Here is a 72089-nt window from a genome sequence, read left to right as displayed (position 1 = left end):
GTAAAGATAGAGTGAAGTACGGTGTTGTGGGATCCTCATCAGCATACCTTGGAACTCCACAAAAATGCTCCAACAAGCTCCAAGGAAGGTACTCAACTCGTACCCGGATCAGTATCTACACTCAAAAGGTGCAGTAACTATAGAGTTAGTATAGGAAGCACGTGTACCTAACAACATTGTTGACTGACCCTAAACTATAGTGATAATGAGGGTTGGTACTTCCGGTATACTCACGCTCCTGCAGTAGGTTTAACGTGACCCATGGGGGACTCATGAGGTTCATATACCCACCCGGAATACCAGATCTCCCAGGTCACATCGAGTCCCAGCCGTTGGTTGAATATCATCATCACTCCATATCTATGTACCATATCCAATATCCGGCCTTCCAGGCCCCTGTCTTGCCATTTACCAATCATATGATAATAATATCATGAAAGAATGAATGGATATGCGTACATCATGCAAATGCAAATTAGCAAGTCAATATCAAGATTTAAGTGCCTTTTTCCATAGATCAGACGAGATGTGGAGTGATGAATGCAACTTAAGTCAACAAACACAAGTATTCGGTAAATCATCACTCTCATGGCCCAAATAAGCAGCAACTATACCAACCTAAATGAATTTATCCACCATTCTCATGGCTCGAAGGCTAAACACGTAATCTCCGTCACAAGTATACTACTTTCTTATTTTAATTACCCAAACAGATACACCGGTACCCGCAAAAGTGCTCGTCACCTCACGAGTACAGGACCCTCAATTCCCCATTTCACCCCTTAATACATTTACTAACACATAACACTACATAAAGGGTCTAGTAAGTCTCACTTGCCTGAATCAGAAGCCGAAGAGTCAATCCACAGCCTTACCTTTCGTCTGAGCCTCCAAATGAGCCCACTCTGTCCAAATACACGTTCTAGATGAGAATACGAAGCTATGGATATCTATATTGCCATACAAAAAAATTCGAATCCAAAACCCAAGAGTGAAACAATAATTTAACGCAAATCCGAGTTCAACATGGTCAAATTTGTAATCTACACGATTACACGAACCCAATAACACCCATATTGCTAAGGTATAGTTCAAAACCTAAAAATAGACCCAAAAAGGTAACCCCGACCCCACAAGGGCAAGTCTGGAATTTAAGCCTAAAATCATTTTACCCGTAACTTAGATAGTCTAAATCCCAAAAATCATCAAGTTCTAATCACATTTGAACCCTCAATTTCATAAATTCATTAAACCCATTTCTATGGAAAAACCCTAATTTCTACTCTAGAAATCATGGATTCAAGCTTAATCTAAAGGAAGAAATCAATGGAATATCATTAGACGAAGAATAAGATCTTACCCCCAACGAAGAAACTTGATCTTGGCACTTTGATTCTCTCAATTTTGATCTTTTTAGTTTCTAAAATGGTGAATGGGAAATGAAAATCGAATTTGGGGTTTTTAATCACTAATCAGGCAATTACCCTTCGCGAACGCGAGCTAGCCTCGTGAACGCGACTTGACCAAGCCCAGACCATCGCGAATGCGACTGGTCGATCGCGAACGCGATGACCAGGCCAACCAGGCCCAGACCCCGACTACCCTATGCAAATGCGAGCCCTATCTCACGAACGCGATGCCCCATCTAGTCCTCTTTTATCGCGAATGCGAAGAAGGAAAACTAGATGACTGAAACTAGAAAAATCTGGTTTCCCCAAAATCCCGAACCTACACCCGAATGTCAGTCAGAAAACCCCCGGACAAAAACCAATATGCATTTCTATCATAAAACACGCTACGAACTCGCTCGCGCACTCGGATTTCCCAACAGAGTTCGTTTTGACCCGGGGTTGACCAAGGTCAACTCCAACACTACCAAAACTCAACTTTCCAACCAAGTACCCAGAACACACCCGAACGCCTTAGGATCCGAACCAAAGGTTCGGCTAAGTCAAAAATGACAATCCGGACCTAATGGAATTGATGAAACCACAAGAATGACACATTTACCCCTGATGTTGACTTTGGTCAAACTTCTCCATTTAACTAATCTCAAACTTCTAAACTTACTAAAATCAATTCGAAACTCGCCCGATTACCTCGGAATCGCGCTACCCATCCCTGCAAGTTATAAACACACAAAAGCAACCTCGGGAAGGGTATTTTGGAAATTTCTAGGTGAGAAGCTCAAAACGACTTAGCGAGTCGTTACATCTGATACCACTAAAAATAACGTTCGTCTTTGAACGGTAAAAGATAGAAAGATACCTGGATCCTCAAAAAACTGGGGATATCTGGACCGCATGTCAGACTCGGTCTCCAAGTCACCTCCTCAACAGGACGATGCCTACATTGCACTTTCACTGAAGCTATTTCCTTCAATCTCAAATTCTGAACTTGTTTGTCCAAAATGGCTATCGGCTCCTCCTCAAAAGTCAGATTCTGATTAAGTAACATTGAATCCTATCTAATCACATGAGAACCATTCGAATGGTACTTCGTCAGCATCGAAACGTGGAAAACTGGGTGAACACCCGAAAGACCCGGAGACAGAGCTAACTCATAAGCAACCTCACCAACCCGCTGAACTATCTCGAAAGGACCAATAAACCTCGGACTCAACTTAACTTTCTTTCTAAATCTCATCACACCCTTCATGGGTGAAACCTTCAATAGAACTCCCTCCCCAACCATGAACTGTAAATCTCGAACCTTCCGATCCGCATAACTTTTTGGTCAACACTGGGCTATGAAAAGTCTTTCCTAGATCAACTTTACCTTATCCAGTGAATCCCTCAACAAATCAGTACCCCAAGGCCTAACCTCAAAAGTATCAAACCAACCAATCGGGGAACGACATCTTCTACCATACAATGCCTCAAACGGGGCCATCTCAATGCTCAAATGGTAGCTATTATTATAAGAAAACTCCGCCAAAGGTAGAAACTGATCCCATTAGGCTCCAAAGTTAATCACACAAACTTGCAACATGTCCTCGAGGACCTGAATAGTCCGCTCGGACTGACCGTTAGTCTGAGGGTGAAAAGTTGTGCTAAGCTCTACTCTGGTACCCAACTCCTTTTGCATAGACCTCCAGAAATGTGGCGTAAACTGAGTCCTTCGATCGGAGATGATAGAAATAGGCACCCTATGCAATCGGACTGCCTCTCAAATGTAGATCTTGGCCAACTTCTCTAAATTATTAGTCTGAACTTGAACGAAATGAGCAGACTTGGTCAATCTGTCCACAATGACCCAAATAGCATTGAACTTGCCCAAGGTGCGTGGCAATCCTACCACAAAGTCCATAGCAATCTGCTCCCACTTCTACTGAGGAATGGGCATTCTTTGAATCATACCACTGGTGCTCATACTTCACTTGTTGACAATTCAAAAATCGAGCCACGAACTCCACTATGTCTTTATTCATGCGACACCGCCAATAATGTTGCTTCAGATTATGATACATCTTCGTCGCCCCTGGGTGAATGGAATACTTCGAACAATGAGCCTCCTCCATAATTAGCCTAGTCAAATCTCCCACTTTCAGAACACAAATCCGACCCTTGATCCTCAAAACTCCATCACCATAAAGAATAACCTCCTTAGCCTCACCTTGCAACACTTTGTCCTGTAATTTTGCATAATTTTACATCCTCAAACTGCTGAGCCCGAATCTGCTCTAATAAGGAAGACCGTACCTCCACACATTCTAGAACCTTACCCGACTCCGAAATATCGTGCCTAACAAAATGATTAGCCAAGGACTGAATATCCATAGCCAAAGGACGCTCTCCCACACGCAACAATGCCAAACTTCCCATGCTCACTGCTTTCCTACTCAAAGCATCTGCCACCATATTAGCCTTGCCAGGGTGATAAAGAATGGTCATGTCATAATCCTTGATTAACTCCAACCACCTATGTTGTCTCAAGTTGATGTCCTTCTATTTGAAAATATGCTGAAGGCTACGATGATCCGTGAACACCTCACAATGAACCCCATAGAGATAATGCCTCCAAATCTTCAAAGCGAACACAACCGCCGCCAACTCTAAGTTGTGAGTGGGGTAGTTCTTCTCATGCGATTTCAACTGCCTCGAAACATAAGCTATCACTTTCCCTTTCTACATAAAAACACAACCAAGACCCACTCCTGAAGCATCACAATAGACCGTAAAGCTCTCTCCATCGATAGGTAAGGTCGAAATCGGAGCGGTAGTCAACAAAGTCTTGAGCCTTTGGAAGCTCGCCTCATGCTCATCGGACCAATGAAAAACTACCTCCTTCTGAGTCAATTTGGTCAATAGGGACGCAATAGATGAAAATCCCTCCACAAAACAACGATAGTAACCTGCGAGACCCACAAAGCTCTGAACCTCGGTGTCTAAAGCTGGTCTGATCCAATCTCAAACTGCCTTAATCATCTTGAGATTTACCATAATACCATCCTTAATCACCACATGCCCCAAGTATGATACCGAACTAAGCCAAAATTCGCACTTCGAGAACTTAGAGTAAAACTCATTCTCCTTCAAAATCCCAAGCACAATCCTTAAATACTTCTCGTTATCCTTTTTACTCCTCAAGTATATCAAGATGTCATCATTTAAAACAATCATAAAAGAATCCAAATAAGGCCTGAATACTCCATTCATCAACTCCATAAAGGTTGAGGGAGCATTTGTCAACCCAAATGACATCACTAAGAACTCATAGTGACCATAACACGTCCGAAAAGCTGTCTTAGGGACATCCTCAGCCATAATTCTCAACTGGTGATAACCGGATCTCAAATCAATATTGGAAAAGATAGAAGCACCCTGAAGCTGGTCAAACAAGTCATCAATGCGCGGAACAGGATACTTGTTCTTGATAGTTCAGCTGCCTGTAATCACTACACATTCGCATGGACTTATCCTTCTTCTTCACAAATAGCACATGAGCACTCCACGGTGAAACACTAGGCCGTATGAACCCTTTGCTCAACAAATCCTGCAACTGTATCATCAACTCGGCTGGTGCCATTCGGTATGGCAGAATAGAAATAGGCTAAGTGCCCAGATCCAAATTAATACAGAAATCGATATCACCCTCAGGCGGAACACCTGCAAGGTCGGTAGGGATCACCTCTGGAAACTCTCGTACTATCGGAACTGACTCTAACGGAGGAGTCTCCGCGCTAGTGTCTCTAATATAAGCCAAATAAGAGAGACAACCCTTCTCCATTATTTTTTGAGCCTTAAGAAACGAAATCACCTTCTTCGGATATCGACTAAGAGTACCCTTCCACTCTAAGCGAGGTATACCCGGCATGACTAAAATAACTGTCTTGGTATGAAAATCCAAGATTGCGTGATATGGAGATAACCAATCCATCCAAGAATAACGTCAAAATCAACCATATCTAAGACTTTTAAGTCCACCTGGGTATCGTACCCCATCAAGGTAACTGAACAACACATATACACTCGGTCTACCACTACCGAATCCCCAACGAGAGTAGAAACATGAATGGTCATATCTAGTGAATCACATATCAAATCCAAACTCATGGCAAAATCGGCAGACACATATGAATAGGTAGAGCCCGGATCAGGTAACACCATAATTGAACGATGGCAAACCGAGAGTATACCTGTGATGACTACATTGGAGGCCTTTGCCTTAGGTCTTCCCGAAAAAGCATAGAAATAGACACGATCACCCTAAGTCTGAGTACCCCATGGCCACTACCTCAGTCGGGCTGAGTACCTTCCCTAGCTACCTGAGAACCACCCCTGCTGCCCTAAACACCCTCTCTAACCGGCTGTGTAGCTCTCCTAGGCACGGAAGTCTGGAAACTCCGATGCTAACCACTGTGCCTAAGTCTGGGCAATCTCTCTTGAAATTCCCAGGGTCTCCATACTCAAAGCAACCCTTCGGAACTGTAGATCACTGAGAGGAATAACTGGCACCCGAATGTCCCCCACGACCAGATGGCCTGTAGGAACTCTGAGACAACTGCCCTGTGCCATAAGAAGTACTTAATGACTGACCCCTCTCAGAAATTGGCATAGCTGCTACAACTGGCCTAGCAATCAGATGGTGATGACCTCCACTAAAGTTCCCTCTACATACAGATGAGGTACCCACATGAGTGCTAAAACGGGGCCTCTTGACCACCCCCTCCTCATAATCCTCATGCCTAATGAATTCACCCTATCAGACTCCATACATAATCTGCTGAAAGGAAGACCCTATGGCAGCCATCTGTGATGCTATTAAATGAAGGGGACAAATCAATCCATTAGTGAACCTCTCACCCTCTCGGCCTCATCAGGAAGAACTATCAAAGCATGGCGAGATAAGGTGTGGAACTGGATCTCATACTATGTCACAGACATACACCCATGGCGTAATCCCTCGGACTCAGCCCTCATCCTCTCTCGAATACTGCGCGATACAAACTTACCATGCGTCATTATTTGTGGCTGTCAAGGCCCGCTCTCTTGGAGGGGTTAGTGAGAAGAGGCAATAGCAGTTTGGGGGTTATAGTGGTTCCGGATCGAGGGGCGTCGGACAGTCTTCTAGGCAGTATCAGTCCTATTTCGATCGCCCGGTGCAGTCAGCATTGCAGGCTTCTTCTAGTGGGCCATCCAGGCAGAGAGCTTCTGAAAGCTCATTTTCTTGACCAGCCGACAGAGTTGTTCTAGCTGGGTTTTCAATTTCTATTCATCAGGCTTCTCCTTCTAGAGCTTGCTATGCATGTGGAGCGCCTGGTCATTTTTCTAGAGAGTGTCCTCGACCCCGGCAGGGTTATCAGTCCTAGAGGACTCCAACATCTTCAGCTAGCCGGGGTGGTGCTTCTTTGAGAGGCGGTGCTCAGTCAGGCCGCAGTGGTTTATAGACTTCTAGGGGTGGGTCCCAATTCGGTAGAGGTGGGTCCTAGATTTTGAGAGGTGGATCACAGTCTGGACAGTCTGGTCATGGTGGGGCCCAGTGTTATTCGTTCCAGGTAGACCCAAGGCGGAGGCCTCAGATACGGTAATTTCAGGTACTGTTTCTGTCCGACATAGAGCAGCTTCTGTATTATTTGATCCTGGATCCACTTATTCATATGTGTCTGCATATCATGCTGTTGGTTGGGACATAAATTGTGATAGCATAGCCGTACCTATTTATGTGTCTACTTCAGTTGGAGATTCTATTGCGATGATCGAGTCAATCGGTCGTGCTTGGTTACTTTTATGGGTTACAACACATGGGTAGACTTGATGATACTTGGTATAGTGGATTTGATATTATTTTGGGTATGACCTGACTTTCTCTTTATCATGCGATCTTGGACTGTCATTCCAAGATAGTCACTTTAGCCATGCCGGGCATTCCTAGACGTGAGTAGAGAGGTACTCCTTGTCCCGCTCCGAAGAAGATTATTTTCTTTGTTCAGGCAAAGAAATTAGTCAACAAGGGGTGTTTAGCTTATCTGGCTCATGCGCGTGACACTACTATTACATCTCGCTCCTTGAGTCTGTTCCCATTGTCAGCGAGTTCGTGGAGGTATTCCCGTCCGATTTGCAGGGTATGCCACCCGATCGCGATATTGATTTTGTATTGAATTGGAGCCGGGCACCCGCCCTATTCCTATTCCGCCATATCGGATGGCACCCGCAGAGTTGAGAGAGCTGAAAGAGCAATTGCGAGATTTGTTAAGTAAGGGGTTCATTAGGCCGAGTGTCTCCCCTTGGGGCGCTCCTTTGTTGTTCGTAAAGAAGAAAGATAGATCTATAAGGATGTGCATCGATTATCGTCAGCTGAACAAGGTTACTATTTGTAACAAGTATCCTATGCCTCGTATCGATGATTTATTTTTGTCACGACCCAACCAGAGGGCCATGACGGGCACCCTAAGCTAACCTACCGAGCACCTCTTGGCATATATCTCATAATCATATATAGGTGGACCACAAAGATAACTCATAAATATCATAATCTGTAAGGGCATGAGTCCAAGAGATAAATGCACATCTATTTGTTCACCAACAAACTATGCCCATATATATATATATATATATATATACACACACACACACACACACAAGCTAACAAGGCTGCCAAAATGATATAACACAATGTCGACCTAAAAGGTCATAAAACTTCAAACTATAAACATCTGTCTACGAGCCTCTACATGGAGTGCATAACATCATAAAGATGGGAGAGGATCCCGCCATGCCCATAAATGTACACAAAAGAATAGTACCAGCTGAACCGCAGCTTCTGAACAAATGGAGCGCTCATGTACAATCGCTGAAGAAGCAGCCTAGGGGTTCGGTTTGTCTCTCTGTCTACCTGCGGGCATGAACGCAACGTCCACAAAAAAAAAAGGATGTCAGTACGAATAATGTACCGAGTATGTAAGGCATGAGTAACAAAATAATGGAAGGATGAAGATAACATAGAATAAAGAGATCAATCTGTACCTCTGAATGCCTCTTAAGGCGGATATCATGCATGCTTAGCTTTTGAAAAAAACATTTTCATACATACATATATAATACCGTACCCGGCCATATAGGGTCGGTGTTATCATCATATCATCATCATCCCGCGTCCGGGGCATCCCGTGCCCGGGGCAACATCATAACGTACCCACTACAGTGGTGTGCACATTTACATGTCGTACCCGGCCGACTATTGCGCGGCTCAGTGTGAGAAAATAGTTACATATATATAAAGCATGCATGAGAGGCCAAATCAAAGCTATAACTCCATCGGAGTGACGTAAGGTCGGTAAACCTCCGATTTTCATTATGGAACTATCATCATCATCATCATATCTCACCTTGAACGAATAATTACCATAAGATGAGATCAACAACAATGAACAAGATCAATAATCATGAAACAAAGTTCAATAATATCATAAGAACATCAAGAACTATAAGCTTTAGTATTTCTAGAAATGGAGTCATCATGGAGGACATTTGTATATATGTTCATATCGAAATGATAACATACCTTTTCGTCTCCTTATTCATAACAACAACTTCAACACAACCCCTTATACACTTGTATACGACACTTATTTAACAAAATTGTTATCTCTCATAATAAGATTATGCTCAAAACATGATAATAATTATAGCTCAAGTTAATTCACAACTCAAAATATCATCAATTTCATATTTGAACTTTTCCTCCAATTCTTTTCTTCAAATCTTTACATAATTACCAAATAAAGTCATAAGCATGAAACTAAGATGAAGTATTACCTCAAAATTCAAGAACACTTCAATTCCAAGGTTACTCCACCTTACAAACACTCACCTAAGCATCTTCAAGAAGAGGAGACAAGTGTAAAGCTCACTTGGAAACCCTACACACTTTAATCTTCACCTTGGTCTTTGATTTAGGCTTAGAAATATGTTTGAATGTATTTGGAGAGGTCTCTAGAGGTTTCTAGGACTTGGGATTATGTCTAAAATGATTAAAATGAAGAGGGGTCATCATACCTAAATTCTAGAAATTTCCACCAACTTTGTATTATACGGTTCGTATAACTTGGTCGTATAACATTATACGGTTCGTATCTCCGGTCGTATAATATTATACGGGCTTTAACTTAGGCCTCGTATCTCAGATTTGCAATCTGCCAGTTGCATTGGAAAGAAGACTCTCTGAACTTGAATTTACATAGCTTATGCATTCTGTAACTCCTCATATGCTAAGAGATATACCTCTGTCAAGTTGGACAAAAAATTCTGTCCAAAATTCTGCCAAGTTTACCAAAGTTTCCACAATATTATTTTCTTCGATTCGCTTGATCCCAGAACCTTTAGATACTTGCTTAACACTTGTTAAAAGTCTTCCTTAACCTTATAAAGGTTCTATGGCCTCTCTAGCTTACGCTAGTTTACCTCACAACCAACACGAAAAATTTGCGAGGTGTAACATCAGATATATATATATATATATATATATATATATATATATATATATATATATATATATATATACGGTCCGTATCCTTGGCCGTATAACATTATACGACCAACGTCCTGGCCGTATAAAATTATACGGTCTGTATAGTTGGCCGTATAATACCACCTCCAAAACTGCCTTCTCTGGATATTTTTAAAATCCTTAAATACGGTCCATATCTCAAAATATGAACCATATCTCACTTATATGACCCATATACCATATTTTCCAAAAACAACTTTTAACGAACCTTCCCACTTCGATTCACTTATTCTCCAATCCTTCCGTAACTCACCAAATATGAATTTTAAACACTTATAAACACAAGTTAAGCATGTCCAACCTCATATATCCTTGAAACAAATCCCGGTGTCCAAAACTAAGAAACAACCGTACTACGAGTCTTAATGCACAAACTACAAGGTGTAATATTCCTCTTGTTACACCTCGAAATTTTGGGTTTGCTGAGCGGTGAAGGGACTAACGTAAGTTAAGGTGGACATGATGTCCCTACAAGTAAGAAGGGATACTTAATAATTCTAATTAAGATTCCAAAGAAGTTAAAGGCAAGGGAGAAAAACTCGTTAAATGAAACTTCACCGCAGTTCTGCGAAAGGGGGTTCGACGGTCGTTCTTTGTACCGTCGGACGAGTCGACGCTTCATCGATTGTGCCGTAAAATTGGCTGGAGCGAAGACCATTCGACGAACAGGTCGACGCTCCGTCGATCGCACCGTACATCTCGGTCGGGACTGATTTCATGATTTAATATAAAGACCCTCCCTCATTTTTATTCCATTTCATTTTCATTCTCCACACACCAAAGAAACCTCTAGAACCTTCTCCATCATTCATCCACAAGAAATCAAATGAAAACCATGGTAAACTACACCAAATCCATGAAATCAAGTGTATGAGACCCATTAAAAGTTCATCTAAGCCAAGAAAACTCAAGAGAAGTGAGGTAGGGTTTTGGTGCAAGAAGAGAAGCTCCACTTGAGTGTTGTTCATCCATCATCTAAGGTGAGTTTTATGACCATTTTATATGGTTTGAGTGGTTAAAAGTTGAAACACTTGGATTGTGGAAAGACATAGAAATTGGGTCATGAATGTGTGAATAGTGTCATTGTTGAATAGTGATTGGGATGAATCATGAATGTTGGTATGCTGTGATTGTGAATATGTCATAAGTGACATTTAGACCATGGAATAAGTATTATATATGAGAAAACGCGATAACAAGTTATAATCATAATTGTGGAGAAATCAAAGAGAAATGGTGAATTGTGGTAAGTGTAGATAAATGATGATTATTGTTGCTATATTGTGAATGTTGTTATTAACGTTTGGGAGTTGATATAGAATGTGGGAAAAGTAGTATAAACAAAGGAAGTGCTGCCCAATTTTCCCTAGAAATGATAAAATGTTCTTGTAGCCGAGTAACTAATGTTAATGTGATTCCTCTTGAAGGTAGAAACGTGGGCACCAAAGGAAACCAAGCGAACGATAGATTAGTTAAGCGCAAAAGGTATGTGAGGCTAGTCCTTTATTTCTATGGCATGAATCCCATAGTATTACTTTCCTTCCTCTCCCTGAATCTCTTAAGCTCCGAAAAAATATGAGCCTATGTTCCTAAATAGCTACACAAGGTAATGAGTTAAAGTATAGAAGTTCTAGATGTTCATGATATGATGTTCCTAAAACGTCAATAATGTCATTATTGCTTACACTCACCTCATATACTATTCCCTTCAAGGTGAGGCAGGATGTTAATGAGTGCTCCATAATAGAATCGGGGAATCACGACCTTACGTTACCCCGATGAAGCATAGTTAATCTTAAGTTTTTATGCATGCACGGTAACGAACATATTATGATGATGATATAACACCGCGCCTATTTGGCCGGGCAGTCACCGCTAAGGCAGGCAGCGTATACACCATGGCCAGATGGCTTGGGCAGACACCACTAGTGGGTGGCATGAGATGATACCCCGGACGCGGGAGGCTTGGACGCAGGCTAATGATTACCACACTGATCCGATATGGACGGGAAGTTTGTACATTTATGCATATATTATATGATGATGATTTTGAGTAAGCCAGCATGCATCATTTTCTTTATATTTGACAGTCAGATACAGATGTTCCTTATTGATGCTTCCTTTATTTCATCGACATAATAACATTATTGTTTATGCCTCTCATACTTAGTACAATGTTCGTACTGATGTCCGTTTTCTTTGGACGCTGTGTTCATGCCCACAGGTAGACAGGGAGGTGATCTTGATCCAGACTCGTAGGAGCTGTTAGCTGTTTTGAGAGCACTCCATTGTTCCGGAGGTGCTTATGGTTATCCTTTTATGTATATGTATGTTTTGGGCACGACGGGGTCCTGTCCCGTCCATATGTCTAGTACTCTAGTAGAGGCTCGTAGATATGCAGGGTGGGTGGTATGGTCTCACGAGGTTGCTACCATGTATATATATATATTATTTCAATGACCAAAAGGCTTATGCATATAAAGTATTATGTTTTGAAATGAAAGATGAATTTCCTTATGCTTTGAGTATAAAATTGATAAAAGAGCATTAAATGAGTAAGATGAGTAATAGAACGAGCGGTGCTCGGTAGCTAGCCTCGGGTACCCGTCGCGGCCCTTGGTCGGGTCGTGACACCTCTCCCCTTAAAAATATTTGTCCTCGAATGTTAACTTCCAGGAATTCTACATAAATTTCGGTAGAGTCTCGCCTGTAACTATACCACTACCAAACTGCCACATAGCAACCCAAACCATAAATGCCACACAGGGCCACAACAAGCAAGAACAAAATGGCCCCACACGACCAATAAGAGTAGCTGATAAATACTACATACCTGAAGACGATCATCATGTAGTCTGGATCTGTTCTGGAGCTAAAAACATATGAGGATATCTAGACTTCATATCTTCTTCAGCTTCCCAAGTCATCTCTTCCATATTCTTGTTCCCCTACAGGACTTTAACTGAAGCTACATCCTTAGTTCTCAATCTCTGAACCTGTCAATCTAGAATGGCAGTGGGAACCTATTCATATGATAGTTGCTCAGTAACCTGAACATCATCAATGGGCACAACTTTTAAAGGATCTCCAATACACTTTCAAAGCATCGATACATGAAAGACCGGATGAACGGACTCCAAATTTGAGGGAAGATCTAATTCATAGGCTACCTAGCCCACTCGACATATAATCCCATAAGGCCCAATATATTGAGGATTAAGTTTACTTTCTTACCAAACCTCATAACGCCTTTCATAGGCTATACCTTCAAGAATACCAGTCATCAACTTGGAACTCTAAGTCTCGGCGGCGATTATCTGCATACGACTTCTGACGACTCTGACTCTGACCTACTAATTTAGCTTGCCCCACTTCCAACCATCCAATTGGTGATCTACACTTCCGTCTAGATCAAGCTTCATATGGGGCCATCTGGGTACTGAAATGATAACTGTTGTTATACGCGAACTCAATGAGCGACAAATGATCATCCCAACTTCCTCTGAAGTCTAGCACACATGCCCGTAACATATCTTCGAGAGTCTGAATAGTACGCTCAGCCTGTCCATCAGTCAGGGGGTGAAATGCTGCGCTAAGACTCACCTGAGTCCCCAAACCCTTCTAGAAGGACTTCCAGAAGTTAGTTGTAAACTGCGCACCCCTATCAGAGATGATAGATACCGGAACACCATGAAGTCAGACTTTTTCTTAATATAAAGCTTCGCATAATCCTCGGCTGAGTAAGTAGTCCTGACAGGTAGAAAATGGGCTAATTTTGTAAGTCTATCAACAATCACCCATATGGAATCAAACTTACGCTGAGAATGAGGCAAGCTTGTAATGAAATCCATGTTAATTACTTCCCATTTCTATGTCAGGATCTCCATAGCTTGCAATAGTCCGCCAGGCTTCTGATGCTCAATCTTCACCTGCCGACAGTTAGGACACTGGGCCACAAACTCTGCTATGTCTTTCTTCATTCCATCCCACCAATAAACTTCCTTAATATCATGATACATCTTTGTCATTCTCGGATGAACAGAATAACGGGAACAGTGAGCCTCCCCCATAATCTGACGACGTAATCCTGCAACATCAGGAACACATAGTCTGCCCATATATTAAAGAACTCCATCTACAGAAATCTCCAATGGTGACTTTTTATTCTAGGGAGATGTATCTCTATAGTAAACTAATATGGGATCCTCATACTGGTGCTCTTTCACCTCAGCTACCAAAGACAAAACTGCCGCATCATGAATTGTAACTCCTGAATTGCTTGAGTCCACTAATGGAACTCCTAGGCTTGCTAACTGCTGAAGCTCACGAACTAACTTCTTTTTCTCTAGCTGAATATCATATAAGCTACCCATGAATCTATGGCTGAGGGCATCCGCTACTACGTTCGCCTTCCCAGGATGATACAAAATACTAACATCATAATCTTTCAATAGCTCCAACCATCGCCTTTGACGCAAATTTAACTCTTTCTGCTTGAAAATATATTGGACACTCTTGTGGTCTATATAGATATCGACATGAACGCCATACAAATAGTGCCTCCACATCTTCAATGCATGAATCACCGCAGCCAACTCTAGATCATGGGTTGGGTAGTTCTGCTCGTGTTTCCACAACTGTCTTAAAGTATAAGCTATAACCTTGCCATGCTGCATCAACACACAACCTAATCCAACACTTGAAGTATCACAATAAATGACGTTGCCCTCCGATCCTTCCGGAAGTTTCAGAACCGGGGCTGAAGTCAATCTATTTTCAACTCCTGAAAACTGCGTTCACAAGCATCCGTCCATTGAAACTTAGCTGATTTCTGAATCAACTTCATCAATGGTGCAGAAATAGAAGAAAACCCTTCTACAAATCGCCTATAATAACCTGCCAAGCCTAGAAAGCTGCAAACTTCCGTGGGTGCTGTGGGTCTCAGCCAAGTCTTTACTGTTTCAATCTTCTGCGTATCCACTCGGATACCGTCAGCTGAAAAAATATGCCCTAGAAAAGTTACAGAATTAAACCAAAACTCACATTTAGAGAACTTTGCATACAACTTCCTATCTTGAAGAACTTTAAGAACAACACGTAAATGGTCTGCATGCTCTACCTCTGATCTAGAGTATACCAAAATATCATCAATAAATACAATCACAAACAAATCCAGGAAAGGCTTGAATACACTGTTCATTAAATCCATAAATACTGCTGGTGCATTCGTCAACCCAAACGACATTACTCGGAATTCAAAATGACCATATCTGGTTCTGAAGGCCATCTTTGGAATGTCTTTCTCTCTAACTCTCACCTGATGATACCTGGATCTTAAGTTTATCTATGAGAACCATTTGGCACCCTGCAACTGATCAAACAAATTATCAATTCTTGGAAGTAGATATTTGTTCTTTATTGTCACCTTATTCAGCTACCTGTAGTCGATACACATCCGTAGCGAACCATATTTCTTTCTTACAAACAACACAGGTGCTCCCCACGGTGACGAGCTAGGCTTGATAAAGCCTTTCTCAAGAAAATCATTCAGTTGCTCCTTCAATTCCCTCAATTCAGTAGGTGCCATTCTATAAGGAGGAATAGATATTGGCTTAGTATCTGGTAGTACGTCGATGGCAAAATCAATCGCCCGCTCTAGTGGGAGACTGGGCAGCTCGTCCGGGAATATATTCGGAAACTCATTAACTGCTGGGACAGACTGAAGAGTCAGCGACTTTGCTTCTGTATCTTGAACCAGGACTAAATGATAAATACAACCTTTAGCAATCATCTTCCTTGCCTTGAGATAGGAAATAAACCTACCTCTTGGAGATGCTGTATTACCCTTCCACTCGAACACTGGTCTTCCTAGAAACTGAAATCGAACCACCTTCGTTCTGCAATCAACATTAGCATAACAAGCAGCCAACCAATCCATACCCATAATAATATCAAAATCTACCATACTTAGCTCAATCAAATCTGCCAGTGTATGGCAGTCACAGACTATAACCACACAATTTCTATATACTCATCTGGCTGTTACTGGATTACCCATACGTGTGGACATCTCAAAAGGTTTAATTGACTTGGGTTTTACCCCAAACTGACTAGAAACAAAAGGAGTAACATACGACAACGTAGAACCCGGATCAATCAATGCATATACATCCTGAGAAGATACTGATAGTATACCTGTAACAACATCAAGCGAAGACTCAAGATCCTGTCATCCAGCCCGTGGATAAAAACGGTTCTGAGGGCCGCTCGAACTGGACGCTCCTTCTCTACCTCTACCACAACCTGTTGATGTCTACAAACTTTTCCCCAAGAGGCGTACAGATGATGAAGAACCTGCTGCTGATTCTGTAGGTTGAACTATACCTCTACCACCTCTCGATGGACAGACACATAATATGTCCTGGCTAACCACAGACATAACAAGCATCTGAACCCTAACGACACTGTCCCGTATGCAACTTACCACACTGAGTACATCGTAGTAAAGACGGCCTCATCTGACCTGAATCACCCCTATACTGAGAACCCGAGTCTCTAGAACCCTGACCTAGTCCTGAATAAATAGGTCGATCAAATCTCTTACCTGCAAATCACGGAGGTGCACTAGGCGCGGAATGGCCGAGGTGTCTAGAATACTGCTGCCTCTGACCCCCTCTGAACTCACTAATAGCACCTGAAGATCTGGCTCTCTTACTATAACCTCTATCATGCTCACGCTCACTCCTCCGCTGCTGCTATCGCTCCTCAAGATTCTGGGCATGGGCCTGAGTATGAGAAATATCCATACTTTCCTGAAGTGAGGCCGTCAAACAATCATCAATCAAATGCAGTCCCAAACCACTCACAAACCGGTGAACACAATCTCTCATATCAGCTACCATAGCTGAAGCATACCTAGCAGTGAATTAAAATGAAGGCTATACTTCTGAGCACTCATGTTCCCCCATCTAAGGTTCAGGAACCTATCAGCCCTGGCCCGTCAAATCTTTAGCATTAAATAATGTCGAAGGAAAGCATTTACAAACTCTTACTGCACAAGTGGAGGTGTGTTAACCCCTCTAGACGACATCCAGGTTGTAACACCCCGTAAGCTTAAGCTAGGTATGAATGTGTAAAACTCTAGTGTTAAGATGATATTATATCTATATGAATCCATTCTTGATGAATTCGGGTGGAAGATAGTCGTTTTGAAGTCAAACCAACAATTGAAGTTCTTAAGGGCTCTTAAATTCACCTAAGTTTTGGTAGGTCTGTCTTCTGGGTGATTTTCATGCAAATGTGTTGCGAATTTGTAAAAACCTCCTTGATGAAAGTTGTAGATATTTGAAATAGCTTTCAAATGGTAGGTCGCCCAGCGCAAGAAAAGTTATGTCCGTTTTACTGAAGCCTGTCTTTGCTAGAAATTTGGCATGTGTTACGGTGAGACGTTACGGAGCGTAACACGTGTTACGGGCCGTAATACGGAACCGTAACACCTCAAAAATACCAGAACTCTCTAGAAATTTCCACTAAAGGATGGTCCAAAGAACGGTCTGTAACACGAAGGACGGTCCGTCCTTCGGGGGCGTCCTTTGGCCCGTTTTCACTAGAAAAATATAAATAAGAAACTTGTTTTGTTTATTCCTCCCCTTTCTGAACAACCCTAAGGACGAAAATCATTCCTCCAAGTCTTCAAATCAAAGGTAAGAACATCCTTAACATTACTAATCCATTCTAACATCAAACCCATGATTCTTAACATGATTCTTGTGACCAAAACTTAGGGTTTGCAACATAATTCTTCCCAAAGTTATTCAAGCTAGGGTTTAGGTGTTCTTCATTAGAAAAGTGAATTGTTAAACTTTGTTTAACATATTAAGGTATGTCTCTCTTTTGAAAACTTATTTTGAATGAAAATCACTTTTGAAACTATTGTTAGAAGTATAAATTTCATTCAAGATTCTTTAATGAATGAAAGGAAAAGTAATCTTTTCATCTTTCTTGAACTCCAATTCATGTTTAAATGGTGGTTAATGTGTGTGAGGGGACAAACCCACAGTAAACCTAGATTGTAACAAACCCTATATATGTATAAGATATTATTAATGTTCTCCTCTATGAGAGATGCTTAAAAATGATGGTTAAGAGTTGGTGACGACATTCTCATTGATGAATTGGGACATGGAAATCTTTCGTAAATAAGTTATACGTTTTCAAAACATTGATTGGAATTACTTATTCTTTCGATATGGCATAATGAACCGTAATGACAATGGATGATGTGACTACATTACAAATGAATTATGAATTGGCTTCTATTCTATGAGAACTGGTTGTTGTGTTTTTCCTAGCTACTCGGGAGGAAGGGTAGCCACTATAGATCCCAGTGTATTAATTGCCTTGCCATTCGGGGGAAAGAGTGGCCACTTCTGGGTTCGCTACCTGGAGTGTATTAATTGCCTTGCTATTCGGGAGGAAGAGTAGACGTCGTGAATCCATATTCCGGTGTATTACGCAGTGTTGTTGATGTTGAGTTGGGCCTATATGGGCGATTGTGATATCCATCTTTATTATGGAATTGGTGTTTATGCCTAATTGATTTAAAGCATAATTGAAACTGGGATTTTGAAACGGCTTTGTAAACTGTTTAACAAATCATATTAAGAAGCTTAAAGTGGAATAACTGTTTTATACTATCTTTTAAGAACTGATTTCTTTATGTATTATTATATTTTATTTTCATATTACCTATTGTCCTCGAGGCACTCATTGAGTACGAAGTACTCAGACATACCATTGTTATTTTTAATGGTATGTTAGGTAACGGAGAAGAGCAGGTTCTTAACACTTCCGGCGCTTTGAAAGGACTTGTTGTTGCTGCTGATTTGGTGATCCCGCACGTTCATTCGTGGGACACCCTATTTATTTGTTTATTCATTATTAGTTTTTCGGGCTGCGTCCCGATGAGTCAAACTATTATTCCTTTATCTTAGAAGCTCCATAATATACGTTCTTGTGGGTAGTTGTTGAGTTATTGATTAACTCTCAGGCACGTTATTACGTTTAAATAAGTATTTAATGAATAAAGACTTCCGCTGATTTAATTCATATATTCACGATTTGTTACATTTATTTTATAAACTGTTGGAGGCGAATATTGAACCTGGCGGGTTCAAATGTTGTTATTACATCTTTTAGGTTCTTCTGATGTTGTTCATGATGTCGGATGCCGGTCACGTCTAGGGTGGGTTTTAGGGCGTGACACAGGTATTATACCAATAAATAACAATATCCCGTAATCTATAAGAGGCCAAATTTATCGACTCAATAGCTGAATCATGCATTACCTGCAATGTCCTCAACATCCCATCTATAAAGTTCTGCGGGTCCTCATCTAGTTTCGACCCAAAGAACTCTGGAGGGTCTAAGTTAATAAAATCACGAACTCTGACACTAAAAGCACTATCACCATGATCCGCACCCTGTCGCTGAGCCTGAGCGGCAACTAACTGGGTCAACAACTGAATAGCCTCTCTCATATCTTGACCTGAGGCATCTAGTGGAGGAATTGGGGGTGCTGGAGCTGAGTCTCCTCTATGCACCTCTGGAGGACCGAGATGGAACCTCATTTTGGGACTCGCCCTCCTGCACATCTGTAAGCGGTACCCGTCCAATTCTCCTACCTGCCACTGAATTGCCCTTCTGGGCCATAGTAGCTTTTCTCTTCACAGGCATCGCTGAAATCATAACACACCATCAGGAAAGGAGAATCCTTATAACATGGCTCTATCGCACGATCTAAGATGAGAAAGAAAGGTCAATCATTCCTAAATGCCCCGCAGTATCCTGTTTATAAGTGTGGCGCCCTTCACACCCATAAACAAGACTCTACTAGACGCAGCTCGTAGACAAACCCTAGGACGAACTACTATGATACAACTTTTGTCATGACCCAACCAGAGGGCCATGACGGGCACCTGGAGCTAACTTACCAAGCACCTCTTTGCAAATATCTCATAATCATATCTAGGTGAACCACAAAGATAACTCATAAATATCATAATCTGTAAGGGCATGAGTCCAAGAGATAAATGCACATCTATTCGTTCACCAACAAACTATGCCCATATATGACAAGGGTGCCAAAATGATATAACACAATGTGGACCGAAAAGGTCACAGAACATCAAACTATACACCTCTGTCTACGAGCCTCTACATGGAGTGTATAACATCATAAAGACGGGACAGAGCCTCGCCATGCCCATATATGTACACAAAAGAATAGTACTAGCTGAACCGCAACTCCTGAACAAATGGAGAGCTTCTGTACAATCGCTAAACAAGCAGTCTAGGGGTCTGGTTCGTCTCCTTGTCTACATGCGGGCATGAACGCAACGTCAACAACAAAAAAAAAAGGACGTCAGTACGAATAATGTACCGAGTATGTAAGGCATGAGTAACAAAATAATGGAAGGATGAAGATAACATAAAATAAAGAGATCAATCTGTACCTCTAAATGCCTCTTAAGGTGGATATCATGCATGCTTAGCTTTTTTTAAAAAAAAAAAAAATCGTACATACATATATAATACCGTACCCGACCATATAGGCTCGGTGTTATCATCATATCAACTGTTATGTCCCGTATTTTTATACATTGGGACATTTTAAACTAAACGCGACAAGTTAAAGACAAGACTATTTTAAGATACGAAGTAGAGACTCTAACTTCCGATTTCGTTTCAAGTCACAAGTTGCCTATAAATTTCATTTGGTATAGAAGTATTAATGGAAAATTGGGATTAAATTAACCATGATTAGATTAGTAAGTGGGATTAAAAAACTAAATCAGTCCATTAAAATAGCCATAAGTGGCCGTGTAAGTTATATTGAGGTGGTCAATGATAATTGACTCAAATATTGAGTGGGACACATGTCCAAATCATGGACTACATATATATAACAAGAATGCTGATTCATTCTACACTAACTAAATCATTTGCATCTTCACAAAGTTTAGAAACTTAGAGATAGAGTGAGAGGGTCTCGGCTAGAGCTGGCCGAGAATAGGGCTGCTCCAAGTTGATCAAAAATTCAGTTTCTCAAGCAATTTAACCCCTTTGAAGGTGTACAATAACGTGTAGCATTCATTGGAATAGCAAGAACAAGTGTTGAAATTCAAGAAGTGAATTTGAAGGGCTAGTCGATTGAAGGATTGAGTGACAAGGTAAGAGTTGATCATCTTTCATATGTTTTGTGGTGAATTGAATGTATATGATTGTGCATGTTGGTATTGGACTGTTGTTGTTGAAGTTGAAGTGGGTCGTGTGCTATAGGTCTATAGGAAATAACGTGTAATCTCCTTGTACATGTATTGGAAATGGATGGAATGTGTTGTAGTACGAATAAACGAATGAAATTCATGAAGTTGTTGTAGTTGTGTTGAAGCCGTGTAGGGGCTGGTTTAGAGGAATTAATGGACCGTTTTGTGTCAAGCTTTGATTGTTGTTGTTATGGACATTGTGGTGTATTGTATGCATTATGAATATGTGAATTGAGGTGTAAAAGAAATGATTTATGTTGAAGTAGAAAAACAGTCCAAACCGTGGACTGTTTTAATGAAAGGGATAGATTAGTTTATTTTGAACGTTGATTGTTGTTATGGACGTATAGTGAAGATGAAGTTTAATGATTCAAGTTGAATTGAGATGGTTTGTGGGCTGTTGTAGGAGTTAATATGATGCTAAAACAGTTCCAATAATCGTATAAGTAATGTTGTTAAACGTGTTGTTGTCGTTGTAGTTGAAGTTGGAAAATTTCGAATTGAAAATGGTAATGTTGTGTGGGCTGTTTGGCCGTGAATAGGGGACTGTTTTGAATAATGTACGGGCTGTCCGAAGCTCCCTTAAGTCATGTTTTAAATAATCCCGGGTTGGTACTTGAAAGTATGACTAGCAATATTAGCTTGGAGTACTAGTTGGGTTGAATGCGAACGAAACGTCGTCTAAATGTTAGAAAGGGATTATTAACGTTAAAATACGTATTGAATTCCCTCGTGGACTAATCGTAAATCTTGATATCTTGATAGAGGATAAGGTGCTATTGGGCAGCGAGTACGAGTTATAATACGACTAAACGCTAAAGGTATGTAAAGCCTAATCCTTCCTTCTTTTGGCATGTCCTAGACGTAAGTAAGAAATGATATGAGCCTTGGGGGTAAACTCTACTCTCTAGTTCCAAGCATGAATTATGATTTTATTCATTCCTTAATGTTATTGTCACGAGCCTACTATATGATTGACTAACAAATGATGTATGGAAATTCCTACTCTTAAAGAATTGCATAATTAGAGTCATACTTGACCTTCAAAAGCTATATCATGTTAAATTGATACATGTATAAGAATCCTGAAACGTTCCTTGCTATGGTTTGTAATAAGATTTAGAAAGAACTGAATATGATTATTATCCTGACACTTGAAAGCTGATTAGTTACTTATCTATTGAGTCTCCAAAGATGATTTGCATGTATGTGGTTGCTTATTATTCTGCTCGTGCTTACCGTTACATCCTTCACTGAGTCCCGGGCCAGGACACGTTTTCGTGCGCATATTTACTATATTACTCACCGAGTCCCTCACTAGAGGGCCGGGACACGTTATATATATACATGATGATATGATGACATGATGATATGATGATATGATGTTATGATGATATGGGGATGGCGGCCAGGAGGGCATATGATCATTATTTCACCGAGTCCCTCACTAGAGGGCCGGGACATGTATATGTATATGTTTATGATGCTATGATTTTAATTACCGAGCCCCTCACTAGAGGGCCAGGACACGTTATATATGTTATGTACAGAATGATTACTCAGCTTTGACTACTAAACTCTATATTGATATTAGTATGAGGTTGATAAATATGAATTATGTTCAAAGGTAAGTTTTATGGATTTCTGTTTGTTGCATTAGATCCTACACTCCTTGTCTCAGTATGATTCTATTTACTATATTTCACGCTTTACATGCTCGGTACATATTCCGTACTGACCCCCCTTTCTTCGGGGGGCTGAGTTCATGCCTGCAGGTACAGACGCTCGTTTTGGAGATCCGCCAGCCTAGGATATCTATCCAGCTACTTTGGGAAGCTCCTTTGTTCCGGAGCCTAGCTTGTGGTATAAATCCCTTTTGTTGTATATATATGTGTTTGTTCGGGGTACAGCGGGGCCCTGTCCCGTCATATGACACTGTCATTACTCTTAGAAGTCTGTGGACATTTGTGTGGGTCTGTATATAGTTGTTGTTTCGTTGTATGGATATGACTTATGTTTGGGGCGTACCCATTCGTAGTGGCAGCCTTGTCGGCTTGCATATATATATATATATATATATATATATATATATATATGTGTGTGTGTGTGTTTGGGATGTTGCGTGTAGTGGCAGCCTTGTCGGCTTGTGTAGATATATATATATGTTTGTTGTTGGAAATTGTAACTCCTCAGGAGACAGGTGGCTATGACATGCATATATGTGACAGCTTTAAAATAACATCTTGCCTTTTTATACAAATAAGTTCTCGATATGCTAGCTGTAGATGATTATAGTTAGCAGGTGATATGAGTGTCCAACTCGGGCACTAGTCACGGCCTACGGGGTTGGGTCGTGACATCATCATCATCCCACGTCTGGGGTAACATCACAACATACCCACTACAATGGTGTGCACATCTACGTGCCGTACCCGACCGTTTATTGTGCAACTCGGTGTGAGAAAATAGCTATTTATATATAAAGCATGTATGAGAGCCCAAATAAAAGCTATAACTCCATCGGAGTGACGGTCGGTAAACCCCCGATTTTCATTATGGAACTATCATCATCATCATATCTCACCTTGAAAGAACAATTACCATAAGATGAGATCAACAACAATGAACAAGATCAATAATCATGAAACAAATTTCAATAGTATCATAAGAACATCAAGAACTATAAGCTTTAGTATTTCTAGAAAATGAGTCATCATGGAGGACATTTGTATAATCGAAGTGATCATGCCATAAGAAATAAAGGGTTAGCCTTTAACATACCTTTTCGTTTCCTTAACTACTTAACGTTTTTCCTCCAAGCTCGCAAATCTACATTCAAGAGGATTCATACTAGAGTTAATTCTTGAAAACACTCATAAGTTCAAACTAGAGTAATTAGTGAGCTAGCGGAATTTGGGCAGCGCTTCCCCTATTTTATCCACTTCCACCAAATTTCCAAAGAACTCACAAACAACTATAACAACATCAACAATACAATAATCAAAATATTTCATTCAAACTAAACTCAATTCAATCCCAAAACTTCTTTTCATAATTAATCCATAACAGCAACTTCAACTCAACCCGTTATACACTTGCATACGACACTTCTTTAACATCGTTATTATCCCTAATAAAAAGATTATGCTCAAAACATGCTAATAATTATAGCTCAAGTTAATTCACAACTCAAAATATCATCAATTTCATATTTGAACTTTTCCTCCAATTTCTTTTCTTCAAATCTTGACATAATTACTAAATAAAGTCATAAGCATGAAACTAAGATGAAATCTTACCTCAAAATTCAGGAACACTTCAATTCCAAGGTTACTCCACCTTACAAGCACTCACCCAACCATCATCAAGAAGAGGAGACAAGTGTAAAGCTCACTTGGAAATCCTAAACACTTTAATCTTCACCTTGATCTTTGATTTAGGCTTAGAAATATGTTTGAATATGTTTGGAGAGGTCTCTAGAGGTTTCTAGGACTTGGGGTTATATCTAAAATAATTAAAATGAAGAGGGGTCATTATACTTAAATTCTGAAAATTTCCACCGACTTTGTGTTATAAGGGTTCGTATCTCCGGTCGTACAATATTATAAGGGCCGTAACTTTGGCCTCGTATCGCAGATTTGCAATTTGCCAGTTGCATTGGAAAGAAGAGTCTCTGAACTTGAATTTACATAGGTTATGCATTCCGTAACTCCTCATATGCTAAGATATATACCTCCCTCAAGTTGGACCAAAAATTCTGTCCAAAATTCTGTCAAGTTTTCCAAAGTTTCGACAAACTTATGTTCTTCGATTCGCTTGATCCCGGAACCTTTAGATACTTCCTTAACACTTGTTAAAAGTCTTCCTTAACCTTATAAAGGTTCCATGGCCTCTCCGGCTTACGCTAGTTTACCTCACAACCAATACGAAAAATTTGCGAGGTGTAACATCATATATATATATATATATATATATATATATATATATATATATATATATATATACGGCGTGTATCCTTGGCCGTATAACATTATACGACCAACATCCTGGCCATATAAAATTATACGGTCCATATAGTTAGCCGTATAATACCACCTCCAAAACTGTCTTCTCTGAAATTTTTAAAAATCCTTAAATACGGTCCATATCTCGAAATGCGGATCATATCTCACTTATACGACCCATATACCATATTTTCCAAAAACTACTTTTGACGAACATTCCTACTTCGATTCACTTATTCTCCAATCCTTTCGTAACTCACCAAACTTGAATTTAAACACTTATAAACACAAGTTAATCATGTCTAACCTCATATATCCTTGAAATAAATCCCGGTGTCCAAAACTAAGACCTCAACGTACTACAAATCTCAATGCACAAAACTACAAGGTGTAACAATTTTACCAGCTTCAGGGTGCTTCAGCGTTCTCGAAGATTGACTTGCGTTCAGGCTACCATCAGCTGAAGATCAAGGCCGAGGATATTCTGAAGACAGCGTTTCGGACGAGATATGGGCATCATGAGTTTTTGGTTATGTCATTTGGGCTTACCTATGCCCCGACTGCATTAATGACTTTGATTAATGGCATCTTTAGGCCATTCCTTGACTCATTTGTGATTGTGTTTATTGATGATATCTTAGAGTATTCCAAGAGTATCGAGGAGCATGAGGGTTATCTTCGCACAGTGCTTGGGTTGTTGAAGAAGAATAGTTTGTTTGCTAAGTTTTCGAAGTGTTAGTTTTGGTTAGAGTCTGTAGCGTTCTTGGGCCACGTTGTGTCTAAGGACGGGATCATGGTGGATCCTAAGAAAATTGAGGCTATGAGGGATTGGGCAAGGCCCACTACTGTGACCGAGATCCATAGTTTCGTGGGTTTGGCCAGTTTCTACCGTCGATTTGTGAAGGGTTTCTCTACTATTGCTCTGTCATTGACCAGATTGACCCAGAAGGATGTTCCCTCCCGGTGGTCCGATGATTGTAAGGAGGGCCTTCAAAAGCTCAAGACCCTTTTGACTTCAGCCCCAATTCTTACACTAACCGTGGAGGGTAAGGATTTCTCAGTCTATTGTGATGCATCCCGTATGGGTTTGGGTGCTGTTTTGATGCAGTAGGGTAGTGTCATAGCCTATGCTTCTCGTCTGTTGAAGATCCATGAGAGGAATTACCCTGCCCATGATTTGGAGTTTCTAGGTGTGGTCTTCGCTTTGAAGATCTTAAGGCATTACTTGTATGGCGTCCATTATGAGGTTTTCACCGATCTGCATAGCCTTCAACACGTGTTTACCCAGAGAGATCTTAATTCCAGGTAGCACCGATGGATAGAGCTCCTGAAGGACTATCATATCTCTATTCTTTATCATCTAGGGAAAGCCAATGTTGTTGCTGATTCCTTGAGTGGCAAGGCCACAATTATGGGGATTTTAGCTCGTTTGGTTGTTTCTGAGCGTCCGTTGGCCATGGAGGTTCAGACTCTGGCCAACAGCTTCGTTCATCTTGATATTTTGGTCCCAGCAAAAGTCTTAGCTTGTGTTGAGGTGAGATCATCCTTGTTAGAGTAGATTAGGACCCATCAATTTGAGAATGCTCAATTGAGCAAGATTCGAGATAGGGTTCTGAGGGGTGAGGCCAAGGAGGCCATGATTGATTTGAGGGTACTTTGAGGATTAAGGGGCGCGTGTGCGTCCCTCTTATTGGTGACTTGATTCATTTGATTTTGACTGACGCCCATAGCTCTCGATATTACATTCATCCGGGGGAAACTAAGATGTATTGTGATTTGAGGTAGTATTACTGGTGGCGTCGCATGAAGAGGGATATAGCCGATATTGTGGCTAAGTGTGGGAATTATCAGCAAGGTAAGTATGAGCACCAGCGACCCAGTGGTGTACTTCAGAGGTTGCCCATTCCCGGGTGGAAGTGAGAGAGGATTGCTATGGATTTTGTTGTGGGTCTTTCGAAGACCCTGGATAAGTTTGATTCGATTTAGGTGATTGTTGATCGGTTGACTAAGTACGCTCGTTTTATTCCAATTCAGGTTTCTTATACCGCGGAGAAGTTAGCCAAGTTGTACATTCGTGACATTATGAGATTGCATGGGGTTCCCATTTCTATCATATCTGATCGGGTTTCTATCTTCACTTCCCTTTTTTGGAGCACTTTTCGGGCTGAGTTGGGTACCCGAGTGGATCTTAGTACAACTTTCCACCCTCAGACCGATGGGCAGTTCGAGCGGACCATTCAGGTGCTCGAGGATATGTTGAGGGCTTGTGTTATGGACTTTGGTGGTCATTGGGACCAGTACTTACCATTGGTAGAGTTTGCGTATAACAACAACTCTCACTCAAGTATCGACATGGCGCCTTTTGAGGCTTTATATGGTAGGAGGTGTAGATCTCCTGTTGTTCGGTTTGATGTGTTTGAGGTTCGACCTTGAGGTACAGATCTGTTCAGAGAGTCTCTTGAGAAGGTGAAGGTTATTCAGCCCAAACTTTTGGCAGCTCAGAGTCATCAGAAGATGTATTCGGATCGGAAGGTCTGAGATTTTGAGTTCGCTGTGGGTGATCAGGTCCTATTAAAGATTTTACCCATGAAGGGTGTTATGAGATTTGGGAAGAGATGTAAGTTGAATCCGAGGTATATTGGGCTATTCGAGATCTTTGATCGTGTGGGCGATGTTGCTTATGAGTTGGCCTTGCCACCAGGCTTGGCAGGCGTTTATCCAGCTTTTCATGTGTCTATGGTGAAGAAGTATCATTCCAATGGTACTTATATTGTTCATTAGGACTCGGTATTGCATGATGAGAATCTGACTTACGAGGAGGAACCTATTGCGATTTTGGATAGGCAAGTTCGAAAGTTGAGGTCTAAGGAGATAGCTTTTGTGAAGGTGCAATGGAAGCATCATTCTATTGAGAAGGCTACTTGGGAGACTGAGTTCGATATGTGTTGCCGATATCCTCAGTTATTTGCCGATTCAGGTAATTTCCCGTTCTGTTTTCCTTGTCGCTCAAGGACGAGCTATTGTTTAATTAGTATATGATGTAATGAACCATTTGGTCGATCCTTTTGACCCTTTCCCGAGCTTGGTCAGCTCACATTTGACCTGAGGGGACCGTTGACACTCTTCCCGAGGTCTTTGGATATGATTTGAGTGATTTTATGGGAAATTTGGGCTTAAAGTGAAAAAGGGTTGACTCAAAGTTGACTTTTGGGTAAACAGATCTTTTTTGGGAATTAGTTGATTTCGAGAGGTCCGGATGGTCTTTTAGAACTTGTGTGTATATTCAGTTCAGTTCCCAATACACTCTGGTGCATTTTGGGACTTGGGTTGGGAAGTTAATTTTGAGGTATAGGGGGTTGACTCAGTCAACGAGACCTCAATTGGGAATTCTGAGGTCACGAGTGCGTTCATAGCGCGTTTCTATGTATAGATGCATATCGTGTTTGTGGGCAGATGGTCTCGGGTGATAGTCGGGATTTCGGGTTGAGTTCATGACAGTTGAGTTACTTTTCTGGTTGGTTTCTGGTTTATGGTGTCCGTGTTACACCCCGTATCTTTGAAGATCACTTATCAAATTTGAAACATAAGTACGTTGAGTTAGGATTAAGTAAAACCACTTTGGAATATAAGGAGCAAGCATTATTAAGTATATTTAATGAGTGAACGATGTATATAAGGTATACCGGAAGGTTTTATAAGGAAATGAGTGGAAGAAATGAAGTAGTACGACTTTGGAGAAAGGATGGGTAATGTTTTGTGTGAAAATTTTGGTCCAACTTGGGGGACGCATATCTTTTAGCATATGAAGTGTTTTAAGGTGAAACAAAAGCCTAAGATAAAGTTCGTTGAATCTAGTTTCCAACGCAACAAACCGCTCGTCGATAGGACATCGGAGTAGAGAATTATGGACGTTACAAGTTCAGCTGACAGAGTAGAAACGCGTGCTACAGTAACCGACCTGCTACAGTGCTGCTACAGTAAAATGCTACAGTGACCCGACCCGAATTTGACCCTTATAAAAAGGGTGAGAACCCCTTTTTTTCACTAGATTTTGCTGGAAATTTCCAGAAATTGAAGAGAGAGAGTGAGGAAAACAAAAAGTGAGCAATTTTCAAGTATCAGAGTAGTGGTTTAGGTCCGGGTAACGCATGGTTGTGATTCTAGTATTGTTTTGCGGTGGATTTTAGCGTGGATATTGCTGTCTTAACAAGAAAAGAGGTATGGATCTTTCTCTTTTGGTATTATTTAAGACTTAATTACGGAGATATAGTCGTTACATAATTGTGTAAGTTGGTTAGTTATGGAAGTTGGAAAACAGTGTGTGGGCTGTTTTATGGTACATATTGGTGTTGATAATATTGTTGTTGATGTTGGTATTGTTGTTGTTGTTGTTGGCTGCTGAATTGAGATTTTGGGCTAGGCATATAAATAGAGGAGATGCTGCCGAAATTTCGGCAGATTCTAGAAAGATTTATTTGGAGGTTTAGGATAAGTATATAACAACGAGCCTAACAATAGAATGAATGGTTTTATATGTAGATTTCAAGACAAGAGGTAGGTTGGAAAGTCGAGAAGCGAGCTTCCAAGTATGTTAAGGCTCGTCCCTTTCTTTCAAAGGCATGATTCCTATGTTTTGATTCCATACATGACATCCATAATATTTTTACTCCTAGAAATGCCAGAAGTCTATAGTTTCTGAAAAATCTTACAATGACTCCAATCTTAGAGATTTTCAAGCCTTAGGTTCTAGCTGATTTCATGACGTGGCTGAGTGTGCTATATAATATATGACCTCAGCTTATGTCTGAGTGTGCTATGGCCTCAGCTCATGTCTGAGTATGATATGGCCTCAGCTCATGTCTGAGTGTGCTATGGCCTCAGCTCATGTCTGAGTGTGCTATGGCCTCAGCTTATGTCTGAGCGTGCTATCTAACATATGGCCTCAGTTTATGTTATGGATCATTCAAAGTGATACATGATAGTGGTGGTGATTATGGTAGTGATGAAGATCCTTATTATCTAAACGAACCCAGCAAATAAACGAACTCCAAAGACTCTATTCCTTGACAGTGTAGGAGTATTCGTATCTTTGACCTCTTAAGTCTCGAAGGGGCGTCCATAAGTTGTGCAATTTCATAATGTTTTCTAATTCCCGAAGGGGACATTCAAAAGGTTTTATCTTTCCTATGCATTTTACATTTAAATTTTGGGGTCTCGAAGGAGATAAATGAAAAGGGGAAGAAGTTCCCGTTTTGCGTTAAAGTTTCTCCGAAGGGAGTCTTTTGATGGTTTTCAAAGATTTTCATGCATTTGCATATTTACATACATGCACGACATCATTTCATGGGGAAGGGAAAAGGGCTAAGGCGTTATATATGCAAACCACCTGATCAGCTGGTAGACGATGATTATGATGTCCGAAGGGGCTGCCTGAAGGGGCCATTATGCTATTATGCCCGAAGGGGCTGCCAGTAGGGTGAAGGATTTATATATATATATATATATATATATATATATATATATATATATATATACACATACTCATGCTGCATTAAAAGTTCATATGCACGTACATGTTTATCAGAGTTGGCTACAGGTACAGGTTGAATCTGTTACTCTTTTATCATCCGAGTCGAGATATATTGTTTCAATTCTGCCTTACATACTCGGTACATTGTTCGTACTGACGTCCCTTTGCCTGGGGGGCCTGCGTTTCATGCCATGCAGGTGTATACAGATGAGTAGAAGACATTGGATATAGGATGTTCCCAGGCTATCAGCTGGATTGGTGAGCTCCATCTCAGTTCAGAGTGTTGCCGAGTCAAAGTGCTTATGTTATGGTATTTTGTATATGTTAGAGACTTTGCAGACAGTGTCCTGTGGATAGGGCGTCGAGGAGTCGGCAGTTATGTAAAACGACCATATAGGTCGATGGGTCTTTATGCTTCGTTTCCTGTGTAAAGATTTTATTTGTGACTAAAGGCTTTCTTGAACTAACGATAAGGGAGAAGTCCTTGATTTGACAAAAGAGTTTTATTGAAAAGTTTTTTTTGTACCTGACGGAAGCGTCTCTTCACAGATTAAAGGTTCACAAAAAGTTGTGACTCATGGATGGAATGGTAGTATGGCACTCAGCCGAGTAGGGTCTTGGGTGTCAGTCGCGGCCCTTCGGTTTGGGTCGTGACAGTCCGCTTCTGCGAAACCAGGGCTGCGTCAGCGGTACCGCAGAAACGGTGGCCCTGCTGCTATAGCGGCCCTATCTATTTTCTGGTGGACCGCTGAAGCGGGACAACTATAACGGTCTGTCATCGCTATAGCGGGTGTGGGCAGTAGCTGGCACTAAATAGGTGTTAAAGCCCCAAGTCCTTCATTCATTTCCTATTCCGAAACTAGAGCCATTTGGGAGCATTTCAAGGTATTTCTTGGAGGAACATCATTATGGTAAGTCATTCCATCTTCATTACTATTCCATTATCCTTTAATCATCATAGAAATCCCCTAATTCATGCTAGAATCCCTAAGAACCTGAGGATTAAAAGAGGGTTTAATGGGTTCTTTCCTAAATGATTTCTAGACACTACTACCTTTAATTATGGATTGGGTTAGCTTCATTTAGCATGGAAATGCTGATTAAAAGCTATTGTAACATGTTTCCTTCATTATTAATGGCTATTTTATGCATTGGGAGTTAGGGTTTATACCCAAATTTGGGGGTTTCTTCTAGAATCCGAAAGTCCCTATTCTATGAGTTTAATTAGTTAATTGTTGATGGGAATCGATCACCTAGAGTACTAATTTCATGTTGAGACCTATAGATTCCTAATTTCATCTTGTTAGTTCATAAACCCTATTCCATGGGTTGAGATTTGGGAGTTAAATAGGAGTTTGTTTTTTTTGGATACTTTCTTCTCTATTCTAATTCTATATTCGGATATGACTAGACTTTCATTACTTTGAGGCTCAACGAAAGGCCAAGGCTCACGATTGCCATTCGAGTTTCTTGTTCGGCCTTCCAGGTAGGTTACGGTTGAGACTTCAATTAGCGAAGCGTATGTTGAGATAATATTGTCGGAGAATGCATGTAAGCCTTCGGGTATGAAGTTGGGATGGATATTGCCTTAGGTTGGGCCCTGTTGTATGATTTGGGGGCTAGCCACCCCGTTGCTTTATTGTCCTATTTGTTCTATGCACTTGTTGGCTCGTCTCCACGTTGAGATATTGGATATTGGTGATTAGTTATATATCCTGATTATGATATCGTAGTACCTTAATGATGATATTACTTATGTGCCCACGTGTGGTACTGTTTGGGATTGACTTGGTTTATTGATATTACATTTGCATTGTATTCATTCTCATTTCCATGATATATTGGTATTGGCTTGAGATGGTACTGATGATGGGAAATGAGAAGGAAATACAGATGCTTGAGACATATTGTTACGAGTCATCTCTGGGCTGTGTGCGGAGTGACGAGTGTTCCTCTGAGACATATTGAATATTGAGTCATTCCTGGGTTGTATGCAGAGTGACTGATATGGAACACTTATCTTCTGACATGTTGGATATTGAGTCATCTCTGGCCTGTGTGCGGGGTGACTGATGCATGGACTTTGCGAGTCCCCCATGGGTTGTGTTGTCGATGATGTGATGTTCTATCGTCGAAGTACATGTGTACGAGCATACGCAATGCATTCATACTTCATACATTATTGCATCGGATTATATCTCTTGGTTATTTGTTTCGTGGATTGTGATTGGATACTTTTGTTGGCTGAATTAGGACTTTATGCTATGGTTATGAGATGTTCTCGGATTCTACTCTTGAAACTTGGCACAGTTGGGTTTAGATGCTATATCCTAGGCTGGGACTTGCTTTATACTTGGACATTGGTGACATGTACTCTGTTGTTTATTTTCTTTCTTGCTTTATTGTCTTTATATACGTCAATTAATCTTAGTCGACCTGTGATACCAACCGGTACTTGTTGTTTGTACTGACCTACGTGTCACGACCCAATTTCACAAAGTCGCGCGGGCACCTACCTATCCCACCTCGGTAGGTGAACCCTTAACCCAACATTCACAAACACAGTATAAATAGCGGAAGAAGATAAGTTAATGTAAGTCTGACATGTGCTTATATAATAAGTGTGGAAGTAAATCAAAAACCACCTCAGTAACTGGTTTGGTCATACAAGAGCATCTAACTAAAATCTATAAGTCTAGAAGTAATAATAATACATCAATAGTCTCAAATAATGTCTCTGAATGGCAAAGTAAGACATAATAGAAGAAGAGTCTTCGGGTAGCGAAGCGTCCACATGCTCACCCCAACAGACTCGAATCAGCAGCCTCGAACTTTCAGCCACGAGGGGTAGACGTCGATCCCACCTGATCCTCTGCATTCATAAAAGAATGCAGCAAGTGCATGTCAGTACAAACAACACGTACTGGCAGGTATCATAGGTCGATTAAGATTAGCTAACATATACCAAGACAATAAAGTAAGATAAACATGTAAATCAACAAGGTATAAGTCAACACGAGCTAGTAACCAAGTACAAGTCATCACCTATGTTATAGAACTAAAGCCAACTGTGCCAAGTCTCAGTACATCCAATCCGAATCCATATATCACAACTATATCACAAGAACATCACAAGAAGCCAAAGGTACAATGTAATGCAATAATGTATGAAATACGGATGCAATGCATATGCACCAATACATATGTACTCCGATGATAGAACATCAGATCTCCGCAGCACAACCCATAGGGGACCTGCGAAGTCCATGTACCAATCCTCACGATTCTGGCAAAGACCTCGATAATCGTTACCAGCACTAATACCTCGATTCCCGGATAAACATCAGACATCGGTCCTCACGTCACTCTCATCCAACTGAGCCCAACTCATAACAGTGTTTCCTTGAATATCATCAATGTATCAATAGTATATCATGAAGGATGAGAAACTAGCCTTGACCGATGAAAAGAGAATGATTGTCGTATGCCACGATAAATTATACCAACAGCGAATGGCTCGTGGCTTCAACAAGCGAGTCACGGCTCGACTTTTTCAAATAGGACAACTGGTACTCAAACGAGTGTTCTCGCACCAAGACGAGTACAATGGAAAGTTCACACCTAACTAGCAAGGCCCGTACGTGGTTCGCAAGGTACTCTCCAGAGGAGCGATGATCTTAACTAAGATATACGGTCAAGAATGGCCCAAAGCAATCAATTCAGATGCAATCAAGAGATATTATGCGTGAACACAGGCTTTTCAATTTGTAATCGTACTTTACTTTGTAATCACTACATTGAGACCTATCTCTTATGATAGAGATACGTAGAAAAGCCATATCAGATTTAGTCTTCCTTTTGTAATAGATAGAAACACCAAATGATTTCCTTGTAATGTGAACTATGCAATGACCTGATTTCCCAAGGTGGGATACTTGGGCAGTCCATTTAGGACTCGGTTACATTATTAGAAAAAAACCAATTATTTTATTTCGAACTAGGTTCAACCTGATTCCTGTTGCGACAGGACACGTAGGCGCTCTTCGAGCTCGATCATACCAATCAAAAAACCAAAGAAACCCTTAGGAAGCCACAGGGACCGAATTTTTGAGATTGACCTCAAAAATTTTAAAATTCAGAGATCAACACAAGAGTCAGCCGACCAAAGCCTTCAATTGGGGCAGAATTTTTGAGACGATCTCAAAAATTCCTCCGCAACAATTTAGCATAAGAATCAGCCAACCCAAAGCCTTCAACTAGGCAGAATTTTTTAGAGGACCTCAAAAATTCCCTTAGATAATTCGGCACAAGAGTCAGCCAATAAAAGACGTCAACTAGGGTAAATCTTTTGAGAGGATCTCAAAAATTCCCTCACTACAAATCGACACAAGAGTTCGCCGGCATAAAACTCAAACTGGGTAGAATTTTTGAGAAGGTCTAAAAAATTCCATTCCGCCACAAGATACCGTAGACAGTTAAAGATCCTCGCTCAAGTGCACCTGTAATTACGACAAACATAAATACTTTGGAAACTTTTATTTCGTTTTTACAATCAAACATTTTGAAAAGCTTATTATCAATGTTTTAATTTTTTTTACTGCATTTTACTCTCGTGCTACAAAATCTAAGAGAATCGGAACCGAGAGCGCAAACAAGCAAGCAAAGAAACGATGTGACAGGAGTCGATGCCACGAATCGACCTCATAGAAAACTAACACTCTTTCTATGGATGCAGGTTCCCCAGTGTCGTCAGGAGGATGACCATTTATTTTGCTAACCTTGTTGGCTCATAATGATGAAACAGGTAATGGCTCGTCGGGGGAAATCTCGATGCACACTAAGTACCCAATCTAGTCAACAGGGATACAAAAGGACAAAGCGTTGCAAGGGCGGTACAATCTAGCTAAGAGGACTACAAAAGGACAAAGTGCCACAAGGGCGACACAATCTAGCCAAGAGGGCTACAAAAAGACAAAGCGCCACAAAGATGGCACAATCTAGCCAAGGGGGCTACAAAAGGATAAAAGCGCCACAAGGCCAACACAATCGAGCTACAAGGGCTACAATGAGCGAAATATCACAAGGACAAAATCATCATGTCAAAAGGACCACACAACGAACGAAATGACATGTCATGTCCAAGAAGGTCACAACTAACATAAAGGATGAAAGAAAGACAATCTATCCAAGAGGGCTATATCTGTCATTTATTTAAAAAATTTGTATGCCAAGAGGGCTATATCTGTCATTTATTTCAAAAATTTGTATGCCAAGAGGGCCATTCATTCATACAAATATTGACGAGAGGGACATTCATACATATATTGCCGAGAGGGCCATTCATACAAACATTTCCAAGAAGGCCATTCATACAAACATTGTCAAAAGGGTTATTCAGACAAACATTCCTAAGAGGGCCATTCATACAAACATTGCTGAGAGGGCCATTCATTCATATAAACATTGTCAAGAGGGACATTCATACAAACATTGCCAAGAGGGACATTCATGCAAACATTGCCGAGAGGGCTATTCATTCATATAAATATTATCGAGAGGGCCATTCATTCAAACAAACACTGCCGAGAGGGCCATTCATTCATTCAAACTGCTGAGAGTGCCATTTATTCATTCAAAATGTTGAGAGGGCCATTCATTCAATCAAACTGCTGAGAGGGCCATTCATTCGTTCAAACAGCCGAGAGGGCTACTCATTCAAGCAGCCGAAAGGGCCATTCATTCAAAGCATCACTAAGAGGGCCATTCATTCGTTCAAATTTCCAAAAGGGTCATTCATTCAAACTACTGAGAGGGCCATTCATTCATTCAAATAAGTGCCTGAAGGCCATTCATTCAATAAAATACCAAGAGGGCCATTTCTTGCAAGCAATGACCGAAAGGGTCGACCAAATCAAATGTGCTAAGAAGTACACCTATTCTCAAAAGTTAACCGAGAAGGACATGTCATTGAAGCCACGCAGGGGTGGTAAAGCAAATACACAAGACCAATAGGGTCAATCAAACCAAACAGTGCCAAAAGGGTCACTCATAGAAAGTTAAACCAAGAGGGTTACAATGACGGAACCGCAAGGGTGATAAGACAACTACACAGGACCAAGAGGGTCATTTAAATTAAACGGTGCCAAGAAGGTCACCAAAAGGGTACAATTACGAATCCATGCAAGGGTGGTAAAAGTAGAAAATAAGGACCAAGAGGGTCAACCATGACATTACCTAGCAGATGGAAGCAGGTTTGTAGCCGCCAAAGAGAAGAGCAAACCAATTAAACCAGATCCAGATGCATGCGGAGAAAACATGGAACTTTTTCTTACGTAGCCGATCGAGATAGAGTGCCAACGAGAGTCAGGCTCTCTGTCCAGGAATTGAAAGATCACTCCACCCCATGCTTAGCCACCCGAAATTATGTTTTTTGAAAAATTTCACTTTATTTTGCATTCTTTTTCAGAAAGTCCCGCAACCGGTCGGAAACATACCGGAAAGTACAAAGGCATTCCCGCATAAGAGATACCCTTTTGGACCGATTGAGTCAAACTACAAGTGAATTGATTCCTGAAATTGGGGATATGTAGGCGGACTCCATACCAGAGTGCCGGTCACATTCCAATAGATCATTCTGGGACTTCTCAGTTTTAAAACTAGAAGATCCGGGATTTGTTATATAAAAATTACATTAGAAGTTTAGTTGAGTTGAACTACAAATGGCCTGAATACTCATAAAGCTTGAGATTTGTAGGCCAGAAACCAGGGTCCGGCCATAATTTTGAAAATTGCGTAAAAAGAGAGAAGTATAGTGAATTGGTCAGTCAAAAATCAGATTTGTCAAATTTCGATGATCAGGAATGTCTTTGCCTTCCTTGAACAACGAAGGGGAAGTTGTTGACACTTAATTTTTGCCCTCCAATAGTTTTATTTAATTATTCGGAGTTCTTGGGTCACAAACGGAGTAGAATATACATTTTACAAGTCAAAAATGATTTTACAAATTATTTCGGTGACATTTTTTCATTTTTTATTTGGTAAAATATCATCAAGTATACTATTGTATATCATCTTGTATATCTGTACATTTCTTAGAATTTCGAGCATGTTTATCAAGATTTAAGTAAAAAATTAGTGGAAACAATTACTTGATTAATTGTTCAAAACTATTTAATGGTCAATTGATAAATACTCTACTCCATTAAATGGATAAGTTTGATTAATTGAATGAATAATCAATTACGTCTCAATTTTACAATTTGCTTAGCTATAATTGCAATTTCTTTCAAACGGCTAAAATTGAAATTGTTGATTTTATTTGTGTGTTAATTGAGGTAATAATTGAAATGATTAATTAGTTTCTACATTTTAATTTGGCCATAATTTCAATGATCGATTCAAATTGGAGATTTTAATAACGACCACATTTGACAAAATTAGCCTTTGTTATAGTATATGTGCATAAAATGTTTTGGGCCAAAGACCCTTTTGAAATCGGCCAGGCCCAATCCAAGATGGACCAGACCTGGCCCAAATCCCCTATATCTATCAACCCAACAAAACAGACCCCTCATTTTGGCATTTGGCAGGGGTTTCAGTTGAAACCCTAGCCGCCTCACAATGCTCCTCTCTCTCTCTTCGGTCATCAATGACCAAAATGGAAAAGTTTCAGAGAATCGGCTTTGTGCAGTCCTTAACTGCATAAGAGCATTAATTTCTCTTACCCTCCCACCATCATTACACCACTAGAAGAGGTAAACCCTTTATCTCTCTCTTTCTTTTGCTTTTTGGTTTGAAGAAGGACGAAACCTTAATGGTTTTTGTTCTTTTCGTCTCAATTTCCTCTCGGCAGTTTGAAGTCCCACATTTATTTTTAACAAAGAATTTGGAAGTTTAGGGTTCTATATAAAGAACCCCACCCTTCTCATTTCAACAAGTCTAAAATTTTTGATACACACCCAAGTCTCGAATATAGAGCAAAAAATACTCGATTTACTTAGGGATTTAGCAAATATGCTGAAACCTTTAATTAATTGAGTTTCCTAGTCTAAAGTTTTATTTCTCGACAAAGGCTGCACATAAGAAAGGTAAATTCCATCCCTTGTCATTTATTTTTGTTTAGTTTAGTTTTATAATGTGCTTCTATGTTTATGTGTTTTATTCTGCTTAGTTATTGTTGTTAGATTAGTCATTAGTGTGTTTAGTTTAGGTTTTGTTTAAATATTGTTGTCTAGGTTTAAATTAGCTTAGTTATTAATATGTTTTTGTGTTTTGTTTAACAGTTTAATTGTTGTTTATTTAAAGATGTGGTAGATTAGTAGTCATATGGATGTTGATAAAGGTTTATTTAGTTCAGTTTGGTTCAGTTAGCTGGTCTTTAGCTAAGTATATGCTAGATATAGTTAATCATTAGCATGTCTACAACTTAGCTTAATCACTGTCCAACTATAATTAGTCCAATCATTAGTATACTGTGTATTTTTGATGTGGTTTTGTTTATGATTAATGATGTGCCTGTTTAAAATGATTACAAGCATGTTAAGTTGAGTTCAAGGCCTGCTTTAAGTATGTGTTTATGCAAGTTAGTTCTACGCTATCAACATGTTCATAGGTGTTTTCTATGTCTTATTGGGCTTAATTGCTGTCTGGTAGGTTATTAGCATGTGTATACTTATGTAACTTGGGTGTAGCAGTCACAGTTTTGATGAATGCCTACTTTTTTAGCTTGTTTTAGCTCAGAACTGATTTAGTCTCCATGTGTAACCAGCATGTAAGACCTTTAGTCAACTTAGCATGTGAATTAGTTTACTTGACTCAAGAGTTTATGCTAACTTTGTTTAGTTAGTTTACCCTTAATATGTTAGTTCATGTGTCAGTTCATTCTGATATGGGGGACTGTGCCTATATATGGTTTGTTCTTGATGAGCATGTGTTAGTAGAGTAGTTTAAATATATCCAAGTGTTCATCTCTGTCTGATTCAAGCATGTTTGCAATTCTTGTATGATCCATATATATTGTGTGCATAGATGAGCTTGAGTGTCTGAATTGATTTTATCTTAATCACTATATAGAATAGATGACCCTTTTCCCATGAGTTAACCCCAATATGAAATAATGTGATCAGTTTGTTAGTATTTGTCTAAAATTTTGGTAGTCTTTTTATACTATAGGGGTGGTACATAGAGTATATGTTTGCCTTTCTTTCTTTCTTTCTTTCTTTCTTTCTTTCTTTCTTACTTTCTTTCTTTCTTTCTTTCTGGAGTTGTTTGATAGCTGGAGTTGTTTGATACTAGCAAAGTGTGATTGAAACTGTAACTAAGTGTTTAAGTTCAAATGCACAAACATTGTTTCAAATAATCATCCCTGATAAATTAAAAATGACCGAACTTGATGCCTAGCAATTGTGATAGCTAGTTGATTCCAAAATAAGCACACAGTTTGCACATGTTAAGGATTTGTTTGAATATGACTCATGTTTGGTACTGTCCAGTTGCTGTTTAATGAGGGATTGGTTTTAAAATAGTAAAGGGGTTCAAGAAACAAGCAGCCTGTCATTTTGAAATGGAACTGTTTTTGATCACATTAAGTGTAAAGGGAACTTATGAGGTTGTTACTTGATTTGTAAGAAGATAAAGAGTGACTATCCTAGGGCTAGGGAGGGTTTAGGAAAGGCCTTGAGTTCCACTCAACCTAGTACTACCTATCCTAGGCTGTTGGGGTTCCTCCTCATTAAATTGCAACTCCATGGGACCCTCTAAGGTGTCAGTAAGTCCTAAAGATAGAGACTATGTGAAGTTGTGTGCTAGAAACAAGATTCTGAGGTCGTCAGGGGTTGCTACTATGCATTTTTTGATACTGAACTTTGTTTGCTACTGCCCTCTATCATGAAATACAAATGTGAAAGCGCTGCTCTCACTTAGAACAACTTAGGCCAAATATGTTCCCTACTTGTCTGTCTTGTTACATAAAGCTTGATGTAGTGTTCCCTTAATGAATCATATGCATGGAAATTGAACTTTGAACATGTCCCCTATCGGAGTATATCACTGCATACTTTCTATAAATGTATACTTAATGTATTGATATTGAGTAAGATGAATATTAGAACCTGTTTGTTCGAACTTCTTTTCTTCTCCCTTTCTTCTTTTATCCTGCACTGATATAGCAAGGTGTACACCAAGTATACAAGGTATATATTCCATATATACCCTGGTATATGCTGGACTGTATATTTCATATATCCGTGGTATATCATGGTATTGCTTATAAATTGGAACTAACACCAACTGAATTGGGCTTATCCCTTCAATGCTATCCTTATAAGAATTATTTTGGGCCTTGTCCTGCTTTATTTGAATACAATATCCTATTGGGCATACTATTTTCCTTTGAGATGTTTTGGGCTTGTCTTTTTGTGTTGAATTTGTTTCAGAAACTTTACTGTGGCATTATAATGAAAATGCCATTCTATACTTATGATTGATATATACTTATATACATGTGATTGTGTTTTAGTGTTTAAATTTCTTATTAAGTTTAGTTGTTAAGTATAGATGCCCTCTAATCACATTTTTCTTTTTCCCCTCTCCTTTTCGTATGAAACCTGTAAGATGTGGGCCACTTGGTCCAAATCTGCATAAGCCTCTTCTTGTTGGGCCAGAGGCCTAATCCCTTTTCTTCTATCAAGTCCGGATCTAGCATTGAAGTCCCAACCATGGGTGAAAATGGTCAACTGGTGCGCTCGGTAGGCCCACCAGCCTTCCCTATCTTTTATTTCTTTTGTGTATTAAATTTATTGTTGTAAATGAATACTTATAAAAAATTTTGAAACCCAATTGGTTGAAATTTAGTTGAACTAGGCAAACTCTACGCATGTCGTTTAGAACGGCTAGGAACCCGATTACCATTTCAAATTCGGACCCAACAAAAGATAATGATAATATTCTCTCAAAAATGTTATAAACAATAATTTTTTGAGTTTGTCCTACAAAACCGAAACTAGGACGGTAGAGTATATATTTCTGGAAAAAGTCAACTTTTTCTTAAACCTGAAATTGTAGAAACTGTAAAAAAAAAACAGTGGGCATTTCTTTGAGAAAAATTCAACCTTCTTTCTTCTAACTTAAGAATTTACAAATGTTCAAAATCTGATTTCCAAAAAAGTAGTAAGTGTTATTAAAATGGACTTTGAAATAGATTCAAGTAACTTAAAGAATTCTTCAAACTATTTTGGGCCAAGCCCACTTTGATTGAATAAAACAAGAGGAATTCCATTTGGGCTTTGGTTTGAGGAAAGGATTCAAAGGGTATGGTGGACCTTCAATATAACTAAAAGTGGATACATCACTTGGGATTGAAGAGGAATACTTTCATAAACTTGTATAAATAACATGACATTTTTACAAAGAGAGATATTGTCATGACCCAATTTCATAAGTCATGAAGGCACTAAATCTCACTAAGTTAGAAAACCATCCACAACCCGCTAGAAAAATTTAATAAAGGAATTATAGCGGAAAAGAAATCATTCAAGTTATTAGTAATCCTTATTTTCATAAAACATGAAATTAGAGGTACAACCATTCTCGAATCTGGTGTCACTAGTACAACAATGACTAAATGAAGTATAAGTCGAGGCATTCATCCGGAAAGTACATAAGTTGTCCGAATCAAAAGACAACAATAAAATATAGCTGAAGAAAATCCGGTGCCATGGATCAACTGATGGCTCGCCTCGAATCGTCCAGATGATCATCACAACGGTTGGCAGCGTCTCGAGATCCACTTGTACCGAGAATAGAATCTGCACACAAAAATAGTGCAGCAAGTGTAGCGTGAGTACGGGAAACAACGTGTACTCTGCAACATCGTCGATCGACCCTAACGAAAATGGAGACGAGGGCTGTCCTACGATTACTACCTCCCCACTTAATCGCCATTAATTCACAACAATAATAATATATCAAGCTGTAATAATCTTAGTTTAAGCCTATGTGAAGCTTCTAATCCATAAGAACATCAGGTAACCAAATAAGGAACTAAGTCCTTGGTTTATCAAGAAATCAAATAAGCACCCAAGTCCTTAATCCATCAACCATCCAAAGCCGAAAAAGGCAATCCAAACCAAAATCAAGGCATAATAGACAGTCAACTTACTCAAACAACTATAACAACAAGTGAGATAGAATGAATGATATGATATAAAGTGAAAATGCATGTAATGCCATGCAATGCAATGCAATACAAGGCCTTTCCATCACCCGGTATACACACGTTCGAATGTCAATGAATCGTGACCTATGGGGGACTCGCGAGGTCCATATACTACAGCTCTGGAAAATCCTTAGATCACGGTCTCTACATATCATATCTCATCCCCTTAGGCTCGTATAAATAATGTCTCAGCTCTTTGGGCTCATATACCTATCAACTAGCCCATTGGCTCATAATCATCATCACTTCGTTCAGAATCATTTCCCTTCGGACCTTTCATTAGTGCCATCAATGCATATGAGATGCCATGATAAATATGAATGTGACATGCTTAATAATAAGAAATCAATGTATACAGTAAAGGACCTTACCTTTAGCCATGATAAGTGTGTAGGAGATATATGATAAGCATGGATATGGCATGCATCATAATAAGAAGCAGGAATACACATAAGATTCCCTTTTTCAAGTTCTCATCGTCACAAAGGTTCCACCTTTAGCTTCTTATACCCAATAAAGTTCTGTCTTAAGATATCATCATCATTCCGTCCGGAAATATTTCCCCTCAGACCCATATATGTATCGTCAAATGTATATAATGCATGAGATACTAGATGAAGCATGATTATGGCATGCACAATAATAAGAAGCCAATGAACACAGTAAAAGATCTCATCTTTATTCATTATAAGATGTAAATGGCCTATCTTTAGCCGATTACACAATAAAGTCATTATCATAGCTTCTTTTCCACTTTTCAACGAGCATTTAGGAGCGATGAGTACCACACATAACAAACAAAACAAACACACAATCAAAGAGACAGAAAGTACGGGCTTCATACCCCACTCACAGATCCATAGGATCATACTATTTACCAGTTAGTGCCCAAGACATGGCATGCAAACCAACTATACAATTTAAATTGCACAAGTTCCCATAACATGTCACCAGTACCCGATACAAGTGCTCGTGACTTTATAAGTATCAGGACCCCCTTATTATCCCCGTTACACCCTCTTATTTAGTTCAATTTATCAACCACAACACTTAAGTTAGAGTTTACAGTCTCAACATGCCTGCTAAGAAATCCGGCCAATTCACAGCAGAGCCTTGCCCTTTCGTAGAGCTTCCGAATGACCCAACCTGCTCAAATATAGGTTAAGCATAAGAATACGAGACAAACAACACCCATATTACTTATAGAAGATTTGGGTCCAAAAAGTCAACCCATAGACCCCGTTCTAAACCCCAAAGGTCAATTCCGCAATTTTATTGGAAAACGATTTCAATATGGTCTAATTAGTATTCTAGGAAGTCATACGAATCCATTAATACCCATAATGTCATTCATTAAATCCATACCCAAAAAGTCACCCAAAATAGGATTCCGAGCCACGAAGGGCAAAATAGGAAATTCGTCCCAAAATCAGTTTACCCAAAATTTAGAGAGTCCATAACTCAAAAGTCAGCCAAAACTATCATCATTTTCATGGTCAATTGAAAGAATCTTAGTCTCTTAAGTTAGGGTTTTAAAACCCATAATTTCCCTTACTAAATCTTGATTTCTAGCATGAATTTCCATAATATTAGATGACAAAATCATAAAGGAGTGATTAGGAACTTACCCACTTGAAGCACCTTGAAGAACCTCTCGAAAATCACCCCCAGCCGAGCTCCCAAACTCCAAATATGTGAATGAAATGTCTAAGGTTCGAAATAGGATTTTAATAGGGTTCAGCCCAGCGATCTGTAACACTCCGTAAATTCGAGTTAAGTGTGGAAGCGTCTTAGAGAATCAGGACCCCACTGTTTTTGTTAATGAAAAATACGGCCAAAGAATACGACCCGTATTTTGAAATACAACCCGTATTTTGAAATACGGCCTGTATTTCTTGGGCGTATTTCATCCGCCTCCAGCAGTGTGTATATAAAGCGGGGTTCAATTAATTTTATCACTTATTCACATTCTCATAAACCCTAAGGATGACAATCTTTCCTTCAAGTCTTCAAACATTAAAGTAAGAACATCTTTAACATTATTAATCAATCGTAGCATTAAACCCATGATTCTTGAATGAAAAACCTTGGGTTGCGAGGTAATCTTTCTCAAAGTGACTCAAGCTAGGGTTTTGGGTGTTTTTCGTTGTAAAAGTGAATTGTTGAATTACGTAAGGCTTAATTAAGGTATGTCTCTTTTGAAAACCTTATTTTGGATGTATGTCTCTTTTGAAAACTTATTTTGGATGTATGTCTCCTTTTCAAAAGTTTTTTATTGAATAAAAAGGTGAACTTTTCATACTGTAAAACCCTATTTCATGCTTTGATTGTGGTTGGTGTGCGTAAGGGGACAAACCCACATTAAACCTTGATTGTATTATACTATATACATGTATAAGTAATTCTAATCGTTTTCCTTTATAAGAGATGATCATTAATAATGGCTAAGGGTTGGTAATGGTGGTTTCATGATGAACTATGACAATTGAACCATGTTTAAGGAAGTGGAAATGTTTTCAAGATTATCAATGAAGTGGTGTATCTTTGTAGTGGTATAATGAGTCTTGATGTTAATTGATGTTGTGATTACCTTGAGGTACATTGTGATTCGGCTTCTATGCTATGGTTCTCTGTTATTGTGTTTAGCCTAGCTACTCGGGAGGAAGGGTAGTCACTATGGATCCTAGTGTGGTAATGCCTAGCCATTCGGGAGGAAGAGTGGCCACTGCGGGTTCGCTACCCGGGTGCAGTTTATGCCTAGCTATTCGGGAGGAAGGATAGCCACCAAAAGCCTAATATTCCGGTGTGGTGCGCAGTTATGTTTAGGGAACCTCAAAGGTCATCCCTTCAATGTGATTCATTGTTGGGCCTGTATTGGCATGCGTGAGACGATTATTCTTTATTCTTAGAAGCTCCATAGTTTACTTTCATTCCGTGGGTAGTTGAAGGATTATTATTAAAACTTCGGCTTTGCTGTTTTGACTTAGTTATACCTTTATCAAGCCTTTCGCTGATTTAATAATTGACATTTTTTAAATTGTTAGTTGCTTATTTATAAATTGCTGGCATTTGTGTAGCGAGCCTTGTGGGTTCTAGAAGTTGAATGTTGCATCTTTAGGTTCTTCCGAGGTTGTTCATGACTTCGGATGCCGGTCACTCTAGGGTGGGTTTTGGGGTGTGACAAGCTTGGTATCAGAGCCTAGGTTTAGATACGTCCTAGGATTGCTGTAGGTGTCTGTGGAGCTGTGTCTGGTGGAGTTTTCCTTGTGAAGCCTGATCACCTGCATGACCGAGAAACTCTCAGGACATTTATAGGTGTTTCCTATTCTTCTAGATTCTAGATTGTGCTATAGAGCTTGAAGTCCTTTTAGGATCGTTCTAATTCACTCGTTAATTCGTGCCATGCAGAAATGGCCCTAACTCGATGAGGAATTGGTAACTCAGGACGCGCCATAGGAACTCGAAATCTGGTGGGAGCAAACGCTGGTAATGGGAATAACGCTAGGAATCAGGCACCACCTTAAGCACCGCCTTCTCATGCTGTTCCTGCTGCAGGTGTGCCTGAGATTGGGTTAATGTAGACGGCGATCCAAATGCTAACTTCATTAGTTCCAGCTTAGCATCAGCGTGGAGGTATGGAATCTCATGGTGGAGGTAGGTTTAAGCAGTTTCTGGATTTAAAGTCATCAGAGTTCTTTGGGTCACGAGAGTCGGATGACTCCCAACACTTTATGGATGAGACTTTCAAGGCACTGAGGGCTATGAATACCTAGGGTTCTGAAGCTGCAAGGTTTGCGTCATATCATTTGAAAGACGTTGCTCATGCTTGGTTTGAGGTGTGGGAGTCTGAAAGACGTAATGATATTGTACTTCCTACTTGGGCTGAATTTGAGGAGGCGTTCATGGAGAGGTTTCTGTCTGATGAAGAGAGGTTTACTATGGCTACCAAGTTCGAGAAACTTAAGAAAGGTACAAAATCTGTTCGTGAATACAACTTGGAGTTCACCCGTCCTTCAAAATATGCACTGTACATGATTCCGACTGAGAAGCATAAGTTGACTCGTTTTGTACGTGGGTTAGTCCCATAAATTAAGTCTGCATGTGTTGCTGCTGCTATGTCTCCTACTTGCACTTTCTCATCATTAGTTGGATTTGCTGAGCAACAAGAGAACTGGAAGAACGAGGAGAGGGTGGAGAGAGATCAAAACAAGAAGGCCCGATCTGCGGGTGGCTTTAGTGGTAATGTTAATAGAGGACAAAGGAAAGGGTACTTAGCATCTACTCAGTCTGGTGCTTATTCTAACTCCAGTATGCCTTCTGGTAGACAAGGGCAGTGAACTAATAATAATCAAAGTAATTTTCTCTGGGTAGTAACCGACCAGCTGTGTGGGAGGATTGTATTTGTCATCACTGTGGTTTTAGAGGCCACATTAAGAAAGAGTGTCAGAAATGGTTGTGTGCGGTGGCTAATATGTTCAATCAGAGGAATGATTTGCCTACTGGCAATGCTGCTAATAATCAGAATGCTAGTGGTAATGGTAAAGGCAAGGAAGTTACTAACACTTCTAATGGAGGAACAACTCGACTTTATGGGTTGACTCGTAGGGAGGCAGCTGAAGCCTCTGACGCTGTGGTTACAGGTATTCTTACTATTTTCTCCTTTGATGTGTATTCGTTGATCGATCCGGGTTCAAACTTATCTTATGTGACCCTATATTTTGCTCTCAATTTTGGTATGGAACCTGAACTACTGTTGGAACCCTTTGCTGTCGATACACCTTCCGGTATTCCTATTATTACTTCTAGGGTCTATAGAAATTGTGTTGTTATGATTAAGGGTCGTGAGACTATGGTTGATTTATATGAACTTGAGATGGAGGATTTTGATGTCATTATGGGGATGAATTGGTTGTCCGCCTGTTATGCTAATGTGGATTGTCGCCATAAGTTAGTTCATTTTGCCTTTCCCGATGAACCTATTATTGTTTGGGAGGCTAAAATTGCTAAGCCTCGGGGTAGATTTATTTCCTATCTTAAGGCTCGTAAATTGATTACTAAGGGGTGTATCTACCATTTGGTTGCGGTTAATGATGCAAAAGTCGTAGTATCTGAATTTGCATTTGTTCCCATAGTTAGTGATTATCCCAAAGTGTTTCCCAAAGATCTTCCTGGTATTCCCCCTGATAGAGTCATTGATTTTAGGATTGATGTTATTCCGGACATCCAACTAATTTCCATTCCTCCATATCGTATGGCTCCAGCGGAGCTAAGGGAATTAAAAAACCAATTAAAGGACTTGTTGGATAAAGGTTTCATCCGACCAAGTTCCTCACCTTGGGGTGCTCCAGTCTTGTTTGTTAGGAAGAAAGATTGTTCCCTTAGGATGTGTGTTGACTATCGCCAGCTTAATAAGATGACCATTAAGAATAAATATCCTTTGCCTAGGATAGATGATCTATTTGACCAACTTTAGGGTGCTAAGTTCTTTTCGAAGATTGATTTAAGATCTGGGTATCACCAATTGAAAATAAAGGAGCAGGATATTCCGAAAACAACGTTCCGTACTCGTTATGGGCACTTCGAGTTTCTAGTAATGTCCTTTGGGTTGACTAATGCTCCTGCTGCATATATGAACTTAATGAATAGTGTGTTTAAACCTTATCTGGATCGTTTCATCATTGTTTTCATTGACGATATTTTGGTGTATTCAAAGAGCCGTGAGGATCATGCAAATCATCTAAGAATAACCCTGATAACACTTGAGGAGAACGAGATTTATGCAAAATTCTCTAAGTGTGAATTCTAGCTTAATTCTGTGGCTTTCTTAGGCCATGTGGTGTCTGGCGACGGTATTAAGGTTGACCCTTAGAAAATTTCAGTAGTGAAGGATTGGCCTAGACCCACGAGTGTGACTGATATTCGTAGTTTCTTGGGTTTGACTAATTATTACAGAAAGTCTGTGGAAGGCTTTTTTCATCAATAGCCTTACCATTGACTAAGTTGATGCAAAAGGCTGCTAAGTTTCAGTGGTCTGAAGCTTGTGAAAAGAGTTTGTAGGAGCTTAATGTTACACCTCGGAAAATTTCCCGTTAACGTACAATGAATAGATTGAAGAAGAATACGAGTGTACGATATTTTAATAAGAAAGGAATGACGTTTGATGACCCTAATCGAGATTTCAAAGACATTTAAGGTAAGGGAAGAAAGTTGTTAAGGAAAACAAGTTATATGTTATGTGTCGGGCAAGAATTTCGAGTATTGAATCAATGAGAGTTTAAAGACGTCTTGGAGAAGAGTTATAACGATCCTTAGATTGTTAATGAAGTGCTAAAAAAATGTTAAGAAGGGTCCATAAGGATCGGAGATCAAACGAAGTGACGAAAATAAGATTCAGTGAACTGATGGGTTATACGGTCGATTATACGGTCCGTATAATGTTATACGGTTCGTATAATAGACCGCAGAACCATCACAGTGAAGGTCCCTCACTGGTGGGATTATACGGTCACTTATACGGACCGTATAATCGACCATATAATGGTCACAGAGAAGAGAAACTGAAGGGTCCATTTCACGGTTACTTATACGGACCGTATAAGTTTGTACGGACCGTATAAATGTCCGTATAATTTCCCGACGGAATCAGATTTTAAGTTATTAAAAGGAGACCCAAGTTCATTTTATTTCATTTCTCTCATACACAAGTCAAGAACTCTCTAGAATGTTCTCTACTCTTCATCCACAAGAACACAAAGGAAATTGATGATCAACTTCATCAAACCAACAAAAATCAAGAGTGTGAAGCACATTAAAGTCATCTAAGCCAAGAAATTTCAAAAGAAGTGAACTAGGGTTTTGGTGCAAGAAAAACAATACCACTCAAGGCTTGTTCCTATAATATCTAAGGTAAGTTTTATGATATTTCCATGATGTTTAAGATATTGAGAAGTTAAAACACTTGGATTGTAGAAGAATATAGAAAGTGGGTCATAAATGTGGGAATAGTGCTATTGTTGAGTAGTAGATTGGAATGAATCATGAATACGGATATGTTGTGATTGTAAGTAGGTTAGGAATGAATTTTAGAACATGGAATGAGTATGATATGTGAAAGAACGTAATAGTGAATTATGACCATGGTTATGGAGAAATTGAAGTGAAATTGTGAAATGTGGGTAATGTAAGATAAATGATGATTGTTATTTATGATATTGTGAATGATGTTACGGATGTTTGGGAGTCGATATGGAATATGGAGGAAGTCATATAAACAAAGGAAATGCTGCCCAATTTTCTCTAGCTTTAGCAAGCACATTCTTATAATCTCTTAGCTAATGTTAATGCGAATTCTTTTGAAGGTAAAGATGTGAACATTAAAGGAGAATGAGCAAGCAATAGAGTAGTTAAACGACAAAGGTATGTGAGGCTAGTCCTTTCTTTCTATGGCATGAATCCTATAACCTGATTTCTCCTTCTTTCTCATAAATCCTCTATATATCTCAGAAAGCTAAGAGTCTAGGATCATGAGTAGCCATACGAGACAAGAGACATATTATGAGTTCAATAATGATAATGATGAGCTTAAGCCGAAAGGTTCTAGAGCCTATGATGTGATGTTCCTATGACGTTAATGATGTCATTCATTGTATCCACTTACCTTATATACTATTTCCTTTCAGGTGCGGCAGAATACCATAAAGATAATGATATTGTATACTGTATACACTCACCTCATATATATATATATACTATTTCCATCAAGGTGAGGCAGAATACTTATGAATGTTCCATAATGGAATTGGAGGTTCACGACCTTATGTCACCTCGATAAAGTATAACTATCTTTGAGTTATTATACATGCATTATGATGAGTAGATGTTCATGACATTACACCGTGCCTATATGGACGGGCAGACACACACCATTATAGTGGGCAGCTTATACCCCGGACACGGGAGGCCTGGACGCAGGTTAATTATTATCACACCGTACCTATATGGACGGGCAGCTTATACTTATACTTATACATTTATGCATATATGATATGATGATGATTATGAGTAAGTCAGCATGTGTTATTTCTTCTATAAGTGACAGTCATATACAATTGCTCCTTATTGATGTTTCCTTTATCTCATTGACATATTTTCATTTCTTATGCCTCTCATACTCAGTACAATGTTCGTAATGACGTCCGTTTTCTTTGGACTCTGTGTTCATGCCGACAGGTAGGCAGGGAGGTGATCTGGATCCCGACTCGTAGGAGCTAGTAGCTGATTGATAGTACTCCATTGTTCCGGAGGTGCCTGTGATTGTTCTTTTGTGTATGTATGCATATTTTGGGCACGACAGGGTCCTGTCCCGTCCTTATGTATAGCACTCCAGTAGAGGCTCGTAGATACGCAGTGTGGGATATATGGTCTAACAAGGTTGCTTTTATGTATGAATGTATATATATATATATATTATTTTGATAGCCGAAAGGATTATGTATATAAAAGTATTTATGTTGTCAAATGAAAAATGAATTTTCTATGATTCGAGTATGAATTTGATAAAAGAACGTTAATAAGTATGTTGAGTAGTAGAACGAGTGGTGCTCGGTGGTTAACCCTGGGTACCCGTCACGGCCCCTAGTTGGGTCGTGACAAAAGTGGCATCAGAGCAGTTCAGTCCTAGGAAGTGTCTACGAGCCGTGTCTAGTAGAGTCTTGTTTATGGTGTGTTGCGCGCCACACTAATAAACAAGAGGCTACAGGGAATTTTGGAAAAATGACCATCTTTCATCTTAAGAGATCGTGCGATAGAGCTGTGTGATAAGATTTTCCCCTCTTAATAATGTGTTATGATTTCGGAATGCCGCCAAAGGGAAAAGCTACAGCCGCCCAGAAGGGCAAGACTACGACAAAAAGGTGGGTCGAAAGAGAGCCGCCAATGAATGTAGAAGAGGGCGAGTCATATAACGAGGCCCCATCTAATACTTCCTCTACCCCGCCCAATGTAGAAGAACAAGGAGGAGCTTCAGCTCCAGTTCCTCCACCGGTTGCTTCGGGTCAACAAGTGACCGAGGCTATCCATTTATTGACACAGTTAGTTGCCGCCCAGGCACAGCGGCAGAATATGAGTTCAAGTGATCGGGCAACTAGTACCAGGGCCCGTGATTTTATGAGTTTGAATCCTCCGGATTTTTTCGGGTCAAAGCCGGATGAAGACCCGCAAGGTTTTATTGATGAAATGTTGAGAACATTGAGGATTATTCATGACTCCGAGATGTGGCAATATTGTGGTATAATAATTGGCTAGCATCAAGAAAAGAAAATGCGCCTCCTCCCGTATGGAAAGAATTTGTAGATGCTTTCATCCGTCATTATTTTCCACCCGAGGTCCGCCGAGCTAGAGCGTATATGTTCTTAAATCTAAAACAAGGAAATATGAGTGCTCGAGAGTATAGCTTTCAATTTCATTCATTGGATAGGTATGCCCCGACTATGGTGGCCGATATGGGAGATAGAGTGCATCGCTTTGTGAGTGGTTTGGGACCACATTTGTTCAAGGACTGCTTAACGGCTTCATTGCAAGATGGGATGGATATTTCCCAAATACAAGACCATGCCCAGAATTTAGAAAGACAACAACCTTCGCAAAGGGGTGATCGTGACATGGATAGAAGGCAAAGCAAGAGGGCCAGATCTATGGGAGCAGGCAGTGATTATAGAGAGGGATCAAGGCAGACACATTCTAGGTACTCAGGCCAGTCGGTGACTAGTGCACCTCCGCGATTTTCAAGTTGGAGATTTGACCGCTCCTCTCGTTCAGGACAGGGTCATAGTTCGAGGGCCCCAAATTCTAATTTTGGGGGAGATTATAGCCAGAGGAGACCCCCAGTACCGCAATGCAGCCAGTGCGGTAGGTTACATTCCGGACGGTGTCGCCAGGGCTCGGATGCTTGCAATGCCTATGGCCGGGTTGGGCATATGATGCGAGATTGCCCGTCGATGAGTGGTAGTGTTGGGGTTCAGCCCACAGGATCAGTGGCTGGTTCATCTTCAGTGCGCCCGGTAGGGCAGACTCCCCAGATATCAGCAGGTTGAGGTAGAGGCAGAGGGGTAGCATCTGCTTCAGGTGCCACTCTGCCCCGTGTGTATGCTTTAGCCGGATGACAGGATCTTGAGTCCTCCCCGAATGTGGTTACAGGTACATTGTCCATATTTTCCCATGATGTATATGCATTGATAGATCCGGGTTCTACTCTCTCTTATATTACTCCGTATGTTGCTGGTTGTATTGGGGTGAAACCTGAGCTGATCAAAACCTTTTGAGGTATCTACTCCGGTTGGTGATCCCGTGATAGGTAGACAAGTGTATAAAAATTATGTACTTGTGGTGTGTAATCGCCAGACCAAAGCTGATTTAATCGAGCTGGAAATGTTAGATTTTGATGTGATTATGGGTATGGATTGGTTGGCTTCATGTTATGCTAACGTTGATTGTCGAATGAAAATAGTTCGATTTCAGTTTCCGGGAGAGCACGTGCTTGAATGGAAGGGTAATACAGCATCTCCAAAAGATAGGTTTATTTCCTACCTTAAGGCAAGAAAGATGATAGCTAAGGGCTATATTTATCATCTAATCCGAGTTCATAACACCAAAGCAACGTCACCAACGTTCCAATCTGTTCCGGTAGTAAATGAATTTTCGGATGTATTTCCAGATGAACTGCCAGGCCTTCCTCCAGAAAGAGATATTGATTTTGCCATCGATGTGTTGCCGGACACCAAGCCTATTTCTATTCCTCCGTATCGAATGGCTCCGGCAGAATTGAAAGAGCCAAAGGCACAGTTGAAAGATTTGCTTGAAAAGGGGTTTATTAGACCCAGTTCATCACCGTGGGGAGCACCAGTCTTGTTCGTTAGAAAGAAAGACGGTTCCCTACGAATGTGCATCGATTATAGACAATTGAATAAGGTGACAATAAAGAACAAACATCCCCTCCCAAGGATCGATGATTTGTTTAATCAACTACAGGGTGCCAAGTGGTTTTCTAAAATAGACGTGAGGTCGGGTTATCATCAAGTGAGTGTTAGAAAAGAAGATATTCCCAAGACAGCTTTCAGAAAAAGATAGGGCTACTATGAGTTCCGAGTAATGGCGTTTGGGTTGACTAATGCTCTGGCAGTGTTCATGAATTTGATGAATAATGTGTTCAGGACACTCTTGGATTTATTCATGATAGTATTCATCAATGTTATTCTGGTATACTCTCGCACAGAATCAGAACATGAAGATCATTTACGTATCGTTCTTGGAATCCTTCGAGCCCGAGAATTATATGCAAAATTTTCAAAGTGCGAGTTTTGGCTGAATTTTGTGACATTTCTGGGCCATGTTATTTTGGATGATGGCATTCGAGTCAACACTCAGAAAATTGAAGCTGTGAAGACTTGGCCAAGACCTATGATGCCTACAGAAGTTCGTAGTTTTCTGGGATTGGCAGGGTACTATAGAAGGTTCGTAGAAGGATTTTCATCTATTTCAGCCCCATTGACAAAGCTAACCCAAAAGTCAGCTAAGTTTCAGTGGGATGATGCTTGTGAACGCAACTTCCAAGAGTTGAAGGACAGATTAACCTCAGCTCCAGTCTTAACGCTTCCAGAAGAGCCAGATGGCTATGTGGTGTACTGTGATGCTTCCGGCATTGGGTTAGGATGCGTGTTAATGCAGCATGGTAGAGCCATTGCTTATGCTTCGAGGCAGCTGCGGAAGCATGAAAATAACTATCCAACTCATGATCTCGAATTGGATACGGTTATTCATGCATTGAAAATGTGGAGACATTACTTGTATGGAGTGCATGTCGATATTTATACAGATCACAAGAGTCTTCAATACATTTTCAAACAGAAGGAGTTAAATTTGCGGCAGAGGCGGTGGTTAGAGTTATTGAAAGATTATGACGTGCATATTTTATACCACCCCGGAAAAGCAAACGTAGTAGCCGATGCGCTTAGCCGCCGATCAATGGGCAGTATATGTGAAGTTCCTTCGGAAAAGAAAGAGATGGTTCATGAGCTCCACCAATTTTCTAATCTTGGAGTGCGTGTAATTGATTCGGGTAGTGCAGGGATTGGTCTTAATGATCCCACAGTTTCATCTCTGAATATAGAAGTGAAAGAGCGTCAGTATGAAGATCCCCATTTGTGCCATTACAGAGACACATCTCATAGAAAAGATAAGTCTCCCTTTGAAGTTTCCATAGATGGAATTCTTAGATATCGAGGCAGGCTATGTGTTCCGAATGTTGCAGGACTACGTTGTAGAATTCTAGAAGAAGCCCATTACTCTCGGTATTCTATTCACCCAGGTGCAACCAAGATGTATCATGATCTTAAATTGATATATTGGTGGGATGGCATGAAGAGAGACGTAGCAGAATTTGTAGCCTAATGGCCAATTGCCAACAAGTAAAAATCGAACATCAAAGGCCAGGAGGGTTATTGCAAGCAATAGAAATCCCTACTTGGAAATGGGAAGTGATCAACATGAATTTTATTGTGGGGTTACCTCGTTCCCGAGGTAAGTATGATTCCATATCGGTGATCGTGGACAGACTCACTAAGGCAGCTCGTTTTCTTCCAGTCAGAACCACATAGTTAGCGGAAGACTATGCAAGGTTGTATCTCAAAGAAATTGTGCGACTCCATGGTATACCGATATCCATTATCACAGATAGAGGAACCCAATTTACAGCTAAGTTCTGAAAATCTTTTCAAGAAGGCCTAGGTACCCAAGTGAAGCTTAGCATGGCATTTCATCCGCAAATTGATGGACAAACCGAACGTACTATTATGACCTTGGAAGATATGCTACGGGCATGTGTACTAGATTTCGGTGGTAGCTGGGATGATCACCTACCCCTTATTGAGTTCGCATACAACAATAGTTATCATTCCAGTATCCAAATAGCTCCGTATGAAGCATTATATAGAAGGAAGTGTAGATCTCCTATTGGATGGTTTGAAACAGAAGAAGCACAGTTAATAGGCCCTGAATTGATTCAACAAGCGGTAGAAAAAGTCAAGGTGATCCGAGAACGATTGTTGATAGCCCAAAGTCGCCAAAAATCTTATGCGGACAACCGCCGGCGAGACTTAGAATTTTAGGTTAATGATTGGGTGTTTTTAAAGGTGTCGCCAATGAAAGGGGTGATGAGATTTGGCAAGAAAGGGAAGTTAAGTCCTAGATACATTGGACCTTATAGAATTATCCGCAAAGTGGGTCATGTAGCCTATGAATTGGACTTGCCTTCAGAGCTCGAGTCAGTCCATCCAGTTTTTCATGTTTCGATGCTTCGCAAATGTGTTGGAGATCCCACGAAAATTGTTCCGATTGATGATGTTCAGGTGACAGAAAAGCTAACATACGAAGAAGTGCCTATTGCCATCTTAGACAAGCAAGTACGGAGACTTCGAAACAAGGAAGTGGCCTGAGTTAAGGTCTTATGGCGAAATAACAACCGGGAAGAGATGACTTGGGAGGCGGAAGAGAAGATGAGGTCCACATATCCGCACTTATTTATGTCCCTGGAAGAGATCCATGATGAGACATCGAGATTATGAGATATGTACGTTTCCTTTTTATGCCTATGGGTCATGTGTGGCCAATTTATATTGCTATTGTGTTGTGGCCCTGTGAGGCAATGTTATTATGGGTTGTTGTGACAGGATGGTAGTGCCATATGATAAGGGAAACTCTGGCAAAAATTTTTGTAGAATTCCCGAGTGTTTAACATTCGAGGACGAATGTTCCAAAAGAGGGGAAGAATGTTACACCTCGGAAAATTTCCCGTTAACGTACAATGAATAGACTGACGAAGAATACGAGTGTACGATATTTTAATAAGAAAGGAATGACGTTTGATGACCCTAATCGAGATTTCAAAGACATTTAAGGTAAGGGAAGAAAGTTGTTAAGGAAAACAAGTTATATGTTGTGTGTCGGGCAAGAATTTCGAGTATCGAATCAATGAGAGTTTAAAGACGTCTTGGAGAAGAGTTATAATGACCCTTAGATTGTTAATAAAGTGCTAAACAAATGTTAAGAAGGGTCCATAAGGATCGGAAATGAAACGAAGTGACGAAAATAAGATTAAGTGAACTGATGGGTTATACGGTCGATTATACGGTCCGTATAATGTTATAAGGTTCGTATAATAGACCGCAGAATCATCACAGTGAAGGTCCCTCACCGGTGGGATTATACGGTCACTTGTATGGACCGTATAAATTTATACGGACCGTATAATGTGCCGTATAATGGTCACAGAGAAGAGAAACTTAAGGGTCCATTTCACGGTTACTTATACGGACCGTATAAGTTTATACGGACCGTATAAGTGTCCGTATAATTGCCCGACGGAATCAGATTTTAAGTTATTAAAAGGAGACCCAAGTTCATTTTATTTCATTTCTCTCCTACACAAGTCAAGAACTCTCTAGAATGTTCTCTACTCTTCATCCATAAGAACACAAAGAAAATTGATGATCAACTTCGTCAAACCAACAAAAATCAAGAGTGTGAAGCACATTAAAGTCATCTAAGCCAAGAAATTTCAAGAGAAGTGAACTAGGGTTGTCACGACCCGTCTAGAGGGCCGTGATGAGCACCCGGTGCTAGCCCACCCGGGCGCCCCTTATCTCACACTTATGCTTACATGTAAGTGAGCCACATAATTAAACGCATAATTCTACTCATTCATCATGCTAGACCCATTGGACAACAATGGCTTTAAATTATATTTGGCATCTAGGCCATGTCAAATGTACATAGGCCGACAAGGCTACCAAAAGATATACAAAATATAGGCCGACAAGGCCGGACATGTCTAACCATATACACGTGACTACGAGCCTCTAAGAAGAGTATAACATATCATTTGAGCGGGACAGGGCCCCGCTATGCCTATAATTATATACACAAAAGAATAAGTACCCAAAAGCTATGGCTCCGAATGAAATGGAGCTCTGCTATGTAATCTCTGAGAAAGCAGCTATGGATCAAGCCTGTCTCCTTGTGCACCTGCGGGCATGACGCAGCGTCCACAAACAAAAGGACGTCAGTACGAAGAATGTACTGAGTATGTAAAGCATGATCAACATCAATATAGAAGCATAAATAGCAACATAAGAAATAGCATAGAATGGGAGATGACAGTATCATCGTCATATGCACTTACTTTCCTTTCATAGGAACTTTCCATTTCTAATACGTATCTGTGTACATACGTCATTGTCTGTATTCCACAATAGTACTCGTACCATATTTGTGCTCGTATTCGTAAACATGCCCTTATTCACGTTCATACAGATAGTTATATCATATCATATACATAACATACCCGACCATGTAGGATCGGTGTTTCATACATATCCTTATATAACATACCCGACCATGTAGGTTCGGTGTTTCACGTACCAAGGCTCAGTGTTACATGTACCTGGCCCTACCAAGGCTCAGTGTTGTCCATACCCAACTGCAGTGGTGTGCGCGCGTTACGTAAACATACATACATATACATCTATACATATACTACCCGGCCATATAAGCTCGGTGTTTCATAGTAGCCATACAAGGGCATACATACATCTAGCTCATAAGAATCTTTACTATTATCATTATTGCTATTATCATCATTCATCACACTTATCTTTATAGGCTTACTCGTCATACGAGGAACTTGGTACAATCGTAGCACATCAAGAATCGTGAGCTTAATAGCTCGGAAGATCGAATCATTTATGAGACATCATAGACTTATGGAATATTTAGATGTTTGGCCCAAGAACCATGCCTTATGAAAGAAGGGTTAGCCTTACATACCTTTCCGTTCAACTATTTTACACTTGCGCGTTCTCCCCCAATGCTAGCGTTTCTACCTTCATTAAAGTCATACTACCATTAGAATCGATAGCTAGCATATATGACTAAAGCTAGAGAAAATCGGACAACATCTCCTCTATTTATACGACATTTCCTCCATAACATATCAACTCCCAAACATCAATAACACATTCACAATACCATAACAATAGTCATTACTCATTCACATTATCCATATTTCTAGACTTCCATTCAAATCATCCATATCCATGGCCATAACACACAACGACGCCCATTCACATACATTGCTCAGCTCATGTTCTCAACATCATTTACAACGCATTTACATCACAATACATCAAGGACCATAACTCAATTCAAACCATTCCTCAAAATGACACTATTCCATATTCATGACCCCTTTTTACCATACCCTTCTACAATCCAAGTATTTCAACTCTTAGATACCTTAAACAACATATAAATATCATGAATCTTACCTTAGATGTTGTAGGAACAAGATTTAGTTAATAATACTCCACTTGAACAAAACCCTAGTTTATCTCCATGAGATTTCTTGACTTGAATGACCTTTAATGGGTTTGCTTGCACTTGATTCACTTGTTTAATGTTGTTGATCACCAAATACCCTTGAATTCTTGTGGAATATATGTGGAGAGATGTTTTAGAGAGAAGGGTGGAAAGGGAAATGAAATGAAATATAACTTGGCCTTTTCATTTATTGAGCCAAAAGCTTCCCCGACCAAATATACGGACCAACAAACGGTCCGTATATATTGTACGAGCCGTATGTTTGGTCGTACATTTGGTCCAGAGACTTGAGCCATTCTGGGCTGATTATACGATCCCAAACATACGGACCGTATAATTTATACGGCCAGTATGTTTGGCCGTATAATCCCCAGTGATCCCGAAATTCGTTTCGTCGATTCGTTTGATCTCCAATCCCTGTGGAACCTTCTTAACACTTGTTCAACACTTCAATACCAATCTAAGGGACGTTATCACACTTCTCCAAGACATCATTAAGTTCTCATTAACTCATTACTCGCATTTCCTTTCCAATACTTATCAAATACTTTGCCTTATCTTAGCCAACTTTCTCATCTTACATCGGATGCCTTTGAAATCTCACTTAGGGTCATCAAATGCCATTTCTTACTCATGGAAATATCGTATACTTGCACTCCTAACTAGTTCATTCACTTGCGTACCAACGGAGGATTTTTCGAGGTGTAACAAGGGTTTTGGTGGAAGAAAAACAATACCACTCAAGGCTTGTTCCTACAATATCTAAGGTAAGTTTTATGATATTTCCATGATGTTTAAGATATTGAGAAGTTGAAACACTTGGATTGTAGAAGAATATAGAAAGTGGGTCATAAATATGGGAATAGTGCTATTGTTGAGTAGTCGATTGGAATGAATCATGAATACGGATATGTTGTGATTTTAAGTAGGTTATGAATGACATTTAGAACATGGAATGAGTATGATATGTGAAAGAACGTAATAGTGAATTATGACCATGATTATGGGGAAATTGAAGTGAAATTGTGAAATATGGGTAATGTAGATAAATGATGATTGTTATTTATGATATTGTGAATGATGTTACGGATGTTTGGGAGTCGATATGGAATATGGAGGAAGTCATATAAACAAAGGAAATGCTGCCCAATTTTCTCTAAATTTAGCAAGCACGTTCTTATAATCGCTTAGCTAATGTTAATGCGAATTCTTTTGAAGGTAAAGACATGAACATTAAAGGAGAATGAGCAAGCAATAGAGTAGTTAAACGACAAAGGTATGTGAGGCTAGTCCTTTCTTTCTATGGCATGAATCCTATAGCATGAGTTCTCCTTCTTTCTCATAAATCCTCTATATATCTTAGAAAGCTAAGAGTCTAGGATCATGTGTAGCCATACGAGACAAGAGACATATTATGAATTTAATAATGATAATGATGAGCTTAAGCCGAAAGTTTTTAGAGCCCATGATATGATGTTCCTATGTCGTTAATGATGTCATTCATTGTATCCACTCACCTTATATACTATTTCCTTCCAGGTGAGGCAGAATACCAAAAAGCTAATGATGTCGTATACTGTATATACTTTTCTCATATATATATATTATTTCCATCAAGGTGAGGCAGAATACTTATGAATGTTCCATAATGGAATCAAGGGTTCACGATCTTATGTCACCTCGATAAAGTATAACTATCTTTGAGTTATTATACATGCATTATGATGAGTAGATGTTCATGGCATTACCCCGTGCCTATATGGACGGGCAGACACACACCACTATAGTGGGTAGCTTATACCCCGGACGCGGGAGGCCTGGACGCAGGTTAATTATTATCACACCGTACCTATATGGACGGGCAGCTTATACTTATAATTATACATTTATGCATATATGATATGATGATGATTATGAGTAAGTCAACATGTGTTATTTCTTCTATAAGTGACAGTCATATACAGTTGCTCCTTATTGTTGTTTCCTTTATCTCATTGCCATATTTTCATTGCTTATGCCTCTCATACTCAGTACAATGTTCGTACTGACGTCCGTTTTCTTTGGACGCTGTGTTCATGCCGACAGGTAGGTAGGGAGATGATCTGGATCCTGACTCGTAGGAGCTAGTAGCTGATTGATAGCACTCCATTGTTCCGAAGGTGCCTGTGATTATTCCTTTGTGTATGTATGCATATTTTGGGCACAACGGGGTCCTGTCCCGTCCTTATGTCTAGCACTCCAGTAGAGGCTCGTAGATACGCAGTGTGGGTTATATGGTCTCACAAGGTTGCTATTATGTGTGTATATATATATATATATATATATATATATATATATATATATATATATATATATATATATATATATATATATATATATATATATATTATTCTATTAGCCGAAAGACTTATGTATATAAAAGTATTTATGTTCTCAAATGAAAAATGAATTTTCTATGATTCGAGTATGAATTGGATAAAAGAACGTTAATAAGTATGATGAGTAGTAGAATGAGTGGTGCTCGGTGGTTAACCCCGGGTACCCGTGACGGCCCCTAGTCGGGTTGTGAAACTTAAGGCAAGGTTTACTTCAGCTCCTATTCTGACTTCACCCTCTAGGTCCAGTGGCTATGTAATGTATTGTGATGCCTCTTGGATTGGGCTGGGTTATGTGTTGATGCAGAATGGTAAGGTGATTTCTTATCCATTACGACAATTGAAAAAACATGAGAAGAATTACCCGACTTATGACTTGGAGTTGGCTGTTGTGGTATTTGCTTTGAATATTTGGCATCACTTCTTGTATGGTGAGCATTGTGATTTTTTCACTGATCACAAGAGTCTACAATATATTTTCAAGCAACCAGAGTTGAATCTCATACAAAGGATATGGTTGGAGTTGTTGAAAGATTACGACTTGAATATCTTGTATCATCTGGGTAGGGCGAATGTGGTTCTGATGCTCCGAGTAGAAAGTCTATGGGCATGTTGGCATATTTGCGTGCACATGACATGCCTATGGGAAGGGAAATTCGAAGAGTTACTAGTCTTGGTGTCAGACTTGATGAAACCGAAGATGGTGAGTTAGTGGGAATCACGCCGGCACGGTCTGACATTGTGGAAAGGATCAAGTCCAAGCAGTATGACGATGGACTTTTGATGAAACTGTGGGATGGAGTGGAAAGGGGTGAGTACACACATTCACTATTGGGACAGATGATAGTGTCCTACGGTTGCAAGGGTGGTTATGTGTTCCTGATGTTGACGGACTTTGACAAGAATTGATGATGGAGGCGCCTAGTTCTAAATACTCTGTAATTCTGGGGTCCACCAAGATGTATAAGGATTTGAAATAGCACTATTGGTGGAAGGGCATAAAGGTTGACATTCCTAACTTTGTGGCTAAGTGTTTGAACTGTCAACAAGTTAAGGCTGAACATCAAAGGCTTGGTGGCCTGGCTCAGAATATCGAGATTCCGCAGTGGAAGTGGGAGGTGGTCACTATGGATTTCGTTGTGGGTTTACGCCGCACAAAGGCCAAGTTTGATTCGATTTGGGTGATCGTGGATAGACTCACAAAGTTTGCCCATTTTCTCCCTGTGAAGATGTCATATATCGCGGCGGAGTACGCCAAGTTATATCTAAAAGAGATAGTTAGATTGCATGGGATTCTAACATCCATCATATCTGACAGAGGTAAGCAATTCACTGCTCATTTTTGGAAATCCTTTCAGGATGGTTTGGGAACTAGAGTGAAATTGAGCACTGCCTTTCATCCTCAAAATGATGGGCAGGTAGAGAGAACTATTTAGACTTTTGGAAGATATGCTGCGAGCCTGTGCTATAGATTTTGGAGGAAATTGGGATGAACATGTCACAACCCAACCCCGTAGGCCGTGACTAGTGCCCGAACTGGGCACCCGAACACACTCATCAAATCCGAATCACATACAGATAGCGTATACGGGCACAAATATCACACGCTGCCTCAAATAATATCAAACTGTCTCAGACACATTTCAAACACAACCATATATGTACATATATATCAGAAGCCGACAAGGCTATCAAATGGCGCAACGGCCCAAAACATATACAAACGCACCCCGACAAGGCTGCCATGGCAAGTGAGATCATACAAACACACCCGTACAGAAGTAGGCACAAAACCCACATGTACGTCTACAGACCTCTAAACAGACAGACCGAATCATATGGCGGGACAGGGCCCCGCCATACCCCTGAACAAATACATACATATGCAACGAACGAAGATATATACCAAAATGTAAGCTCCGGAATAAGAGGAGCACTCCAAACAGCAGAAGAGGGTATCCTAAACGGCTGGATCACCAAACTGTGCGTCTGCACCTGCGGGCATGAAACGCAGCCCCCCGAAGAAAGGGTGTTAGTACGAAATATGTACTGAGTATGCAAAGCAGAAGATACAGAAAACAAATCTGAGGCATAAACGAAATAGAAGTTCAGAACATAAGTGCAAACCCAAAATATCAAAATGTTTACTCTCAAAATATAAGTCATGCATAGGGCACAGAGAATATGGTCGCCCGCCCGTCGATGGCGCCATAACACAGCATAACACCAGAAGGTTCAAATCTCCGTATCCCCGTCACACATCATAACACAACATAACGCCATACACACCATAACATCATATATAAGTGGAACCCGACCCTCTTTGGCGAGTAGCTCGGTGAACCATCAACACAGCATAACACCGGAATATATCAAAGGGCGCTCGACAACAGAACCGTCCCGGGAACCGGCGAAAGGTATAACAGAACGCACGAGCAGAGTCATGAGTAACCATATGCATAAAATCATTATCATGGACTCAATTATAAGTAAAATGACCGTACTTTGAAAATCGAGATAATAGTCATACTACATTCTTTCAAAAGTCCTCCGAATTACATAAAGGAAAGTCGCGGGACCCACGGACAGGTATCGACCCGAGCCGGGCCCGCCTATGGGAAAACATACTTATCATACTCCATGCAAACTCCTACGAAGATATCGAAGCAATCCGAGCCTTTCTGTGAAAGTTACGGCGTTCATAGTTACAGAATTCTTTAAAACAAAACTTTTAGTGCAACATTGGAAATCAATTATTTCGAAAACATAAGGGTTCATATTTCATCACATCAAACATACGAATGCCAAGGAATATATATAGAGATCATAACATACTCGGATTGCGGATTTAGAATTTCCTCGAGGCTCGTGACATAGCCTATTTATAACTAAGACATGCCAAAAGAAAGAAGGTTGAGCTTTACATACCTCGTACGCACTCCAAGCTAACTCAACTCAAGCTAATCCAACCTACGCCTCGGGCTCCCCAAGGTCTACAAATACGTCAACGAGTGTTACACATTAGCCATCGACACTAGGCAATTTATTCCAAACTAACACTTAATTCTACAGTAATTTGGGCAGCATTTCCCCTGTAAATAGGCCAACCCCGAGAATTTAACTCGGCCAGAATCAACAACAACAACAATAATCAACCTAGCAACCCCAATGACCAATCCGAAAGATAATATAACATTAACAACTCTCTTTCACATCATTCGAAAACATTCATAATATCCAATTCGACGGCTTACATTCAAGCCATATTATCGCTCATACATTCAATTTCCAACCCGAACCCATACCAACAATATTCAAGGACATTTCAAACAAGTTACACAATATTTCCAACAATCCAACAATTTGTCCAATTTACCCGAAACCAGCCCCCAAACCCGAGAACTCCACTACAACACACTCCTCATTTTCAAATCATGATTTGTATCAACAATCCACACTATAACGATAGCATTCTCATAAATGTACAACTTACATCAAACGCACAATAACCCTCAAACCAACCCATACAATTTCAACATCAATCTTGAGTCATTAAACGCTCATTTCCAAACTAGAATTCATAACGACAACAACTAAAACACTAAGCGATATTAATTCATCCTTTGCCACACATGGGAGGCTACACACGGCCACATACCCACATACACATTTAAATGGTTCTCATTTATTTCTTCACCCTACAACAATCAAACATGCTACATAGAATTAATTCATCACCTCAACACCACACAACATACACACACCTCATACGGCTAACACACCAAGCACACAACCCACTTCCAGCATACCCTATCTCATGATTTTCATTCATTTTAGCATACTACAACATGCATACAACATTAACAACACATAAACAAGACCAAATCTTACCTTTCTTCTTCAACTCCACACTTTGCCTAGGGTTTGCGATCTACTAAACGGATGGCTTGATCGCTCCAACAACACTTCCACGTTACTTAGGGACCTTCAATTAGTGGATTTTCACCAAAGAAATATTTTTGGAATGGCTCAAATTGGATTTGGTTTTTCTCTTGGCTTGGCCGAAAGTTTGGTGTTGAAGTTCTTCAACTTCTTGATTTTTTTGCTAAGTATGGAATGAGAGAAGATGACTTAGAAGTCATCTTTTAAGTTCCCATACTAACTCTCCAAGTGTACATGGCCCACACAAGTGTTGGACCATTTAAAATTGGCTACAAAGTGTGGGACTTCTTGCATGATTTTCAACTTCCAAATTTGTGACTTTTGGTCCCAACTTTTTCTAATTGTTCCATGCCAACAATTTCATGTACATCTTATGTCTCCAAATAGAATCGAAGGTCAAGAATCCCGACTTCAAGTCCCGGAATGGTCTTGGCCCTAACTTATCATAGTTAATCCGGGTTGTCCCAATGTATAAAAATACGGGACATAACATCCTCCCCCCCTTTAGAACATTCGTCCTCAAATGTTAGATTAATTCTATGGGTCTTACTAACAACTCGGGGGAGTTTCTTTTATAGCCACACATACAAGTCATTCACAAATCTACATAGTCAAACAAAGGATTTGGATTACCTGTAACAACATTTGGCGAAGCCTCCTGACCCTGGCGGCTAGCCAATGCATATATGCGGTTCGAAGGACCGCTAGAATCTGAAACACCGCCACGGCCTCGACCGCGGCCCGCCGGTGCCGGCATACCCCGCCCTGCAGGGCGCATAACTGAGGGAGTAGAAGATGAACCAGCGGCTGACCCCGTCGGCTGAATTGTATCACCAGAACCACTCGCCATCGGAAAATCTCGCATAACATGGCCCTGACGGCCGCAGGAAAAACAGGCTCCGGTGGCTCGGTAGCACTCCCCCGGATGCGATTTCCCACAATAAGAACAACGGGGCCTGGGTGGTCGGGACTGGCTGGAACCCCTGGTCATCTGCGAACCTGATGCTCTGGAACTCTGGCCTGCTCCTGAGTATCTGACACTATCAAATCCCTCCCCGATAGATTGCAGGAGTGCACTCTGCGCCGGCTGAGAAGACTGTCTAACATACTGTTGAGGCTGCCCGCTTTGGAACTCCCCAGAATACCCAGCTGACCTGGCCCGCTTGGGCGGTCTCCTATCACGATCTCTGCCCGACTGATCCTCTCTGTGCCGGTCCTCCATACCCTGCGTGTAAGCCTGTAACCGGGCGATGTCCATATCAGTCTGCGATGCCACCGCCATGCAGCCGTCAACTAAATAACGGTCCAGCCCTATCACGTACCGGTGCATCCGGTCAGCCATGTCAGCCACTATAGCAGGCGCATATCGAGCCAAAGAATCAAACTCCAAATTATACTGACGAACACTCCGACCCCTCTGCTGCAGCTGTAAAAATCTATCAACCCGCGCCCGTCGTAACTCCGGGGGCAAAAAGTGGCGGAGAAAAGTGGCCACAAACTCATCCCAAGTAGCTGGGGGAGCATCCTCACCTCTGGACAGCTCCCATGACTCATACCAATTTGCCGCAATATCTCGTAATCTGTACGAGGCTAACTCAACGGACTCGGTCTCTGAAGCCCTGACCAGTCCCAATGAGCGCCTCATCCCCCGAATAAAGTCATGGGGGTCCTCCTCGGGCTTAGACCTGAAAAACTCTGGGGGACCGCATGTCAGAAAATCACGAACCCTCAGGCTATCACGCCTGTCATCATCATCATCACCTCTCAGCCCGCGTCTGCGAGTCTGTCCCGCTACCAAAGTCGCCAGTAACTGTACTGCTTCCCTCAACGTCCTATCCTCCGCCCCTGGCTGAGGAGCTGGAGGCCCGGGCGCTGGAGCCTCTAGAGCTAATGGTGGAGCGTCTCCATGCTCCTCAGGTGGGGGTGTAGCAGAACCCTCTGACTTGTTGGGTGTGGAATTGGCCAAACAAGTCAATTCTTTTGTTCACATAGTCGTGATGTAAGCGCTTACCTCATGATAGTCGTGATGTAAGCGCTTACCTCATCATAGGAAATTCATTCCTATAAATAGGTAGCTTATGGTTCATTTGTAAGATATCATTAAGATCATTTGCTATACACTTCCCAAGAGAGAAAAAATCTAAGAGAAATACTCTTAGTGAAAGGCCTAAGTAAGAGAAGGTCTTTGAGAGAATTTTCTGTGGTAAAATTCTTGAGTGTAATTGGGATTGGGGTTGTGAGGTTGAGTGTTGTAAACACTTGTAATATTTCTTCTTTAATAAGATCTGCAGCAGCAACGTGGACGTAGCTCTCACATTGAGGGTGAACCACTATAAATCTGTGTGTGCTATTTATTCTTCGCTTACATCTTGGCGTAAGTAGGTTCTGTCTAAGGAGGTTGGTATTTAAGTGGTCCAGCTGTGACCCTCCAATCTTTCCTGGGAACCTGCTTACAAAGGTCGGATTTGGGATTTAAATCCTAACAACTGGTATCAGAGCAACAGGTTGTGTTGTGATTTAGAAACGATGGGAGGCGAAGATGGTACGACGCACGGCATCTGTAAATTCGATGGTACAGATTTTGCGTTCTGGAGAATGCAAATTGAAGATTATTTATATGGCAGAAAGCTTCATGAACCTCTGAGTCCGAAACCAGAGGAGATGAAGCAAGCAGATTGGGATCTCCTCGACATACAAGTTCTGGGAGTCATTCGACTAACGCTGTCGAAGAACGTTGCTCACAACGTGGCAAAGGAGAAGACCACCGCAGATATGATGAAGGTATTGTCTGACATGTATGAGAAACCTTCGGCAAATAATAAGGTATTTCTCATGAAGAAACTATTTCATCTAAAGATGATGGAAAATGCTCATGTTGCTGCACACATAAATGAATTCAATACCATTGTAAATCAATTGTCATCGGTAAAAATTGATTTCGATGATGAAGTACAAGCTCTAATTTTGTTGGCATCCCTACCAAATAGTTGGGAGCCAATGAGAGCAGCGGTTAGCAATTCTATCGGCAGTGGCAAACTAAAGTTCAACGATGTTAGGGATCGTATCCTTGCTGAGGAAGTGCGCAGGATAGATTCTGGAGAGGCATCGACGAGTTCTGCTTTTAATGTTGAAAACAGAAGCAGAAATTATGACAGAAACTACAACCGAAATAGGGGCAGATCGAAGTCAAGGAATGGCAGGGGTCAATCCAGACCAGGACGAACACATGAGTGTTGGAACTGTGGAAAACCAGGTCACTTCAAGAAGAACTGCAGGGCGCCAAAGAAGGAGGACAACAAGGGGGCTGGAATCAACGCTGCTACGGAAAATATTGGCGATGCGTTGTTGCTATCGGTTGACAGCCCGATAGACTCTTGGGTGCTTGACTCAGGAGCGTCCTTTCATACCACCCCACATCATGATATAATGACAAACTACGTGGCTGGGAATCTCGGCAAAGTTTATTTAGCCGATGGAGAGCCGCTAGACGTTGTTGGCACGGGAGACATTAATTTGAAGATGTCAAATGGATCCTCGTGGAAGATTACAAAAGTTAGACATGTTCCAAAGCTGATGCGAAACCTGATTTCAGTAGGTCAGCTTGATAATGAGGGATATGATCTCAACTTTGGTAATGGGTCTTGGAAGGTGGCGAAAGGTGCTATGGTAGTTGGCCGAGGAAAGAAGATTGACACTCTCTACATGACGGATAGCTGTCGTGATATTGTTGCTGTGATTGACAACACAAAGAAGACAGATTTGTGGCATTGTCGGCTTGGGCATATCAGCCAGAAGGGGATGAAGCTGTTGGTGACAAATGGCTTAATTCCGGAGCTGAAGACGGTGGACCTTCATACGTGTGAGAGCTGCATTCTCGGAAAACAAAAGCGAGTAAGCTTCTCAAGTGCAGGCAGAGAGTTGAAGGTCGAAAAGCTGGAATTGGTGCACACAGACGTGTGGGGACCTACCACTGTACCCTCCCTTGGAGGATCACACTACTACGTGACCTTCATTGATGATTCAACCAGGAAGGTATGGGTTTATTTTATGAAAAATAAATCCGATGTGTTTAGTGTATTCAAAAGATGGAAAGCCATGGTCGAGAATGAAACAAACCTCAAGTTGAAGTGTTTGAGGTCCGACAACGGCGGAGAATACACTGATGGTGATTTCAAACGGTACTGTGCCGATAATGGGATCAAGATGATGAAGACTATTCCTGGAACGCCGCAACAGAATGGAGTAGCCGAAAGAATGAACCGAACGTTGAACGAGCGTGCTCGGAGTATGAGAATACACTCTGGACTGCCCAAGACATTCTGGGCAGATGCAGTCAATACCGCGGCCTTCTTAATTAACCGAGGACCGTCAGTTCCCTTGGATTTCAGAATTCCAGAAGAAGTCTGGAGTGGCAAGAAGGTAAATCTTTCATTTCTGAAAGTGTTCGGTTGCTTATCATATGTTCATAATGATGATACGGCTAGAAGCAAGCTTGATCCAAAATCAAAGAAGTGTTACTTTATTGGCTATGGTGACACCGAGCTTGGGTACCGATTTTGGGATGAACAAAATCGGAAGATCATCCGAAGCAGGAATGTTGTCTTTAACGAAGAGGTACTGTACAAAGACAAGCTGCAAAAGAATTCAGAATGTCAGGACAAGGAATCGGAAATAGTCGATTTGAGGGACTTTCCGGCACCTGAGCCGCAGCCAGGTACAACCGAGGCAGAGGAACAAACAATCCGAGAAGGTGCTGATGAAAGTGTTGATTCTGAAACAAATGAACAGACGCCAATCACAGAGCTGCGTAGATCATCCAGGATCAGGAAGCCGCTTCACAGGTACTCTTCATCCCTCAACTACATTCTACTCACTGATAGAGGGGAGCCGTAATGTTATGAAGAAGCAATGCAAGTCGATGAATCGACTAAGTGGGAGCTGGCAATGAATGATGAAATGGATTCACTATCGGCAAATCATACATGGGAATTATCCGAGTTGCCAAAGGATAAAAAGGCATTGCAAAACAAATGGGTTTATCGGATAAAGGAAGAACCCAATGGAAGCAAGCGTTATAAAGCAAGGCTGGTTGCAAAGGGATTTCAACAGAAAGAAGGCATTGACTATACGGAGATCTTCTCTCCCGTAGTCAAGATGGTGACTATCAGAACTGTTCTTGGGCTGGTAGCAAAGGAAAATCTACATCTGCAACAGATGGACGTGAAAACTGCATTTCTTCACGGTGATCTAGACGAGGAAATCTACATGCGACAGCCAGAGGGATTCAAAGTCAAAGGAAAGGAGAATCTGGTGTGCAAACTTCAAAAGAGTCTGTACGGACTAAAACAGGCTCCAAGACAGTGGTATTTAAAGTTTGACAGCTTTATGAAGAAAGCTGATTTTTCAAGGTGCGAGGCAGATCACTGCTGTTACTTCAAAAATATTGAAGACTTGTACATGATACTGCTACTCTATGTCGACGACATGCTAATCGTAGGAGCAAACCTACAGGAGATTGATCGGTTGAAAAAAGGGTTATCGAAAGAGTTTGCAATGAAGGATTTGGGAGCTGCAAAGCAAATCCTTGGGATGAGAATCGACCGAAGCAAGGAGGGCATCAAACTCTCACAGGAAGAATATGTGAGGAAAGTTATCAAAAGGTTTAACATGCATGATGCGAAGCCAGTCAGCACTCCCTTGGCTGGACACTTTCGGTTGTCAAAGGATCAGTCGCCGACAACCGAGGATGAGAAGAAGCAGATGGACAAGATACCTTATGCATCTGCAATCGGTAGTCTTATGTATGCAATGATATGTACAAGGCCAGACATTGCACATGCAGTGGGAGTTGTCAGCCGATTTATGAGCAATCCGGGAAAGCAACACTGGGAGGCTGTGAAGTGGATATTCAGATATCTGAAAGGCAGCTCGAGTTCAGCTCTGTATTTCCGAAAATCAAAAACAGGATTGCAAGGGTATGTTGATGCTGACAACGGTGGTGATATTGATAGCAGAAAGAGCACATCCGGGTATGTTTACACCTTCGGAGGTACTGCAATCTCTTGGGTTTCCAAGTTGCAAAAGATAGTAGCTCTCTCTAGTTGTGAGGCTGAGTACGTTGCTGTGACGGAGGCCACAAAGGAAATGATGTGGCTACAATCTTTTCTGCGGGAATTGGATCAGGACCACGAGGGAAGTGTGCTATATTGTGATAGCCAAAGTGCCATTCATTTGGCAAAGAACCCGGTCTACCATGCTCGA

At 40.6% G+C, this 72089-nt stretch overlaps 1 long non-coding RNA gene across 3 annotated transcripts; it reads left to right on the top strand.

Moving 5' to 3' along the window:
- Positions 1–38456: 38456 nt before the first annotated feature.
- LOC132615517 (uncharacterized) lies at positions 38457–61795 on the top strand. 3 transcript variants are annotated; one of them, XR_009572727.1, is made up of 3 exons: positions 38457–38956; positions 51313–51386; positions 61597–61795. It is a non-coding gene; the product is annotated as an uncharacterized LOC132615517 (long non-coding RNA). The 3 variants fall into 3 exon arrangements; XR_009572725.1 differs by lacking the exon at positions 61597–61795 and having other exon boundaries at positions 51313–51558; XR_009572726.1 differs by lacking the exons at positions 51313–51386; positions 61597–61795 and adding an exon at positions 41481–41705.
- The last annotated feature ends 10294 nt before the right edge of the window (positions 61796–72089 follow it).

The sequence above is a fragment of the Lycium barbarum genome, chromosome 10 (genome assembly GCF_019175385.1).
Source record: "Lycium barbarum isolate Lr01 chromosome 10, ASM1917538v2, whole genome shotgun sequence".
Classification (NCBI taxonomy): Eukaryota; Viridiplantae; Streptophyta; class Magnoliopsida; order Solanales; family Solanaceae; genus Lycium; species Lycium barbarum.
Note: the sequence above shows the minus strand (reverse complement) of the source record. Positions and strands in the feature narration are given on the sequence as shown.